At 36.9% G+C, this 72089-nt stretch overlaps 1 pseudogene; it reads left to right on the top strand.

The window, feature by feature from the left end:
* The first annotated feature begins 12529 nt into the window (after positions 1–12529).
* LOC149532842 (uncharacterized) lies at positions 12530–55574 on the top strand (annotated as a pseudogene).
* The last annotated feature ends 16515 nt before the right edge of the window (positions 55575–72089 follow it).

The raw sequence follows: 72089 nt of genomic DNA, 5'->3' as shown, positions 1-72089 counted from the left end.
TAGGTGATCACACCTCATCAAACTAGGAAATCAATAGGTATGTGGGACTAATATTTAAAAGGATATATCATACATCAATTTCAAAATGACTTAGCATGGAAAAGATTACATTTGCATGAATAAAGATGCAAAATGTTGTTAGAAATCTAGGATAAATCTTTAAGTTTTCATGTTGTTTTCGAGCATGAAATATTTCCTATGTGCGCTGAGTGAAAGGCGAGAAAATGTCAAACTTACAAATTGGCTAGTTGATGTTGAGCTTGTAGTGGTTGTTGAGTGATTGAAATGCCAATAGATGTCGAGTGAGTCTAAAATTGGTTGATGCCAAGCTTACAACTATGTAAGCACTCAACATTTATTACAAGGTTTTCAAAGGGTATTTGATTGATTTTAGAATATTTGTCATCATTTCAAATTTGAGAAAGAGCAAGAAGAGAAGAAGGTGATCTAGAAATCCATTCCAAATAGTTGAAAAATATTTGAGTGGAGATTCTTCACCATTTCATTAGATCACATAAGGTATTTATCAAGAGCCAAGCTATGCAATTTAAATTTTGTAAACTCTAATTTTACTTTATTGTGTCTAGTTGGAAGAATGTTGAAGGGAAGGAAGTTATGAATGTTCTATTAGTAAGTAATGATGTTAAGAAACCCATTTTAAAAGTTATTCCTGATATTGCATACAAGCAAGACCCTTCTGGTACATTATCAATGATTCCATCGAATGTGATAATGGTATAAGATGTAAGAAAATGCTATAACTATAAGATATGAAGCATTGGTGATATGGATATTAGGGAAGCATACAATAAACTCTATGATAATGGTTTTTTGAAAGAAGAATTCAAAATTATTGAGAGAAAGGGATTAACACGAGCCCTAGATTTTTTGCATGTATTCAAGATAGAGTGGATAAGGATAGTGCTTAGTTGAATTCATGATGGTTCATTATGGTTGGGAAATGGACCTATCAAAATTACTAAGAGAATAATTCATAGGGTTACTATTTACCCAACCCTAGATCAGCCTAAGACACTAAGAAGTGATTCCAAGGGAGTAATTGAAAAGAATATTGAAGCTGTCTGGAACAAAAGAGGCATGACAATTGATACAATTATTGATCTTCGGATTAACTTTGATATAAGGTTGATTTCACACAAGTTTTAATAATCTATTAGATTGAATAGTGTGCATTCTATAGCTGTGGATGTGGGATACAAAATTGTAAAGAAAGACCACACATATGATTTAGTAGAGCTACAATCAAAACAATTAATGGAGGACCTTGGAGCAATTAGAAAAACAAAGAGAGCACAATGAAAATTTGGTTCCATATTGATTTGTATATTCTTTTATGTACAAAACACATTTCCCTCATTTAGTATAGTAGGATGGAAAACCAACAGATCAGTAGTAGTGCAGATTGATGAGTACATCAAGCAATTACGAGAAATTTTTGAATATTTGATGACAAGTTATTTTGAAGACTTCAAGAATTCAATGAAGGAAAGATTGAGAATACCAGTATCCTCAGTTGAGATACACTATGGTGATGTATGTTTTCTTGTGGATTCTAATTATACATTTGTATAAGCTGCTACACCAAGGGTGAGATGGTTGAGACCATTAGGTTATGAAATAAATGTGGATGAAGCCTCTATAGCTATAACAACTTTACTTGCATAAGAGGTAGATAAAACTGCAAAGGTATTTGGAAACTATGAGAGGGTAAAATCCAAAATTACCATGGAATTGAAGAGTGCCTTTTCTATTAAGAAAAAGAAAAAAATAGTGAAGAAACTGAAAGCCAAGTTTGTAGAGGGTGCTGAAGAAGAAGAAGAAGAAGAAGAAGACGAAGAAGAAGAAGAAGAAGAACAACAACAAGAAGAAGCCCAAACACCACTTGCATTAACATAGGGTATGGGAGAAGACCAAGAAGAGGAGGAAACTAAAGGTGTTGAGGAAGAAGAAGTTAAGGAAGTACCTTCTCCTACCAAGTCAAAAAAAAAAGGAAGGTTAAGATTTAACCGATGACTAAAGCTAAGAAGATAGCTAGGTCAAGTCAACCCAAGCCTACTACACCTATCACACGTGCAACTACATAAAAGGCCAAGGAAAAGAAAAATAAATAGAAAAAGGAAGTGAAGAGTAGAAGAGACCAAGAAGGAAGTATGTGGCACAAGCAAATTCTGATGAAAAGAAAATAGAGTTAGATGACAATAGCCAATTTAAGGTGGTGATTCATAATCCTCTTTCAGATCTTAACAATTTATGTTAAAAATTATTAGAAATAGTGCAGACCTATTAGGATTTGGTAATGTTGATTTTGATAATTTTGGTAAAGTAGAGAAAAACCAAGTGGAGAAGGCCATATATGCCATGATGGAAAAATTCAAGATATCCCCACTAGAACTTAACAACTCAATGCCAAAAAGTCTACATGATAGAATTGAGCAAAAATGGCACTATTGCCTAAACTTGGAGAAACAAATTAGAGAAACATCTCTAGCCCAAATAATGTCTAAACTGACTAAGGCACAAATTTCTAAGGCTATGAAGAAGTATGTAGTTAGTTTTGTACCTAAATACAAAGCCTTCAACATTTTGCAAAACAACATTGAGGATGTTGTCAGGAAGACCACTCAGATGTGGAAACTTACTTATGGGTTGACAGCAATAAAGGAAGGAGAAGGAGAACACATTGAAGTAAAGGATGATGAAGAAGATAATAAAAAATATGACACTGTAGCAGAAAAGCAAGAAGATTACAAGGTAGCAGTTGAGCCAGAGCAGCCAGAAGAGTAAAGTGTGCAAGACAAACAATTGTTGAGTGTTAGTCCTCCACATGTTTCAAGTGAGACTAGTTAGACAATAATTGTAAAGGATGTTTTTGATCTATTATCTCATAACATCAATCCCCTTACTAAAGATGATTTGAAGATCTTAGATCAAACTACACTATAGGCCAAACTTTGTAATAATCCTACTTTGGTTAGTGTGGATGAGTTACAAAAGTTAATGATTGATGTTGCAAGGGAAAAGGTAAATCCATAAGAACCACCTTCTATCATCCCTCTAGTCACTAATGTACGAACTTTGGTCTAAATGCCAAAAGATACATCCAACAAGGTTGATACAATTGCTAAGATTGATTCAATAGAGAAGAGCATAGTGGAAGCACAAGTTGCTACTATAGAAATAGATCAGATAGACTTATCTACACCTACAACACAAGGACAAGGTGCAAGTCTAGTCATTATGGAAAAATAGGGTAATCCTAAAGAGAGTGAAATGAAACCACAACTGAAGGAGAAAATTGCCATCCAAGCTTACTACTATCTGACACTCCATCAAGTCATACTCTTAAGAAGCCACACACAAATGCTACACCACTATAGATCTTAGTGCTAAGCTTGAGTACATCAAAGGAAGAAGAAGTAATTCAATATGGAGATGTGAGGGTAGACAAAGAGGTAATTTTGCCCACGTTTGATTATGATAACATGACTATAGAACAAATGGGCATATTACAGTAGACCCTAGCAAGGAAAAAGCATCAAGAAATGCTTAGAAGGGACCATAGGCAAAAGAAGGCCCTATAAGATATCAAAGACATCTTCTTAGATGCATTTAGTTTGCCAATTTTGGTTAAGACCAAGCCACTAATGGAACAACTAATAGCTATAGTGAAAAAGGTCAGTAATGAAGACCTAGATACAAATGAAAAATCGCTTGAATGGTTAGAAAAGAAGTTACAAAATGAAGTTAATTAGAAAATATTAGGTGATATAGCATTAACACAAGTTGCATTGGCAACTAAGGTTGAGGATGTGAAGAAGGTACTTGAGAACATATTCTCATTGTACACTAAATTATGAAATCCAACACTCTTCACCTAAGAGACTAGAAGTCACATTCTGACTCTGGTAAGCCAATTTTCTACATCAGGTGCAAAACTACCAATGAATCCAGCCTAGATAAGCATTTCAGGACATTGCTTCAAACACAAAGTCAGTTAGCTATATTGACATCATATTAGGCTAACATAAGGGCTAAACTACCTAGCATCTAAGCAACCCTCACCCCCCATATGGAAATTTTGCACAAGGAGCTAGGCTATGCAAAAACCTTAATGAAGAAATACCCAAATATTTCTACCTTAGATGGTATAGTTCACCTTGCTCCCAAGCTAGCAATCTAACTGGAATAATTGGATGTAGAATGTGAGAACTAGGATGCAACTCTTAAGATGATATTGGATGTCCATAAATATTTTTTGGACAAACATATAATTAGTGTATAGCCCATTTGACATAAGTGTCAAAAAGTGGGAGAATAAGAATAAGGGGAGAATAAGAGCAAGGGGGAGAATAAGAAAAAGTGAGATACAAGGAGAATAAGAAAAAGAGAGATACAAGAAAGAGAAAGGAAGTATCAGATGAAAGAGTATCAAAAAAATAGTGCATAAGCACAAAATTTTGGATATACAATAGACATATCAACTCAGGGGAGTTATCAAATTTTGAGGTATCTATGTGATGGGAGTTATCAAATTTTGAGGTATCTAAGTGATTACAAAATTTTGAAAATTTGAAGTTTTGTATATAAATCGAGTCAAGATATGTTATGCTGATGAGAATAAGAATGATAATGTATATTCAAGTTTTCTTGAAACTTATTTCAAAGGAGAAGGCTGTTGATCTTAGTTTGGTTTTGACAAGCGAGTGTCAACACACTTAAGTTAGTTCATGTTGAACTAGTAGTACACATCAAACACAACATGTACATATAGACCATGTCAAGTCATTGTGAGTGCTGAACCACTCATATGCCGAGCCACTCAAGTGTTGAGAAGATAAACTATACCAAGTGACATAGGAGCTGAGTAAAAAGTGGATGTTAAGCAATACAGGTGTCAAGGCACAATAAAAAGATTAGTGCATGCCAAGCATCAAAGACTTTAGATGTTGAGTAAGATAGTTTTGACATATTTGTTTGTAAAGGGACAAACAACTAAGTAAACCATTTTTGAACCAAATTAAGATTTAATTTTGATATTTTGGAGATAAGAATGAATCTCAAGTTGGATTCCCTATGCAATTACATGCAACCAATAAAAAAATGAGAAGGATTAAGTGGAAAAATGGATGAATCTCAGTTGTAGATTCATACCTAACCCTAAGTCACTAAGTCTTCTTAAGGAGGAAAAACCCTAATCTCTTCATGAGAAAGTGTGTAAGAAATTGAAGGAGTGAAGATAGAAGTTTGCATGCACCAATAGAGCATTCATGGTGGCTTAGAAATTATTAAGTGAAAGTACATTACATAATCTATTAGAGAAAAAAAAAGGAAAGAGAAAAGGATACAACAAAGAGACATTTGATCAAGAAGGATTAAGAAGACATTGTTTAGAGGTGATCTGTTATCAAGCAATCAAGTTCTAACCACATGATCAAAGCTAAGACATTCTAACAAGTGATATTAGTCAAAATCTCTTAATAGAGTAATCCTAATAAGTTGTAAGAAATAATTTAATGAGGTTCTTACTTAATTGTGAGTTAAAGTCCTCTAACCAGGCACACTTCTATTAGGGTGTTGAAATCATCTAATAAGGTGAGATCTAATAGTCTTTGTAAGCCTTTAATAGGGCAGCCCTTTCATAGGGTAGATCATGTTTCATGGTCAAAACAATTTAACCTTCATTAGATACACTTTATTACTACAATAGTGAAGATTTGTGGGTGTCATCCCTACCTTAGTTTTACCTTCTCACTTGGAGGGTTTCTGGATAATCATATCTGGTGTCACATGTGTATGACTGCTTATGTGTTTACATGATTTAGATGTATATGCTTTATATGTTATTTTAGTTTATTCATTGAATGTATGAGATGGATGTGTGGTGAAATTTTTATGGGTCCAAATTTAAACTAGTGATTCACCCCCCACTCTCAGAAGTTTACCTTTCCTATAGTAATTCCAACACCTTTAATAGGGTAGAATTAATAGTTTTTTGCTAAATCTCCTAACCAAGTTCATACTTCATTTTATGATTCTAAATCCTTTAACAAGGTGGACCTCATAGTCCTTACTTCATCTAATAGGGTAGATCACTAGATGTGGTCAATTGTAAAACTTAATAGGTTAACATTATACTGCAGTGCTAAACCTTGTGGATATCATCCCCACCCTAGTTTTACTTTCTAATTGGAAGGTTTCTAGGTCAGAATATCTTGTGTCAAACTATTATGAATGTTTTATTTCTTTCATTCTTTCATGCATGAAATTAGATCATAATATTATATAAAGGATTAATTGCAAAAGTAAGATAAAAAAATTATTGGTTCTTAATTTATCTGTCCCCTCTTAATAACCTTTTCTACCTTATATTTCAAACAATTGGCATCAAAGCTATTGGGTTCTCACTTCAAAATTTTAATAGCTTGAGTTATGATCAGAGGCAATGGGGTATACATACTAGATAAGGCTATTGAAAATGAAAATTTGAATCTGGAATTAGCCATTGGAAAACTAAAAAAAGAAAAGGAGCAACTCTCTCAATCATTTAAAAGAAGGAAAGATCTTGCAATAGAAATGGATGACAATCTATACATTGACAATAAAATTAAAGACTTATGTCCTGAAAGAAATTCAGATGAAGCTGATGCAATAATCAAAGACCTATTGGATAAGAATTGCAATCTTCAGGAAGAAGTCAAAAATATGGAAGGAGAGAAAGAAATCCAATTAGTTAGAATGTTTGAGGTCATGGAATAGAAAGAAAAAGCTAAAGGAGAGATAGAAGAAAAGGACAATAAAATTCAACAACTATCTCTTTAGCAAGAAGACTTTATTGATCAGCTCAATGATGCAAATCAAGAGCTTATCAATCTAAGGATAAAGAATGAAAGACTCCAAGATGATCTCAACATTGAAAAGAAAACCAATGAAAGAAAGATAAAATCTCAGGAAAACATGAATCAATTGAATGAGTAAAGCCAATATAGAAAAAACAGAAAAGCTGGATTAGGATATACAGAAGAAGGTGAATCATCTCAAAAAGTAGCTAAAAAGAAAAAAAGACCTACTTGCAATCATTTTGGTAAGATAGGTCATACATCAAACATATGTTGGAGCAATTATAAATCAAAATTCAATGGAAAGGGTTATAGTTGCAACAAGCATGGTCATAGATCAAGTGAATGCACAAAGGAACCTAATTTTGAAGGAAAGTGTCACAATTACAAGAAATAAGGACAGGAATCTCCAAACTACCAAACCTAGAAGTAGAACCTAACCAAAAAAATTGTGAAAACAATATTTTGATGGGATTACAACACATGGTGTAGATGTAACTACTATTATGAACTTGGGCACATTAGATAAAATTGTGTGAAACATCATATGAGGAAAAGAGATACTACAAAAAGATGTTTTATTTGTATAGAACTTGGACATCTTGCCAAGAACTATATGAACACAAGAATAATTGAAGATGAAAAGAAATCCAAAGCTTACAATATCAAAAATCAAATGAAGTAGAAATGGGTACCAAAATCTCTAGAGAATGCAAGCAAAAATCATGAAGTGAATGACACCCAAGTCAATGAGTTGGGTAGCATAATCATTTCAACTTAGTTCTCTATGAATATTACTTAAACTATGTGATGGGGGGGGTGCACCATCCGTACCAACTCAGAACCAAAAATGCAACAATACGGAGATAGAGAGATGACAAAATTGCTTCATAAAGCATCCATTAATACTTGAAATTCATTAGAAGATATTACATTTGAAGAGCTTACAATTCAAAAACTTCTATTTCTCCAACTTCCATTAGAAGAGCTTCCATTTCTTGAACTTTTATTACAAATGATAATAGGCCTTTCTTAAATAGGCACTTACCACCCAAGGTATGATTTATCCACAACATTCTAGAATCTCCACAACCTTCTACAATATCTACAACCTTCTAGAATTTCCACCTAAATACAACTAAGCACCACTATGTGGCCCAATTAGAAAATTACATTTCTTTTTTGGATCACAACGAATATTAAATGCATGATGCCACCTACACACCTCAATTAATGGAATAACAATTATTTTTATTATTTTTCTATGCATGATGCCACCTACACACCTCAATTAATGGAATAACAACTATTTTTATTATTTTTCTATTTACGCCACCTATGCATCTTGAAAATAGAAATTCCTCTTTTCTCCTTTTTCCCTTTTTTTATTTTTAAATTTATTTTCCTTCTATTTTTGTCACTTTCTCTCTCCTCCACAATTTTTTTTTTCTAATAATTTAATTTTCCCATGCAAGATGCTCCTGCATCAGACTCCCTTGGTAGATAGAAAAGTGTGTCCCACACTTTGATGTCAAAAGAGAGATATAGAACCATCTTCATCTTCACCACAAGCTTCCACCTCAATAGGGACAAGAAAACCAACATGCAAATCTTCCACATTTTTTTCTTTTTTGCTAATGCATGATGCTCCTGCATCCGACTCCCATGGTAGGAAAAATTTTGTGAGTATGGAGTCACAAAATGAAGTAGACATTGTTGACATAATTTTTTTCCCTCTTCCTCCAACACATAGCTGGAACAAGTATCCAATGCTGAAATTTCTTCTTTGTAATGAACTCTATCCAAGCATAAATCTCATCCTCATTCAATCTTGTTAAATTAATCACACCTGTAATAAATCCAGCAACACCATACCAATCTTCCTTTGCATACCATTCATCACAAACAAGATCCTCATGCAAACCATCATTAATATCTTTTAAACTCATATCAAAGACAACATCCCATGATTCATAAGAATTTAAACTCATATCAGGCTTCCCTTAAGGATCACCATCCTCTCCCTTCTATGGAGCAAATTCTATCCAAGGTCAGTGGGTCAAGGAGGTTCTCTTTTCTTGATGGATTTTCTGGTTATAACCAAGTGTTAGTTAAAGAATCTGACTGATATAAGACAACATTTACTACTAAATGGGGCACCTATGCTTATTGCAAGATGCCATTTGGACTAACAAATGCCAGTGCCACATTCCAAAAGGAAATGGAGGTGGCTTTCAAAAGATTAATCGACAAGTTTGTCTTAGTATACCTTGATGATATAACTGTATATTCCAAGAATGTAGAAGATCATCTTGATCATTTTTGAGACAGGTATTTCTAAGATGTAGAGAGTTAGGGGTTTCCCTCAACCCATCCAAGTGTGTCTTTGCTACAAGCCAAGGAAAATTACTAGGACACATTGTATCTAAGGAAAGGTTGACCATTGATCTAGAAAGAACAAAAGAAATACTTGCCCTTCCTCTCCCTAAACACAAGAAGGGGCTGCAAGGTTTCCTTGGTAGGATAAATTTTGTAAGAAGGTTTATTCCTAATCTTGCCATCATGGTGAAACCCCTCACAGCCATGCTTAAGAAAGATATGGTCTTCTCATGGACCAAGGAGGGGAAGGAGAGTTTTGAAGAAATTAAGGCAGCCATAGCCTCAGCCCCCACTCTCATGAACCCAAATTTTGAGAAAGATTTCATCCTCTACACTTTAGGTGGTGAGTCAAGTGTTTCTGCTGTCTTGACTCAGACAAATGACAAGAATGAGGAGCAGCCCATAGCCTTATTTAGTGAAGGACTCAAGGAATATGAAGATAAGTATAGCTTTGTTGAGAAGCAAGCCCTTGCAGTCATTAGAGCCTTGAAGAAATTTAGACACCTCTTATCCCACAATAGGATCCATTTGTTGGTGCCCCATGCAAGTGTAAAAGACTTCCTGTTAAGCAAGGACATCAGTGAAAAGAGAGCTGGATGGATCACTAGGGTAATGGAATATGATGTTGATATTCAGATTACCAAATTGGTAAGAGGGAGAGGATTATGCAAAGAAATGTTATCAGGTCAGGATTCAGATGAAGGGACTGCTATGGTAATTGCAGAGCAGCAGGAGGAAAGAAATGTTAATGCCCCAAGGAGCTGGATGGATGACATGAGGAACTTTTTATCAGGAAATGTATACCCTCAGGGATTGGACAGAGCTAAAGGAAGACAATATAGACTGCAGTCCATTCCCTATGTTGTGATTGATGATATCCTATTCAGGAGGGATTTTAATGGGACCCTGTTGAGATGTATTGAAGAGGATCAGGTTGAGAGGATGATTAAAGAACTTCATGATGGCCCTGATGGTGGCCACTTCTTTGCAAGAACAACCACCATGAAGATCATGAGGGCTGGATATTACTGGCCATCTCTATTCCATGATTGTTATAGGTATGTGAGAAAATTTGAGAAATGTGCCTTTTTCTCAGGCAAACAGAGAATTGCAGCTCTTCCTCTTCATCCTATTCAGGTGGATCAGCCCTTCACCCAGTGGGGGTTGGATTTTATAGGCCCCATTAATCCTCCATCTAGTGCAGGTCATAAATGGATCTTGGCTGCTACCGATTATTTCACTAGGTGGACAGAGTCAGTTGCCTTGAAGGATGCTACAGAGCCATCAGTTGTTGAATTCCTTGAGGGAATTGTATCTAGATTTGGAGCTCCTTCTACTATCATTTCAGATAATGCCAAATATTTTGTTGGAACCCAGATTTGTGCATGGGCAATGAATCACAATATCTATCTGAGCACATCATCAAATTACTACCCCCAGGGTAATGGTTTAGCTGAATCTTCCAACAAAAATCTGATTAGAATCATAAGGAGAGCGATAGAAGACAATCAGAGGGTCTGGCATAAAAAATTAAGGACTGCTCTGTGGGCTGATAGAATAACACCCAAGAGATCTATTGGGAATTCACCTTTTGTGCTGGTATATGGTAGGGAGGCCAGACTTCCAATCTCATTGGAATTCCCATCCTTGGAGTTGGCTCATCAGCTGGAATTGGTTGAAAATAGTTCCATGACAGTGAGAATGGTATAATTGATTGAACTAGAAGAAAAGAGAAACAAAGCTATGCAAACCTTGGAGATACACCAGCAGCAGATGAAGAAGAGTTTTGATAAAAAGGCAAGGGCCAAAATCTTCAGAGAGGGAGATTTAGTTCTCAAGTGGGACTCAGACAGAGCAAAACCAGGAAGGCACTCCAAATTTGATCCACTATGGAGTGACCCTTATTTGATCTCCAGTTGCAAAAAGGCCAATGCATTCCAGCTAAGCAAGCCAAATGGTGAAATTCTACCCATTCCAATCAATGGGATCTATCTGAAGCCCTGTTTCTAAAAAAGTTGTGAGTCCATGTACATAGTTAGTTTAGTTGCTTCCTGTTTGTTCCTGTTTTGCAATAAGTGCGCATGCATATGGCCCACTTCTTGAGTCGCCAGTTCCTGAAGTTTTGACAAGTCTCAGGTTGCCGAGGAGGTCCTATTTTTGTTTCAAGTCGCAGAGACAGAGCCAAAGTTCAAGGGTTTTTAATGTTTTGATTTCCTCATTAAGGGTAAGGGTTTCTTGCAACTCTCAGTTCTGTACCTTCCAGGCCCTCTTTTCTGACTCCATGGCCCAATGGATCATTCTCAGGCACTGGTCATGCATTGAGCAGGTTCATGCCCCCTGCGAGTCACCAGAAGTGTTACCTCTGGTTTTACCGCCAGGAATTTAAATTTTGAAAGTGTGGCTCGTGCAATGGTTAGTCTCGAATTAGTATTTTAATGTTATGACTTGCAAGTTTCTGGCCATCAGATCTAAGCGGTATCGACGGTTAGCACCATCGCGCTATAAAGGAAATGCACGATATTTATTATAGCGCAATGACGCCCTGACGACACATTGTAGGGGTGGGTCCGACATTCTACGGGTCGAAAAAGGTTCTTAACACCCATGGCGCTATGTCGCTATCGCATATCGACCGAAAAATCTCCATAGCGACATAGTGCCCGGCAGAAATATTCACGGCGGTGAGTTTCAACGACCGAAAGGATCAGGTGTTGCAGCGAAAAATCAAAAGGAACCATGTGTGCCAGGTTAGAGTTCCTATTAGCATGACAAACACAGTCGAGGCTTACGATCATGACCGTCGGATCAGCTCGGATCAACGGTAAGCGCCATTGCGCTATGGAGGAGTTGCGCAAGGGTTACGACAGTGACATCGCACCTTGGTGACACGTGTCAGGTGGGGCCGTGTCTCAAGGTGATGCCAGGTGTATCGACAAGGAGGGCAGAAGCACGAGGTATGACGAGTCCGCACGATCGTCGAATTGGGTCGCATCAACGAATGGTGCCATGTCGCTATGGCAGAGATGCACAAATTTTATCATGGCGACATAGCAACCATCCGCCACGTGGATCGATAGGACCAAGTCTCACCAAGGATTGCCAGGTGTCATCCAGAGTGCGGTGTAGTTGCAGACAAGGCACCGAGTGGGATGGGTCCGGTCACAGATCGCAGAGTATAGTAGGTCAAAAGTTTCACGGCCTGGAAGTTTCAAAAAATGGTGAGGCGCCATGGCGCCAACAGAAAAATCGTGCATTTTTTGATGGCGACATAGCACCCAAACAAAAAGTTTACAATGGCAAGGAATGATCAGACGGATGGGTCCCAGCGGGTGCTGTGCAAGCGCAGTCGACGTGGCAAATCAGATGGGGACACATGTAAATCTTAGGGTACACTGTTAGTAGGTGCTATGGTGCTATGGGAATTTGGTCTCGATTTCCACATAGCGACATGGCGCCTAGCTGACATGTGGTCACTCTGCGGATTAGGTCTTGGGTTGCCAGCTAGTGTTTCAACGAACCAAATGAGGTGGTGCCATGTGTATGAGTTAGTGCACGGCGTACAGCGGGCCCAATAGTCTCAGCATGAATGGCGAGTCTTCACAATTGTCAGATCCGTAGGGATCTACGACTGGCACTGTCTCGCTATCGAGACTTGCCCAGGAGTTAACGTCGGCAACATAGCGCTCGTGGGCCACGTGTCCTGGCGGGGCCACATTTCATGCTGCTGGTGCAGTTAGATTCAAGTAGCCAATAGACCAACAAGGAGATGCCATGTACCAGCAGGCCCGGCAATTCAATCGAGAAGGTGGGTCGCGGGAGGTCAAGTTTTGTGACCGTCGGATTGGAAATGGATCAACGGTAGGTGCCATCTCGCCATGGCGAAGCTGCAACATTTTTTGCATAGCGAATTGGCGCCCTTTCGCCACGTGTTGGTGGGGTCAAGTCTCGCCAGGATGCGTCACTAAGGTGGTGCCAAATAGGAGGGGCCTAGTCGCACGGAAAGGGTGGTAAGCCCTCAGTCAAACATAAAAGACTACCAGGGTGGCAAGATCAAAGTTGTGATTGGCCTGCATGGCCCAGTTGGCTCGTCGAGCTTGTTTGACTGATCGATTATGATGGGTGCACAAATCATGAATGATGAGAAATCCGAGTTTTGCCACAATCTGATAGTGGGATTAATTGCTACCAACTCGAAATGAATGCCAAGTGCAGGAAGACACTCCATCCATCCGGTTGATCCATCTACCATGTCAGGGAATGTTGTAGCGTCATTCCTATCTTCTCCAGGCTCTTTCTCAGAGGGATATCAGATTTCTTGGTATGCAGGCCATGTTCAGATCAGATCTTTGATTGGATTCTCAGGATGGAAAGTTAATGCCAATAGGTGAGAAGTGAATGTAATGCAAAAATCTTCAGTTATGCCTAATCTATAAAGGCAATTTGGTGATCTGTTCTTAAGGTCGACTCTTCCTGATTTTCTCTACTGCTGCTTGTAGACTTGCGGTGTAAAATCCCTTTGTCTCTGAGCTAGATAAACATCCTGTATCATCTCTTTCAGCCATCAACGTGTATGTGCATCGTTTTGCCTCTCATTGATGCATTGTTGAGATTAGTGGTCTGCATATTGTATCTATCTTTGGCCTATTGAATAATATACAAGTGAATTCTTCTATTCCTGGTATTATTCAGTTGGTCTCCTGATCTGTATGTGGCTGTTGGTTGATATAAGGCTGAATGAATGTATGACCTTGAATGTTACCCTACTTCCGTAGTGCATAAATGGGTAGAAGATGAGTCTGAACACTCTATTTTGGTGCATCACCGCCTTAGATTAGATTAGGTAGATTTGCTTTAATGCTCTCTTTCTCCCTTTCCCTTCTGAGAATAGATAGGTGCGCCTTGATAGTAAGAGGAAGCCGGCCTTCTCCGGAGACTCAACCTCGCAGTTCAAGTCCCACAGCTTGGAGGTTGTTTCCATGTTTCACTAGGTTGTCCTCGTGCATAGGCCTTGGACAAGGGTGCAAACCTAAGTGACAATAGTTCCCTTTTGATTTTCTTTGTTCAAAAGTTTTTCCCTTCCAAAGTTTCTATAGTATGGAGGAAGGATGTTTCAATTTTATATCAAATCAATGAATATATAGTAGAAATGAATGAGAATTTTGAGAACACCATGGATAATTATTTTGAAACATTTGAAGGAAAGATGAAAAATAGGTTTAGGATACCCAAGAAGCTTGTAGAATACTATGAGCAAGATATATGTTTCATGGTTGAATGTGATAAATTTTATATTCAAGCAGTCAAACTTAGAGTGGCATGGGTTAAACTTCTAGAGTATGAGGTTAACATTGATAATTCCAAGGATATCATTGAAGCTCTATTGAATGATCCTATGCATTCAAAAGCCACCTATTTTAGAATATATGATGAATCAAAGGAAAGAATTGAGATTGAAATCAAGCTACTTCCAGTAGTGGACAAAGGAAGGAAGAGGATAGAAAAGTTAATGAAAAACATAAAGTGAAAAAATTCTCCTCTTAAGCTAATAGAAGGAAAAGTTGATGATGAAGAAGAGGATGAAGTAGAGGAATCTGAATCTAAAAGGGAAGAGCCTCCCAAGAAGAAGGGGAAGGTCATTATAACAAGACTTGTCAAATCCTCAATTGTTGTATTTACAAGAAGGGCAACCAAATCTAAAAGGAAGTTGAGGCTAGGTGAAGATGAAGTCAAAAAGATTATCTTCAAAAGATATGCACCTACACTCCAAGAAAGATTGAAGGGGATGGAAGAAGGAATTGGCATGGCATGTTTTAAGTATCTCAAGTATGAAACAAGGAACGAAGAAGAGAGAAGGAAGATTGAGGAAACTCTTGTGACTAAATTGGGAAAATGGAAAATTCCTAATGAACTTATGAATGTAGTAAAACCTAGTTTGGAAAATGCAAAGAAAACTATCAAGGAAATCTTTGAAAAAAATTTGAAGCAACTCATGCCAAGTCTCAATGAGGAGGAAGTGAAGGAATCCTTGAAGAAAAATGATAAAACTTTCACTCTCAAATTAAACACATGTATGATATTGCTTTAGGATATTGAATTTATGGTGAAGACAACTAGTACCTCATGGAAAAGCATCTATCTATTGCACAAACCTAGTAACTTTGTTGTGCACATTGATGAAAAAGATAGTGAAGATGAAGAAGTGGTAGAAACAAAAGATGATTAGATAGATGATGTTAATCTTGATGATGAGGAGGAAGAATAGGAAGCTACTAGAGGAAGCTTTCTAGAGATACAAAGCATTTAGGAAATAGATGTAGATAAAATTGCAGCGACGGTCATGTCTTCATTTTCGCACTCTCCAAGCACAACCTTAGTATAATCAGGTTTAGATAAAGCTTCTACTAAGTTGGTTGTGGATACCACTACTACATCAAGAACCCAACCAAGCTCTAGATGTGTCGTACTGAGTGTTACATTAATTGGAGTACCCAACACTTCATTTTCCAAGAAGCAAGTTCCTCCATCATCAAGCTTGACCGAGAAAAAAAAAGGTATTCCTATTGTCAGTACCATTTCTAAATCTATTGATATTCCATCTATTTATAAAATTATTTATATTCCAAGTGTATCGATAGCTAGTGCATTGACAATTGAGAAATAGTTTCAACCGAGCACTGAAGTTTTAAATAAGGGTAAAGAAATTGTTTATACCATTCTAAAAGAAAAAATAGTAAAGAAGAGGTAGAAATTTATCTAGATGTGGCAATTATTATTTTAAATTAGGATATATCTCTCCTTACTCCTGATTAAATGGATACTCTAGGAGAGCTATTAAAAAAGAGATCTAAGAAATAAAAACTTAGAGAAGAAAAGCAGAAGAAAAATCAAGTCCTCAAGGACATGAAGAGCATATTTGTTGATGCTTTGTGTATTGAGGCTAATAGTACACAACCTATTCTTGATCAACTAATTGAAATTGTCCACAAATTCAATGAAGATCTAAATGGACATGACAAACTACTAGAAAGAGCTAAAAGAAATTTGAGAAGAGAGTGTTCGAGAAAGTTGCAATAGATAAGGTAGATTTATCTACTATTCTTGTTTCACTAGAAGCATCTATAAGTAATGTTATTTTACTATTTGTCAAATTGAGTGACACATCTATCTTCACAAATGAGATCAAGGATAAATTTTCTAAGATAAATGAAGATATGAAGGCAAGCACACACCAACTATCACTTGAACCAAGCTATAGTCTTGTACACTTCACAAAGATTAGATATCTAACAAATCTATAGGCATAATTATTGAAGGAAGAAGCCAAAATTAGGGCCACACTTGAATAATTTTAGGTCATGATTCTTTCAAACATGGATGCATTGTAGAAAAAAATTACACATGCAAAGTCTCTCATCCATGATAACAACTTCTCTATAGCTGACCACATGATGGAATTATCAATAGAAATTTAGATAACCTTGCATACAAGTAAGGTATTACAAGAGAATTGGGACAAGACTATGGTACTAACTTTGAAGGTACATTTTGATTTCTTGTCACATTTTGGTGTTAACATATAGATATTATACAAGTTTGGCATTTATGTAGAAAAAGGTGGAGAAGATATTGTATATTGTATTATTTCACAAAAGGAGAGCAGATATTAACAGAGGGAGAAAAGATTAGTATGCTCTAGATGTATGTAAATAGGAGAGATATATGTATGGGGGAGTAGTATAGTATTATGCAGATACTTGTACCAATAAGTAGAAAATATCTTTACAAAAGAAATTTTGAAAAATAAAAAAAATAGAGTATGCTACTGAGTTACAAAAACAAGAAGTCAAAACCAAGTTGAAGACTAAGACTGATGATACAAATTTTTTTTTTTGACTTATAGTTTTGAATGTTCATATTTTTGGTTTGATAATTGTTTTTGTCACTAATGCCAAAGGGGGATATTGTTGACATTTATGTCAATTTATCTATTAGTGAATCAACACTTAGTCAAATGGTTGCATTGCTATTGAGCTCTGTAGTTGCTAGTGATCTCATCATTCATCTTGTATGGTTAACCATGTGTTTCATTTTCTCTCAAGCCAAGTAGTTAGAATGTAGTGTCTACCGAGTGCCTAAGTTAGTCTACAGTGTTTGCCAAGCCACTCAACACTTACCAAGATTCAAAGACTATATACAGTGCAAACGAAGCATAGAAAAGGCTACTGAGCTATTTAGAAAAAGTAATGAAGATCATAGTGTTAACCAAGTTCTACTGTATCTATTAAGCTCATAGCATTAATAATGTGAATTTAGTGTTTACCGAGTCATGTAGTGTCAACCAAGTGGTTCAATAGCTACTAAATTTCTCGATGTTTACCGAGTTACACAGTGTTGACCAAGTTTGAGCTACATGGAAGTGATTAGTATGGACCAAGCTTCAAGTTCAAATGAGTGCCAAATTTTTCTAAGTGTTGATAGTGTTTTACACGTATCAAAACATCATCAAGTTTGTCTTTAGAACTCGAGTTACATCAGTTGGCCTAACTTTGTGAATTATGATGAAGTTACTATTATAGCTGACTCCAGTAAGTTGTTATTTGGATTGGCATATATAATATGTATTGCATCATATCCAAATATGTCATTGAAGAAGGCTACAAGTAGTATAAGGGACAATAGAGATTTATACATCACAATCAAGAGATCATTGTAATGCAAGAAATCTCATTCGGAAAATTAGAGTTGTAGATCAGTGATCAGCCACTGGTTCATCCTAACATATGCATCAATCAAATTTTTTAAGAGGGTAGACTTAACAGTCTTTTTCTAAATCTCCTAGCTGAGTGCATACTTCATTGTATGTTTGTAAATCCTTTAACAAGGTCAAACTCACATTTCTTATTGCTCATGAAAGGGCAGATCACTAAAAGTGGTCAATTATAAGCCTTAAAAGGTTAACTTTATACCATATTACTAAATTTTGTGGGTATCATCCACACTTCAGTTTTACTTTCTAATTGGAAGGTTTTTGGGTCACCATATCTTGTGCCAAAGTGTTATAAATGTTTTATTATTTTCATTCTTTCATGCATGCAATTAGATCAAAATATTATATAAAGGATTAATTGGATAAGTAAGATAAAGTTTTATTGGTTTCTAATTCACCCCTCCCCTTTTGGTAACCTTGTCTACCTTATATTTCCAACACTATCTTTCTTTGACAAATATAAAATACTAGTATTCTTTTCTTTCCAATAGTATTTTTTCTCTTCCACAAATCTTAAACTTTTCCTCACTTTTTTTTTTTGAAGCCCATATAATCCTACAAAAGCTCTTCACATCCAAAGATCTTCATCATCTCTGATACCAATTGAAATATCTAACACATGAGAAGAAGACATTAGAATAATGAAAACAAGATTTCACACAAACATAATATCTTTCACTTTCATTGATCTTCAAAAATCCATTACATATTGCCTCCAATATGAGGTCTTTACAATTATTTCTTTTTTGACACACTTTCTATTGTGCAACTTAATAAAATCAATATGAGATTACGAAATAGATATGATATGTCCTAAAAATAGGCAACTCTATTTTTTAAAATCTCATGTGTTTAACATGCATCTCATAATCATGTAAACTATAATTAAAACTTATAAATTATGCATTACACAAGGGATTTATGCATAGGAGTTAATAACTCCTAACTATCCCAAGAACTTTTTATAACTATGCATGGCACTAATTGCATAGTTGACTTTGCATGGAGACCCATATACTCCAAATAGAGGTGAATGTAAATTACTAATAGTTAACTCCAACAAGGTTAGTAGAACTATGTCTTGAACAACAATTCTCTAGATGTGTAACATATAAAATTTGGAAAGATATTTCACATTGTTGAACTCAACTCAACAGAGAGGCCCAAAGTAGATATGAAACAACAAGTAGTGCAACTTTTTTTTCTATGTTAGATTGTTACATTACCCACCAGTTTGGTACACAATAAGTAGTGGCAACATAGAACATAGATCATAGATCAAACCATCTCTCAATGGAGGAAATTTATGGTTATACCTCTTAGTAGATCTTAAAATCATTTCCAAAAAATAAATATTGATAGAATATTTACTCTAAGAAACCACTATTCTAAAACATTGTTGGGAAATGAAACATTACACCATGATTGTTTCTTCAAATTTTCATAATAGATTGAAATAATTTGCTTTGATACCATATAATGGGGAGCAATAAAAAAATTATTGATTAGTATTGATAAAATAGAGGTATATAACATTGTATGTCATGTTGTTGGAGAAACTATAATGGTAAATTTAAGAACCATTGTATATGTAGTTGGTTAAAAAAAATAGTTAGATAATGTAATATAACAAACCAATTCAGCTGAAAATTTTGTATCAATTGTTCCTTACTATTTTATAGACAGTTTCTTACATTCCTTCTCCATTACTTTTTAGTGTTAAATTTTTCATTTTTTTTGATCGGTTAGAGGCCAAAGCCAAGATTAACTATTATGTATTATAATTAATTATTGTTATTATTATTTATTAAGCATGATCATGAGTAGATTTGAACTCAAAACCTCTTCGATAAGAGGCTCAGAATTTACTATTGCATTGTAGACTCTTGCCTTTTAGTGTTCAATTTTGATTATAAGTTTCTCGATTCAATTAATGTGTGTATGTCTTTAGATGCTTTTATTTGATTATTTTTCCTTTTAATTTAGCTACCAAATATTATGTCTCATGGTGTAGATTTATGCTAGTTTCTTTGATTTTGATTTAATTATCTTAAAAAAAATCAATTTTCCTCTATATTGATTTATATAATAGGTCCTTTAATAGAGCTATAATTATAATGATATTTTAATTGATTTGTGGTATACTTTGTGAAGTTTTTGCTACTAGAAGTTATATCTACTTGTTGTATCACCTTATGTATAGATGCATTTTTCGCAAAGCATTTTATCTCTTCCCTTTCCACAAGATAGCTTAGTTGATTCAATGGTGAATTCAAACCATAATCCAAAGATTGACTTTCAAGATAGGCATACCCATAGGTTTGAATGTCTTTCCATGTTTTAGAGGATTGCTAGTTCTCACATTTAGCATTTTATGTGCAATCCCTCATGACAACACATAGACTATAAGCTTCCTCAATAGCTAAGATCCTATCACTATAACTATACACTTAGGATATCGAGCTCATCTACATGATATATTTATAAATGACATTTTCTCATTGATTATTGAATTCATTTACTTCCAATACCTTCACCTTCTTCTATTTTAAAAATTTAATAATGAAGATTAGGTATTACCTCCTTATCTATAATATAACTCTATCACTCTATTGATAAATATCTTTCAATTTTTTTCCAAACTAAATAGGCATTTCTTAATAAAATAACCTAATCAACTCTATTTTGATAATGGAATTAAAAATTTAAAAAAATATTTCTCATTATTCTCATATTCAATAATTTCATCTAGAGTATTGAGGCCATTTTGAGGTGTAATATATTTCACCTCCACATTATTTTAGGTAGTATAATTCATTGAAACAATGTATCCTATCATTTTCTTTTTCCATGACCTATATAGTAGAGTCTATCAAACATAGAAATGTTTAATTATTAAACCATGATATCTACCTCAATTATTCAAACTCTCTCCTATGGACAAAATATTATATCAATTATTAAATAGGTCCAATAACTAAGAGGTGGACAATCAACTATATTTGAACAATTTTCTTAAATATTTTAAACATGTAAACATAAGGATTGTAAAATCTATAAAAAATATGAAAATCAAATTAAAAAACATCACCATGGGCACTGTAATTTACATCTAAAAATCCAATAAGGGAAAAACCATCAAGAATGTATTTCTCATTAAATGAACACTAATTAAGGTGACACTAGTTAAGGTGGTTTATAGAAGGACTCTCTTTTTGTTTCCTCACTATAGATTGGAAAATTGCCTTTTGGGATGAGTTATACCTAAAATAAGAAATGAATAATTGGCAACACAAGTAGGCTCATTTCCAAAATATAAGAAGCCAATTTTAATCCACTGCTAAAATCACTATCATTGATACTCTATAAAACTAAATGATATAATAGTCTACTATTGATTGTACCAACTCACATCTATATTAGCACATGTATATTTTTTTATTAGATTTGCATTCACTTCACATATTACTTAGAGACATACATGCTACAACATATAGAAAAATCTATCTCTTATACTACCTCATACCAACAATAATCTTGACCTAATCAAATTTGAAATTGGTCAGACCCAAGTATTTAGATGTTAACAAGGAATGAAACATTCCTCATGCATATTAGAATGCTGCATAATTAGTGAAATATTTGGTACCAACAATAGGATCTATACATTATACTACAAATGTTGGGACCAAAGTCAAAATAAATGCTTTTCTAATAAGACTGAACCCAAAGAACCAATATGGGATATGTTGCATGATAAATGGGACTATCATTGACATAGACAAAGATAAATATTTAAACCATGTCATTTGATTCCCACTTCCATCAAAATATAAAATAACCAAATCACATCTATATCACATGCATGCATTAGATATATTTTTGATATTAAAAGCAATCAAAATGGGGACTGAGCCAATAACAAGCTGAAAAGACAGCAAAAAGTCACTTACAATGCATTATCGTGTCCTACCCCCTTTCCTAATATGAAAGATCCCCACATTAAAGTATCCCAAATTCTACAACTACTACAACATATAGGCTAACTAACAGTTAGAAATTAAAACTATACCTAATTATAGTCAAGATTATAAGCATAATCAACAACAGTCTAGTTGCAAACTAAAATAGACACCCAAAAGGGTAGAGAACTTAATGAAAATGACCATTAATATGTTGAGATTAATCCCAACCATTTATAACAAAATGCATAACATCAACCTCACATTCTAACAACTGCTTCAAGCTTGGTTCAAGGCTTGGATAAAATAATGGCTAGCATCATACCTTGGAAAAACATCATCAATAATTCAAAGAGGAACATGTTATTTGTGTCAAGAAGGTGGGAGATTATATTGGAGATATACACATAAAAAACTATGGGTTATCACTTCTATGAGTAAAACTAACATGGAGAATACTATAGGATGGCTTGAGAATTTTTGCAGTATATATCAAAGAGACTTTCAACTTCACCTCCAAGTAGGAAAAAATCAATTTTAAGAGAAAATGGCAAACAAAAAATGTGTGGAAAAATTGACAAGGATGTGATTTCATTACTCAAGCAAGCAACTAGCCTATAGAGTAAGAACAAGGGGGCTTCCCCTATTAATAATATCATGAAAAAGGTCATAGACATAAACGAAGAAATAATGTACTTACAAAAATAGTTTACAATAGAACATGTAAGAACAATGTTCCCCTTATTTTGTGATTTTGATGAGTTATTATTGAGTTTGTGGTTAGCATTTGAACTTTCTAGATAGTTGTGTTTATTTTATTAAATGTTTCTCATCCCTTTAAAATCAATTCTACCTTAGTAGAAAATACTCTAATAATTATTTATTATTTATATATAATGAAGCAAAAAATTAGTCTATAAGTTTTAATATCAAGCTACATTACTATATATTTACTTAACTTACCACTTTTATAATAATAATTAAAGCTATATTTTTTCAAAAAAAATTTAATAATAAATAACAATTGTTCAGAAATATATTTATACTGTTTTATGATGGTTCTTCTTTATAATCACACTTCCCACCTTACTAGTAAACTGCTTTACATGAACATGAATAAACGTTATCTTGATATTTATCAAACCAAACAATAATGACAACATATTCAAACAACTATTGTGTAATAATAACAAACAATATTAATGATATCCTTATGTACTCCGGAAGTTTGTCTTAGATAGCGTAGGAATGCTTTTGCCGCTCATGAACGGCCAAGCGGGACAATCACAAACGCACAAGTTCATATTTGCCTTTCCATCTAACATTTCCGATTTCATGATTGTCTGCAATCATTGTTGATGAGGATTCGACAATCGATGTTACCAATAATAATAGATTCCATGTTAATGATGAGGAATCAATTGTCAATCATATCAGTGATAAGATCCGAAAGTAAACTGCCACTCCGTAGAGATCAAAACCGGCCGTGTCACTATCAGCAGTCGGCTAGTTCAATCTCTTCTTGCGATAGCGAGCTTGGTTTTTTGTTTTAAATTGCTGCGAAATGAAACTAAGTTGGCACAGAAATCGGGGAGCTCAGCTAAGATCAATACGAAATGGAATTCAATCCATTGAATTTTGCACTGCTCTGTACGATTATTCTATCCATGACTGATTTCTTTGTAGAGGGATCATTTGGAGGGCACTTAAGGATGCCATCAACTATCAGGAACAATCGGCTGCATGGTGATTTTCTGGAAAAGTTAAAGAGATCTCGAATAACTACATATGTTTCAACTCTCAGTGAAACTTCGTACGAGGAATATAACTATACCCAAGTTCTGGACCATTTTGGATACACGCCAGAGAGTTATCAAACCTTTCCCCAGAGATATTTCATAGACCATACCAACTGGGGTGGCGCTCAAAACAATTCTCCCATATTTGTATGGTTGGGTGAGGAACAAGACATTACGAATGACGTCCGTTCTAAATTCATGATAGACCAAGTTGCCGACTTCAAAGCTCTTGTGGTATACATTGAGGTAATATCACGTTTTTTCATTATTTATTTGTTATATTTCAAGGACACCGTTGAATAAGTTTAGCTCATTATTTTTGGCACCGTTGAACTAATGATTGTAATCTCATATGTGTGGAGCACCGTTATTATGGGACGTCAATACCATTTGGGACAGAGGAGGCATCGTACGCAAACCCGAGCAAAATGGGTTATTTCACATCCGCTCAGGCCTTGGCCGATTATGCAACCGTCATTGTCCATTTGAAGAAAACATTAAATGCTCAGAATTGTCCAGTTGTCGTGGTTGGTGGATCCTACGGTGGAAGTAAGTAGGAATTTGGAATTGCAAGCTTTGCATTTAATCATGGAGGAAATTTCGTAGTTAAGCGCGCTGGAATAGTACTAGGATAGGTGACCTCCCGGGAAGTCCGGGTGCTTCAACCCTGTGAGCTCATCACCTAGATCCAGTGAGTGCTAAGCGTTCTATTTATTCTCATGAGAAATAGATTCATGTTGAATCACTACTCATGAAACATGGGTCAATGAGTTTGACTTAAAATCACCCATATCATAATTTGACTTACTGTAAAAATTATCTCCTACTTATCAATTCTTTCACATGTTTTATTACTATTTAAAAGTTTCTGTCTACGTTAACATGTAATATTTAAAAAATAAAATCAATATTTGAAATGGTATTGTTGCAGTGCTAGCAGCATGGTTTCGACTCAAGTAGCCGCACATTGCAATCGGAGCTGTCGCATCATCAGTGCCTATCCTTTACCTCGATGGCATCGCTCCACCATATGGCTTTGAGATTGTTGTCACCAAAGATTTCAGAGTACGTCCACTCATGATTTTTTCACCTTAATCTCACCCTTACTATTATTAAATTTGACATTTTGAGATCATTACGCAGGATGCAAGCGAGATCTGCTCTAGAAGAATTAACGAATCGTGGGGTCTGATGGACAAAATAGCATCTAGCCCCCAAGGCTTGCTAAACCTAAGCAAACTATTTAACACTTGTCGGTAAGTAAAAATTCCATATGCTATTATCCATAACAGATATTCAGCAACAGTTTTTCAATCCGATTGTACTTCGTTTGGTCCCTTTGGTTTGTGGAATTTAAAAAACTGCGATTTTTATAAACTTTGGTTTAGTCAAATCAAAGTTTTGCAAATCTTCATTCCCATTTTAAACCATTTGGTTTAGTCAAATCAAAGTTTTGCAAATCTTCATTCCCATTTTAAACCATTTGTTCCACTCAGAAAGTTGTGTGCAAAAATTTTCAAACCCAGATGAGCATCAGACAGCAAAAGGAAAATAAATGAAGTTGCGAGTCAGAAAGTTGCAGGCCAAATCATGTTAGAGATAGAAGAATTGCGTTCTTTTGCATTTGCTCAGCTTTACAAATTTACTCATATTTTCCTTGTGGTTTTCTAATGCTCATTTTCATGACGAATCGTAAACTAGATTTGAAAACGCTAATAAACAGATTCTTTTATCTAAGACAATCAAATTAACAAATTTTGGCAGATAACTAACATGAATTGAAGATTTCTCTTCTCTTTCATACAAGATATCAAAGTGTCGTAACTGGGTATTCCTATTTCCGGAATATTTCGGATACGGACGCCCTACATGAGCAACTTCTATCAATGTACGAGAACGCAGCACAGTACAATTTCAACAGAGTTAAAGGGGTAAATAGCCCAACTAAACCTTCTAGCCACACTAATATTCTTCATGACCACGATTAAATTAGTTTTACTTATTATGCTTTTGTGGGATATATTCAGATCTGCAACGCCATCAATAGCCTTCAAGGAGATGCGGACACTGTTAGCAGAATAGCTGCGGGAGTAAATTACTCAGACGGATCAGATCAATGCTTGGATTTGGGGCCGTTCAATTTTACCAAAGGAGGCTGGGGATGGCAGGTCATTGAGACTTGTTTTATCTCATTAGACCGAAACCAGATTAGGGTTTCCTTCTAACATATTATTTTTTAATGGGGTGCAGCTATGCAGTGATTTAGTGCTTCCATGGGCCAATCCTCCCGGAATAAGTGCTTCCACAATATTTCCATCATACGTCTTTGATATCAAGTCATATGCGAGGGATTGCTACCTCAAATATGGAGTCGTGCCACGCCGACACTGGCTTGCAATTGAATTCGGAGGACACGTAAATGGATTTCAATATTCATTTGAGCCAAACCTACACAACACTTTGGTTTAGGATTCATTTTTATTATGGCATCCTTTGTGAAATGCAGGACATTAAAAGAGTTTTGAAGGACTTCGGAAGCAATATAATTTTCTCCAATGGGTTAAGAGATCCATGGAGCGCTGGAGGGTAAGTAGTTCTTTTTCTTCTCGAAACTCATGACCATTAATCATTTCTCGCCTTTACTTAACCGAGCATCTTGTCGTACGAATTTCAGTGTGCTGAAGAATATTTCAGAAAGCATTGTGGCTCTCCCTACCGAGGAGGGTAAGTTGGGTCATAATAATTTTTTTTTCTCACAATCAAAGAAAGACAATGTTTATCTTACATGAATGGAATGTCACCGGTCACGCAGGAACACATTGTCTAGACATTGTTCGAAGTGCCAGTGATGATCCAGACTGGCTGAAAGAGCAACGGAGAACAGAGATAACTATCGTCCAAAAATGGATTGAGGATTATAATAACCAATTTTAATTGGTCATCTCATTCAGCAATTGTCTTCTCGATGTAATAAAATCATTCGGACTGATTATGAGATCTTTACTATTGGAAGAAACGGTTCAATGTAATCATCCATTCCAAATTAGTATCCTATTGCTTAAGTCAAATGTAGCTATTATTGGATCCTTTCAAATGTTATTGCTATTCGGATGTGCATGTGTAGATGTTGAAAATAATGGAATTTAATTATTATTATTATTTTTTATTAAATAATTATTTACATTATCATATATAGAAAATTAATATTAAAATTATTAACAATAAAATAATTATAAACATAAATCATATTTCTAAACATGTATCTTAGATATATTGGCATCATCAAACAAAGAAAGTAAATTGTTAATGATTATGATTAAACTGTTATTAACGTTTAAAATAATTTTATAATTTATTAGTAAAATATGCTATAAAATAAAATTTGCACTTCATAAAGTTTTTGTATTATTCATATTCTTTCTATTACGATATTCAACTACAAATCTATTTACTATTACTAAAAAATTATGTATAATAAATAGTTCCATTGAACTTCAACTCTATACATTTCACCCACTCTATTCATTTTCTCCTCAAATTTTGTATATTTTCTTCTTTCTAACCTATCCCATTTTTATCAATGTCAATGCTATCATTAAGTTTTCTTTGTTCAAACTTCACCTGCATATAGCTAGGTGTTGTAGGCAGCTTAATTGAAGATGCCATGTTTAATTGTATGCTTGTGACAAAGGTGAATATCATGTTCTAACAACACTATTTGACTTCATTGGACGTTTAGAATTCACATGAGCCCTTCATGATTAATATAGAGATGAAAAAAAATACGTTACACAGATAATACATAGAAAATATGGTAAACATATTTGATGAAAAAAGCCAAGGGAAAATAACTTTCAATATTATTTCTCAAGATATTTTGCAATTAAATCAATCTCTCAAATGTACTTTAAAACATGTCTTTGAGTAGTACATGAAACTAATTTACAAATTCCTAATTGGAGAACACTTACTATATTTCACAACAATAGTTGAATATCCTTAAGCCAAGGAACAAACCATTTAGAACACTTCTTTCATGTAAAAATTCTTGAAACTCCATACTTCAAAATGGATAAGGATTCTCCTAAGGTATATTTCTAATAAAGCCTCCACCCTAACTTGTCACTAAGTCAATGTTTCCTTCACAAGGTCAAACATACCTCATAGACTACAACCATCAATTAAGCATATTGTTTTTACAAGGTTCAAGAAATGTTATAGACACTTAATGTAATGTTCATAGTTTGTATATTATCTAATTTGCATAATGGAACTCCAAAATATATTCTACAAAAAAAAAAATATTATTCGTGATTTTTTTTACCACCTTGTCATGTCACCTTTTACATAATATTCCCCAACTAGATACAACTTTCAAATTATTCATCACATGTCCTTCTTAGTAATCACACCTTCCATCATGGTCTTAATACAATTATATCTTTATTTATTTGACTAGATATTATGACCATTTATTAAAATATTAATATTCACATAGATTTCTTAGCATATATAAACTAATGTTAACTTTCCTAAATTGCTAATGAAGTAATTCAAGACTACATAAGATATATCGCACCTTTCACAATTTTTGTCCTTGGGTTCTTATTTGGTCAATCTCTTTCACAAGATGGTGAAAGTATAGACTTATGTCAGAGAGGAGGACATACAAACTTGTTTTGTCCAAATCTCATTTATCAATCAAAACTTAACTTTCTTCAAAAACTAAAAATTAACTTTTGTAGATTTTGGAATCAAGATCATTATCAGTGTAGATTTGATAGAAAAATTTTGATGGGAGAAGAAAACTATTCATTTTTTATATGTTTAACTTTAGGTATTTTTAATAAAGAAAATATACAATGAAAACAACTTTTCTCTTTTCTTTGCACTATCTATGCATGTCATCTATAAAATATTTTGAAATTAAAGCAATTTTTTATTATTTTCATACACTTGTTTAACAAGAACTAGACCCTACATTTTTTGAAATTGAAAAATAGACTTTGAGAATTAACCAAATGCATAAATTCTCGCTCAAAAAGAATTAAGCAATTGTCGGTATAATCTTCATCCAAATATAAGAATAACTAATGGACTAGGAGTGATTATTTGACTAATATTTCCTTTTCTTTTTATTACCTCCAAAGCTTGATATGTTGGCAATGTTCCATCTCTCTATGATCTAATGGACCCAAAAACATGGTAATTACCTCATTGGATTCCATTAGCAAAAGTCTACGTAACCTTGAAATCCAAATATAATTTTAATTATTATATTTTGTATGCATCTTTTTTATAGGTACATTTGTTGTATTAATATTGTGATACTAGAGTGAGCTATGTCATTTTGTTAATAGCTTATTGGCATGAATACCTAAGGGAAATTGATGAATGTTGATAATATTCCTAAGAAAATCAGTAAATAGAATCACAATGAAACTAAGGATATTTGTCAATCATGATAGTGAAATCTTTTGGATTGTATGGTAAAAAAGTTAGATACATTGACATAATGAGTTGTTGCTAATACTGAGATGTTGCCATCAATTCCAAAGAGGGAGATTATTGGAAACTTACAATTGGAACAATTGTCATTTTGTCATTAATGTCAAATCTATTGATGAGACATATTGCTACCTAATCTAAACTATTGGAAATCTGATTGAAAAACTCATTGTTGAAGATCAAATAGGGAGATTGTTGTTAAAAGAATGTTTTCAATCATTGTTTTGTCATTGATATCAAACCTACTATTTGTATGAATGACATTTTCTTATAAGATCCAAGTACTATCACTTAGTTGATTGATAAAGAGGATTTGATCAACAAGATGTAACAAGAGCACCTAAGGGAAAGGTTGAGTTATGATATTGTAATGAAGTGTAAGGATCAATTAAGAAAATGGTTAAATGATGTGTTGATAACATACTCAAAGATATAAAGGTTGGTTAAACTTAGAAACATTAGAAGTATAAGTTGTAACAAGGTTGACTGCAAAGCTTAAACTAAGTTCATCAATGGGTGCTGAGCAAGTTAGTTAAAGTCAAGAAAATTTTTAGTTGGAGCCAAGCAAAAGGAAAATCTAGTGTGTGCCAAGTGATCTTTAGGTGCTCAGTGAAGTTCAAGTACCAAACACAGTATCAGGTGCCAAGCATTAGAAAATCTTAGTTGGTGCCAAGTGAACTTCAAGTGCCAAGCATCAGTAAAAATGTAATTGATGCTGAGTAACACAGTATGTGGTGAGCATTAGGATTTCAATAGTGCTGAGCTACTACATTACTAAAAAATCAAAGATTCGCCAAATCTAAGCTGGCATAGTTGTGACCTAGATTTTTGTGAACCATTTTGGGGATAAGGATGATGAGCTGGTGGCATAGAATTCTATGTAAACCATTTTGGAGCAAATTCAAGAGGATTCTTCATGATGTTTGTAGAGGAAACATAATATGGGTTAGATATAATGAATCCTACCTAATCCATACCAATTGGAATCAAAGGAGGGAAGAATCAAATGGGAAAAGGAACTCTAAGACTTCTATTTAAGAAGCCACAAACCAAGAAGAAAGAGCTACTGGAGTGCCAAATTGGGAAGTGCTTAGAAGGTGTTGGCCTTAGAATGGTTTTAACATTTGAGTGTCAACACACTTAACCAGTTCTTACATTGAAGTCGAGTACACTATGTATGCCGAGCCATAGTGTGTGCTGAGCTAGAACTCCAACAGGTGTCAACTGACTTTAGGTGCCAAGCATTATATAAGTGTTGAGTGATATATAGGTGCCGAGTCATAGTTAATGTCAAGCAAGTCAAAATGCTTCATATGTTGAGTGAGCCAAAACTATTACATGTGCCAAGAAAGACAAAATGTAATAGGTGTTGAGCAACCTAGGATCAAACATGTATCGAGCACCAATAGTCTAGTATATGTTGAGTAACACAGAATCAACATATGAGTTTGTGCCCTCAAAAACTTAGATGTAAACCATTTTTGGAGCTAAGATAGAAGGATTTTGAAGGATGATAAGGATAAGATCAAATCTTTTCCATTTCCTATGCAATCAGCATGCAACCAATCAGAAAAATGGAGAAGGCATGCAACCAATGAGAAAAATGCAAGGAATGAGAAGGAACTTAAGATTCAATATGGATCATAGATCCATACCTAACCCTAAGTCTTCACAATCTTTAAAAGAAGGATGAAAACCCCATTATGTGTGTGGAAGAGAACAGTGTATGGGGAACCTATAGCAAAATTTAGTATGAAGTGTGAAAGACTTAGAGGAATAAAGCAACAATTACACATCTAGTTGATCAGAATAGTACAAGGGATACGAATAGATATCAAATCAAGCAAGGATCACATCAGAGAGAGCAGATCAAGTGCCTAAATCCAAAAATTAGAGATTTCATATTGTCAGGTTTATTGTTTGAATACTTTCTTGCCATTGTATTAGATGTTGAAAATCCTATATTGATAGGTTAGCTTAACATCTAGGTGGGAGAACCTTTGGAGAAGGTGATTGAAAATCCTTTAATAGGGTGACCCTTCATATAAAGTGTTTGTAAATCCTCTAACAAGGTCACTATTGACACAGTGTAAAGCCTTTAACAGGGCAGACCATCATAAGTGGTCAGACAATTATTGTTGCAGTGATATTTATGGGTATCATCCCCACCCCAGTTTTATCTTCTTATTCTTGGAGGGTTTCTAGGTTACCAAATCTGGTGTTATGTATGTTGATGCATGTGTTTATTTCATGTTCATTTAATTTGTTTACATGCATATAATTTACTTTCAGTTATTTTCTTTAAAGGATTTGAAAAGGTTAAAACTGTGGTACTTCTGATTCACCCCCCCAGAAGTACTCTTCCTTTATTTTAACATTGCAATAATTGGTATTAGAGCATTGGTTCTCACAAGGAGAAGCCTAAAAACTTAGAGAAAAGGCCTAAAGATGGAAGTCTTCAAACTTGGGAAAATCACAGACAATCAAGTGATTGATGTGCACCTCGCTCTATATAAATTGGAAGAAGCTAGAGAAGAATTGAGAAAGTCCTTAAGAAGAAGGAAGGATATAGCCATAGCTGAAAATGACATACACTACAAGGAGATTGATACCACACAAGTGTTTTCCAATGGAGATTCCAAGTAATTTGATGCAACAATAGCAGAATTGATGGAGAAAAATAGAGTACAAGCTGAAGAAATCGGGCTACTCAAGCTTGAACAAGAGTCATGAGCCATAATGCTTTGTGAAGTGACTATGACAAGATAAATCTTACCAATAGAATAGAGGAGAAGACAATTGAGTTTGAAAGAATCTCAAACATGTACCTAGACACCTTAAGCCATATGATGAATGCTCATCATGAGCTAAATATGAAAGACATTGAGATCAGTTTATTGAAGATACAAAATGATCAACTGCAAAATGAATTGAAAAGAGAGAAGGAGATAGCAAAATGATTCAATAAACCCAATGAGGCTATCAAGTACTTTGAGCAACTACTAAGATCACCAAAGGATACTAATGATACTTCAGGACTTGATTACACAAGTACTAAGCAAGGAGAATCATCCAAGACTACAAAATAAAGGAGTAACAAAGGTAAGAATACTAAACCTACCTGTCATTTTTGTGGTAAATAGGAGCATACCTCTAATGTATGCAGGAGCAAGAATGGTCATCAACATGATAAGCCTAAAAGTGCAAGCTTTTGTCACAAGTGCATAAAGCAAGGACATCAAGCACATGAATGTAGAACCAAGACCATAAGGACACCAAGATTTGAAGGTCACTGATATAGCTGCAAAAAATATGGACATAAAGCATTTGAATGCAGATCAAAGCCCATGTGGACACCCAATCAACCTGCAAAAGGAAACAACCATAGTCATCACTACAAATGGGATTACAACACTAGCTATGGGCACATTCCTAAAAATTGCATAAGGACGCATTTTAGAGGGAATTACAGTAGATGGTTAAGTCAAACCGCATGTTTCAGTTGCTTGAAAATTTGTCATATTAGCATGAATTGCCCAAAAAAGTCAAAAGCACCCAAGACAGAAGTCAAAAAAGGAAAAGATAAGGTTTATGTTGAAAAAATAAGAGGGAAAATGAATAAGACTTGGAAGAATAAAGATGAGTGCACCACATCAAATGGAGAGATCACTTCACCCAAAATGTCAATGATCACACTTCATCCAACTAAGCAAAAGAAAGATGTATGGGACTTGTATGCAAAGTTGTATCCTACATTAGTCCCAAAGAACAAAGGAGTACTACAAAGAAAAAATCAACATGAGAAAAGATGCCAAGTTAAAATTTTGAAGAAGCTTCCAAGTTACCCTTGGATGTTGAGAAAAGCTCCATTACATTTTGAGTTGCCAGTAGTGACTGAGTTGATGGTTGATTCCGAGTTGAGATATGTCAATGGAAGCTAAGTGAAGTTAAAATCTAGTGGAGGTCGAGTAAAAAAAATACAATGGGAGTCAAGTCCTGTTGAATCCTTCAAGTGCCAAGTTTATAGGTGTATGCACGAAGCATTTTATGCTAGGTTTTGACAGGTATAAGGTCAATTTTTGATCATTTTCACATCATTCGTACGTAGAGAAAAGATGAGAAAAGAGTAGGAGTGATCATACAACAACCTGGAAGCCATTTGCGTCAATTGGAATAACAATTCAGCATACACTTTAATGATCTGAGGTATTTATCAAGTGCCAAGCTACGCAGAGTTAAAGTTTTTAATACATTTAAACCCCTAGTTCGGTATAATGGCTTCTAGTTCAAGAGACCCCAAATGGAAGGAAGGTCATGAGGTCCAATTAGTGAGCAATGAGGTCAAATAACCTGAGTTTAGTCTAATTCCAGAAGTTGGCTATAGAAATGACCCAACTGGCACATTGTATACCATTCCACCTAAAGTTGTCATGGGGCAAGACGTGAGAAAATGTTATAACTGCAAGATAGGTGTAGTAGGTGATCTAGAGGTATTCCAAGCCTATGATAAATTGTGTGAGAACAAAACTCTGAAGGACGAATTCTAGACTATTGAGAGAAAAGGTTTGACCAATGCCCTAGTTTACCCTAGTGGTTTCAAAACTGAATGGATATGGATTATTCTTAGCAAGATTCACAATAGATGTTTATGGTTGGAAATAGAACCAATAAAGATTACCAAAAGAATAGTGCATAGGGTTATAGGTTTCCCAACCCTAGATCAACCTAAGACCCTACGTAGTGATTCCAAAGAGATTATTAAAAGGAATACTAGAGCTAAATGGAACAAGAAGGGAATGACTATTGATACTGTAACTGATCCTCTTTTAAATTTTGCTATAAGAGTAATATCCTACAAATTATATCAATCCAATAGATTGAATAGTGTTCCATGCATAGCTGTTGATGTAGTATACAAACTGGTAAAGAAATATCATACCTATGATCTGTCAGAACTTATGTTGCAGCAAATAAATGAAAACCTAGGAGCAATAATGAGATCAAAAGGTGCTCAATGCAAATTTGGTTTAGTCCTTACATGTATATTCTTTTATGTCATGGAAGAGTTTATTTCTATTGGAAAGGTGAATTGGAACCCTAACAAAATTGCAATTACACAAATCAATGAGTTCATTGATTAGATGGGTGACAATTTTGAGGCCAAAATGACAAGCAACTTTGAGGATTTTAAGAAATCCATGAAGCAAAGGGTGAGAATACCAATTTCTCTAGTTGAAAAACACATAAATGACATATGTTCCTACATCCAGGTAGCAATACCAAGAGTGAGATGGCTAAGGCCATTAGGATATGAACTTGATGTAGATGAAGCCTCAACAACAATCATAGCATTGCTTGCAAAAGAAATAGACAAGATTGCTCCTCACTTTGGCACATATGATTTTGTCAGATCAAAGGTTGAAACTAACTTGAAGACAAGTTCTATTATAAAAAATAAAGATAAATTAGTAAAGAAGATAAAGAATAAAATTGGGGCAAATATTGAAGGAGAAGTAGGTGGTGAAGAAGAGAAGAAGAAGTAGAAGGAGAAAGTGAAGAAGAAGAAGAGCAAGGGAAAGACGTAGTGGAACTTACAAAAGGCTTAAAGAAGACAAGGAGGAAGGTGTCAAGGAAGAAGAAGTCAAGGAATAACCTACTCAAGCCAATAAAAAGTAGACAAAGGCTAAAACTTAGCCTGCAGCTCAGCCAAAGGCCAAAAAGGTCACTAAACTTGCACAAGCCAAGCCAACACCATCAACCAGAGCTACTATAAGGGAATCCACACAAAAGGCCAAAGAGGAAACAAAAGAGAAGAAGAAGGCCAGTGAATAGACTACTGAAGAGCCAAAGAAAAGAAGAAAGTATGTGGCACAACTAGATATTGATGATGGAGAGAGAATAGAGTCAGAGGACCACATCTAGTTTAGAGTTGTAAGTTATCCTCCTAAGTCTACAATTGATAAACTTTGTGAAAAGATTAGGAATGCAGATTTAAATGACTTAATGACTCTTGATTTTAATAAGCTCAGTAGAGAAGAACAAAATAAAGTAAAGGAATCTATTTATGCCATGATGGTAGAATTAAAAAATACACCTCTAGAACTTGACAATACCATGCCCAAGGAATTGTATGAGATGATTTAGAATAAATGTCATTATTGTCTAAAAATGGAAAAGGAGATAAGAGAATCTACCTTGGCTCAAGTAAAGCCTAACATGAAAAAAGGTCAAAGGATAATAGGAAACATGGTGGAAAATTTGCATCTAAGCATAGAGCCTTCAACATCCTACAAAATAAGATAAATCTACACAATTGTGGAAAACAATTTATAAGATAACTAATAACAAAGAAGAGGAAAAAAATAAGGTAGAAACTAGTGCCAAGGAAAAGATAGAGGAAAAGAAAATAGAAGAGAACAGAAGAGAAGAAGAGAAGCAAGAGGAAGAGAAGGATAAGGAAGCCACAACAAGAGCAGATGAAGATAAGAAATATGAGGAGGATAAATAAAAAGGTGAGGAGGAAGAAACACATGAAGGAGAAGATATGGCAATAGCTAAATAGTAGCAAGAAGAGGAACAGAGCGTGCAAGACACACAAATGCCACCTCCTAGCCCTCCTCATGTAACCATCACACGTACAGATACTATAATCATTAAGGATGTTCTTAACAATTCAGGTTAGAACATTAATCCCCTAATTATAGAGGATCTCTCCAAGATCCTTCACCAATCCACTTTATAGGCATAGTTATGCACAAGCCCTATATTGGTGAGTGTAGATGAACTACAGAAGGTAGTAGCAGAACCACAAAGAGAAAAGGTGAAACCAAAGGAACCACCTTTCACCTACACAACTACTAGCACTAAAATTTTGATGCTTCTACTAGCTCCAGCAACAAATGATTCATTACAGAAGACAAGTGCAGAGGAAGGAAAAGCTAATGAGAAGGAGGATACCTTAAAAGAAAAGGAATAAGCTACCATAAAAACATTGGTAGAACTACCAAAGATAGGAACTCCAAGACCCTCCAAAAGTTGAGCACTAAAGATATACCTTTGCAAATCTCAACTCAACTCCAAGTTCAAGCTCAACTAGAGTGGCCAGGGTACTTCATTATGGAGACCCTGAATTATATGAAGATGTAGTAATACCTTCCTATGACTCCAAGATCATCACCATGGCTCAGATCACAGAAATGCAGAATGCTCTAGTTAGAAGGAAGAGGTTGGAGATACTCAAAAAAGAGTATAAACACAAGCAAACATTGAATGAGATTAAGGATATCTTGTAGTTACCAGATGAAACAAAACCCATAATGGAGCAACTATTAGATATAGTTGACCAGGTGACTAATGAAAACCAGGACACCAATGTTACACTTATGGAATGGTCTAAGAGAAAATTTTAGGAGAAAGTGAATGAAAAGATATTAAGTGGTATAACACTTGAACAGGTAGAGTTGGCCAAGAAAATTGACAAGGTCAAAGCTGTACTTGAGAATAGTTTCTCATTGTACAAGAAGTTGTGTGATTTTTCCAACTTCACACAAGAAACAAATCAAAGGATATTGAGCTTGGAAAGAAATTTGAAGATTTCTAGCATGCAACTGCTAAAAGATCTACTCAAAGTGAGAAACAACTTCTTGTACAATGAGAAACTGTTCTCAAGTACAGCTTTGACCTTGTCAATTTTCTTGGCCAACTCTACCTGTTCAAGTGTTATACCACTTAATATCTTTTCATTCACTTTCTCCTAAAATTTTCTCTTAGACCATTCCATAAGTGTAACATTGGTGTCCTGGTTTTCATTAGTCACCTGGTCAACTATATCTAATAGTTGCTCCATTATGGGTTTTGTTTGATCTGGTAACTACAAGATATCCTTAATCTCATTCAATGTTTGCTTGTGTTTGTGCTTCACACAAAAAGGGAGCTACCTATACTCATAGTAGAGGAAGCTAATATAAAGGAAAAATTAATGTAAATTCAATCCTCTATCACCCCACATTTAGAAATTCTTCACAAGGAACAAGTCTATGCTAAAACTGTGTTAAAGAAAGACCCAAATCTTTCTACATTGGATGGACTTGTACATCTTGCTATAAAGACTGCCATCTAGCACAAGTTACTAGACATTGCTTTGGAGAATTGGGATGTAGCTCTAAAAATAATAATGGAGGTAAATAGTAACTTTTTGGCTAAGTATGGTATTACTCCTTAGAACTCTTTGAGATTAGTGACAAAAAGGGGGAGATATATGTTTTAAGGGAGATATAAGGGAGAGATAATAATTCATTTTGAGAATAAAAAGGAAAGTTTGTAAGATAGTCAAAAGGGGGAGATAAGTAATAAGTCAAAGTAAAGGGGAGATAAAAAATTTGGATAATCATATGGAAGATACTTCTATTCCATATAAGATTTCATACAAAATGTAGGGATTCCATAGCTTTGATAGATTGGATATAGAACACAAGTATAGAATACTGGAATAGGGGAAAAAGACAAAGAGTATCAGGCTCATCAATATAGAATTTTGGTTTAGAAGAATGTCAAGGAACAATTAGCTTAGGGGGAGTTATAAGGTATATTGTTCCATACAAAATTTTGAACAATTTTTAAAATTTTTCAACATATGTAGAATAGATTGGATAGGGTACTCATAAGGATGGGTTAGTAATGATTAGTTAAGTGTTTCTGACACTCCTATCAAAGGGGGAGATTGTTAGCCTTAGAATGATTTTGACATTTGAGTGTCAACACACTTAAGCACTTCTTACATTGAAGCCGAGTACACTATGTATGTTGAGCCACAGTGTGTGCTGAGCTAGAACTCCAACAGGTGCCAAGCATTATATAAGTGCCAAGTAATATATAGTTGCCAAGTTATAGTTGATGTCGAGCAAGTTAGAATGCTTCATATGCTGAGTGAGCCAGAACTATACATGTGCTGAGCAAGACAAAATGTAATAGGTGCTGAGCAACCTAGGATCAAACATGTGTTGAGCACTAGTAGTCTAGTATGTGCCAAGTAAAATAGAATCAACATATGAGTTTGTACCCTCACAAACTCAGATGTAAACCATTTTTGGAGTTGACATAGAAGGATTTTGAAGGATAATAAGGACAAGATCGAATCTTTTGAATTTCCTATGCAATTACCATGAAACCAATTAGAAAATTGGAGAAGGCATGCAACCAATGAGAAAAATACAAGGAATGAGTGAAAACATAAAATTCAATATGGATCATAGATCCATACCTAACCCTAAGTCTTCATAATCTTTAAAAGAAGGATGAAAACCCCATTATGTGTGTGGAAGAGAATAGTGTATGGGGAAACTATAGCGAAATTTAGTGTGAAGTGTGAAAGACTTAGAGGAATAGAGTAACAATTACACATCTAAATGATTAGAAGAGTACAAGGGATATGAATAGATATCAGATCAAGCAAGGATCACATCAGAGAGAGCAAATCAAGTGCCTGAATCCAACAATTGAAGATTTTGCATACTGTTAGGTTTATTGTTCTAATACTTTCTTACCATTGTATTAGATGTTGAAAATCCTATACTGATAGGTTAGCTTAACAGCTAGGTGGGAAAACCTTTGGAGAAGGTGATTGAAAATCCTATTGAATTAGTGGGTTTAACAACCTATTGTAAATCCTTTAACATGGTGACACTTCATGTAAAGTGTTTGTAAATCTTCTACCAATGTCACTATTGACATAGTGTAAAGCCTTTAACAGGGCAAGCCTTTCACAGGGCAGACCATCAGAAGTGGTCAAACAATTAATTTTGTAATGATTTTTGTGGGTATCATGCCCACCCTAGTTTTACCTTCTTATTCCTGGAAGGTTTCTGGGTTACCAAATCTAGTGTTATGTGTGTTGATGCATGTGTTTATTTCATGTTCATTTAATTTGTTTACATGCATATAATTTACTTTCAGTTATTTTCTTTAAAGGATTTGAAAAGGTTAAAAGTGTGGTACCTTTGATTCACCCCCCACTTCTCAGATGTACTCTTCCCATTTTTGAACATTCCAACAAAAGGGTGTTAAGGAGAAGACATCTAGGAGAAGGAAAAATAGAGCATAGAGATTCTGCTTCTACAAGTGGTCAAGAAGAGATGATTGCAATGGTACATTGAGCTTGGAGACTCAAGGAGACTAAGCTTGAAAGGAGGGAAAGCTGTCAAGAGTTGTAGAGATTGAAAGCCAAGCAATGTGAAGAGCTAAGAAGTGATTTGAGATCTACAAGTTGAGTTGTATTCTATAATCAGGTCAAAATCCCTAATTGGTACTCTCTAGCAATTGTATCATTTTGGATAGAAGGAAAATCCTATGGACATAGGTTGACCTAATAGCCATTTGTAAATCTTTTAACAAGGTAGCATTCCAAGTGAATGTTCTAAAGTCCTCTAACCAAGCCCACTTCTCACAGGTGGATAAATCCTCTAATAAGGTCACATTTAATAGTGCATTGTAGCCTTTAACAAGGCAATCCTTTTACAGGGAATCACTTTAGAAGAATGAGAATTGAGTAGCATGTTACTGGTGGCTTTTCCCAAATTGGGTTTCCATGTAAATCACTATTTTATGTGTTGATCTTTTTATGTGTTATGCTTGCATGTTGATTTATAGTAACTTGCTAAATAGAAATGTTAAAGCTTGGATGAATGAATGGTTGAATGGACTCACTATACTTAGTTTAAAAATTTGAATTGAACATTTGGACCTTGAATAACTAATTCACACCCCCTCTTAGATATTCTAAATTATTTCTAACAATTGGTATTAGATCCATCTATTGATTTAGTTTCAAGGTACTATAAGCAAGAAGATCAAGATGTCCAAGAGAGAAGTTCCCAAGCTCAACAAAGATAACTTTTTTGCATGGTAGAGTCTAATGAAACTGCACCTTGGATCAATAGGTGATTATGCAAAGTCCTCAATTGGAATAGAACATATAGATCCAACTAGACCTCTTACTATAGATGATTTGAGCAAAAGGAAGGAGCATAATCGAGAAATGTTGGAGATTTCCTCTACACTCAGCTACACAGAATATGATGACATCAAATATTGTAACACTACATTCAAGTTGTGGAAAACCCTAACAGATATCTATGGAAGAGATCAGAATGTCCAAAGAGCAAAGAGAGAAAGCCTCAAAGGAAAGTTTGATGACATGAAAATGGAGGAAGGTGAAAATGCTGCTCAATATGGATCCAAAATACAAGAAGTCATAAGTGCAATAAGAAATGTAGGTGGTCAATTAGAAGAAGAGACTATCAATAGAAAATACTTGAGAACCTTGCTCCCTATCTATGTTATTAGAGTTTCAACCATCTAAGAGTTAAGTTGTATACCAAGAAATGCATTGACCTTTGAAGGAATAGTGGGAAGACTTACTGCATTTGAGTTGTCCAATTTTAACAACCATAGACTTGAGAACCTTGAATCTACTTTCAAGGACAAGATGACAATAAAAGACACTAAGAAGGAGACATCAAGCAAGAAGAGAAGAAAAAGAAAACATGCATCCAGTGATAGTAGCATAGATGAGGAAGATGTGGAATAGTTAGAAGCATTACTAGCTAGGAGATTCTATAGAGGCAAAGATAAATTCAAGGGTAAGCTCCCTATCATATGTTTCAATTGTAATGGAGTGGGTCATATTGCTACAAGGTGTACACAGAAGAACTACAAAGAAGGAAATGAGTATAGGAACAAGAGAGAAGATGATAGCAATGACTAAAAGGAAAAAAGAAAAAGAAGCTACATTGTTGAAGATTCTAATGAGAATGATGATGAAGTAGTCTATGTGGCCATGAAGGATGAATCAGATGAAGATAAGATGAAGCAATAGCATTACTTACCTGTGTAAACAAGAATGACAATTGGATCATAGACAATGGATGCTCACATCATATGACAAGAGATAAAAGTAAGTTTAATACCTTTACTTGGTATTATGGAACTAGTGTTAGATTTGGAAATGATGCTCCATGTCAAATCAAAGAAAAAGGTTCCATTAAACTTACTGAGAAGATTTCATGTGATAATGCATACTATGTTGAAAGATTGAACTACAATTTATTGAGTGTATCCTGGTTAGGAAATGTAAGTTGCAAAGTAGAATTTGGAAACAAAATTACCAAGATCTATGACATTAATGGAAATATAATAGGAAAAGGTGAACAAACTAGGAGTAACTTATTTTACCTAGATATGGAAGATGCAACATGTCTTGTTGTTAGACTTGATGAAGTGTGGTTATGGCATAAAAGATTTTTTCATGTTAATTTTGACAATATGATTAGCATCAACAAAAAGAAGAAAGTTAGAGGGTTGCCCAAATTGAAGAAACCTGAAACATAATGTGCAAACAATTTCAACTAGGAAAGATGACTAAGTCTAGTTTCAAAAGTAAAACATACACTTCCAAAGAAGTACTAGAGTTAGTCCATACATACTTATGTGGTCCAATAGAAATGCAAAGTTACCTAGCAGACAAATACATAATATTATGAATATTGCAGTTTGATGACTACTATGTTCTTGAAGAAAAAATTTGATGCATTTCAAATGTTTAAGTGGTATTTGGCTAGAGTTGAGAAGGAAACAGGAAAGAGTCTAAAGTCCCTAAGATCAAACAAAGGAGGTGAGTTTACATCAAAAGAATTTGAAGTATTATGCAATGATAAAGGTATCAAGAGGCAAACATCAGCACTAAGAACTCCCCCACAGAATGTAATTACTAAAAGAAGGAATAGATCAGTGATAGACTATGCTATAACCTTAATGATGGAGAAATTTTTTTCTCTAAATTACTGGAGAGTGTAGACACCTAAATATAATTACATCACTTAAGTAATCCTATTTAGTCATCTCCTAAGGCATCATTAATTAAGTATTTAATATTTAATTAATCTATTGTCATCCCCTAGTTAATTAGTTAATTTAATTAACTATAGTCCAATTGATAAAATAAAATGATCATCCAAAATCAATTTATCAATTAAATCCCTATTCCTCTATTAAATTGAATAAATCCTCAAATCTATTCAATTTAATTCCATATCCTCATTTTATTAAATAAATCATTTAATAAAATATCTAAAATCCTATAAGCCTCCCTAAACCCTATCTTAACCCCTAATCCAACTCATTCAGACATACTAACCTCACTTAGCCACCTAACTAACCCATCCCATCAAATCTAAGCCACTTGCCCCCTAATCCCTCTCTAATCCAAGTCTAATCCTCACTATAAACATGTGCACAACCTTAATCCTAGATTAAGAATTCCTAACCCAAGCCAAAGTCAAGACTTCCACCCACCTCCCATTTTAATATTCAAAACAAAGACTTCATAGTCCATTTTAAAGTCAAAACTTCCACCCACCAACCATTTTAATATTCAAATAAAGTCTTTATCCTCCATTTTAATATTCAAACAAAGACTTAACATCCTCTTTTAATATATTCAAATAAAGACTTAACCTACCACATTAAATCCCAAACCACTTGCCTCTTAATCTCATCCTAAGCTAAGCCTAATCTCTTCCTTAAGCATGTGCACAACTTTAACAAAGGGTTAAGAAAGTCTTAAACCAAACCAAAGTCAAAGTTCCATCCTTAAAAAGTCTTGAATTCCTATTCAAGAGCCTTAAAGGCTCTTATATGACTTAAAGACTCTTTAAAGACTTTTTACACCTATTTTCCACACTCATCCCCCCTTTTCTTCCCTCATAACTTCCTCTAACCACCTATCTTGACCATCTTCCGTATCCAATCCCTTTGTGACACTTGTCACAAGGCTAGAGCTTTGAAGAAGCACAATCCATGTACTTTATTCTCCTTGCATCCTAGCCCTCTTTAACCAATTCCCCTTCCTTGCAGCCTAACCCTCCATCTCACTACCCCTTGACCTATAAATGAAACCCTCTCCCTTCACAAATATGATCCACTTCTATGCTAATGTTATAATGCTATTTTGAGAGACTAAGGACTATCAAAATATCATCATAATGGAAAAATTCATCCACAAATCCATTTTGAATCATATCCTCTATTGAAGATTGAGCAACATCGTTGAGCACACATCTCATCTTATGGACACATCTATGCATCAAAGGGAAGATTTCTTGGTTTAAGAGGTTTGCATGTTCTTAGGCTACTTTGGTATTTTAATTCTCTTTTGTCTAATCATATATGTGAGTTAAATCTATTGTTTTGAATGTTTTGATTCTTCATTATATTCCTTTAAGCACTAGTTTTACAGCTCTACATTTTGGCATGCCCAATGCGACAACCCACAACCACAAGGTGAAATTTATTTATTTATAATTTAAAAAAAAAAAAAATCTCACCTTCTCTCTTCCTCAAATTTTCTTTAATATTTTTATATTAAAAAAATTTTTTTTTTTTTTTTTGGGGTGACACTTTTTTTAGTAAAAATTTGGTAAAAATATGCATATTCATATATATGTATTTTAAAAAAAATAAAAATTCAAAAAAGTGTAAAATACAAACCAAGTTGGTAACTACCAGTTTATCCTTGGCATGTTATTTGCGATGCAAGGGAAATGACATCCCTCAAGATTACTCACCATTGTGCTCCCCTGGTAGAGGCATAAGACCACTTGGGTTTCATCTCCAAGGGTCATTGTTCTTGTACAAGGGGAACTTCTATTTGCCATACCTTGAAGATTCTTTCATGTGTATCATTTGTTGATCGACTCTTGTATCAACTCACCTCTTCGATGAGAGTGACATATTGCACTAGAATTAGGAGACATCAAGTTGTGGGCCATTGAATAGCATGTTGCAGCCAAAATTTGACCTTAGGGATAAAGAGTGTGTTTGAATTGTCTTATTTGTGCTCAAGACCCGTGAAAAATATTTGTAAAACATACACAATTCTGTGGTTATTATCAAAAATCCTTTTGCTAAAGAGATCATCTATTTTCCTTTCTCAAATTTGCTTTGTCCTTGGAGAAATTGTTTGCTCATAAAACCCTTATATTAGAGAAAAAAATTTTAAAAAATTTCCACCTTTTTTATCTCAAAAGGCAGTTGTTAGCAAGTCCATTTGCAACAATTGTTTGTCTTGTTGGTCTAGATTTTCTCTTTACCAAAAAAGTTATATTTATTCCCTCAAAAACAACAAAATCACTAAGCAAGTCCTAGTTACTAATCCTTTTTCCTTGGTCCAAAGTTTTGTCCTTTTTCAAAATATCCTTGTTGCTTACCCTACTTGATTGAAAACAACACTTTAACTCTTGACTTAAAGATTGTTAGCAAGTTCATTCACAACAAAATCCTAAAGTCTTGTTTGTTCCACTTCACTCAAATTTTACCCTTTTTAGAAACTTAGCTATCCCTTAATCAATTTATGATCTAAATCCAAGGTTGAAAGGTATATTTAGCATAGTCACTGCCCATCAAAACTCCACAATTGTGATCAAATGTCTTAGGGTTATCTCATGTCAGGCCAACCTAAGGCTAAGTTCAAAAAGGCTAAACTTCCACAAATACCAATTTATAAGGAGATAGAAGTAGAACATCAAAAACATACCCCAAACCCAAGGATTGCCAAGCTAGACCAAATTGAGAAATATGGAGTAGACACTGTATTACAAAATGAGTGGGATTACAAGATTTAGAACCTAACTCTCTGACGAGGTGTCAACCATAGCCTTATCGATAACTCTCATGTTAACTAATTCAATTAGGTCCATCTTTTTCCACACACACTTATGCACTTGTCTCCTTGTAGGTTTAGTCTCTCTATTAATTTTTCATCCCATCGAAACATTTGGTAGAATCATCTCCTCCACTTTTTGTCATAAACCTTAGGTTTTTAGAAATCTTCCAAATCAAGCATCATTAAACCCTAAAATCCTCCATTAGTTGCTCCACACTTACAAACATTTCCACATCACCTCATTAAGCTTTGTCTTCCTAAAGAAATCTTCATCCATCTCACCATCATAGTTGTCATTAAACTAAGCATTGTTTAGGATAAACTGTCACTTGTGTCCCACATCACCTTAAGCGAAAGGTTGGGCTACACACTTGATCCCATTTGTCTTCCAAAATGGTCACAAGGCTACCTTAGGGTTTCATATCATTAAGAAAATCATCCTTTCATGCCACCCACCAAAAATTTTGGTAAGAACACACAGAAAAAGGACATGAATCCTAGTCATAGTAGTAACACATCTTGAGCTCAGCCATACCCTAGAGTTTCCATGATTCCACCAAATCCACCACAAATATCCCCAAAGAAACAAGTTCCTCCATAGACATTGATGCTTTCATGAACCAACTTGGTCATGCTACCATTTCAAATGGCATCATAGATCGAAACAAGGAAACCATCATGGAAAATTTCTTAAGGGACAATGTTGGTGCCTTTGAGTTTGGGCGTCCACCCCCCATTGACATAATAGATCCTACTCACCCTTTGTTTGGATGGCAACCACCTCAGGTAGAACTAGAAAACCCAAATATACCCTCAATCTAGGTGCATGTTCCCATTTTGCAAAATACCCATCCCACTCTCACTCAACCCTTAGTGCATACTACTTCCCAACCAAGCTTGAGTATACCATCTACATCTACTTCCACTACTCATTTTCCTACCCCACCAAATCCTCCATTTGCATCTAGCAACACTACCTTTTCACTTCCACCCACATCACATCTAGTCCATTTACTACTCAAATACTACCACTAGGGTCTAATACCTCATCTTCCATCCCACCTAACATCACTATCAATCCCTTTGTAGCTAACCAAAGCTCTTCGACCACATTTCCTTTAGGACCTTTTAATGTTGCTATGATGTAGGGCCCTATAACTAGTATTCCCCCTAGCACCATAGCCATGTCTACCCCTCAGGCACTTTCATCCACTACTTCACATTGTTATTCACCACCACCCCTTACCAACTATTTCTCCATGCCACCTTTGGGCAATAGCCAAACCACCCCACCAATGTAGTTCCCTATGATGAATACTCTACTACAGATTAATTACTTTGTGCCTATTCATAATTAGTCATACTCTCAAGCAGGAGTGCAACCCACATATATTAGACATGGTATGTATTCCCAAAGCATGGCATAGGCATTACCCACATTACCACCCTTTCACCCATAGTCTTCACACCAGTAGTATGCTCAAGCACCCACACAGAAATATCTCATAGGGTAGCAGCCTCAAACTTATCTTCCCCACAAACAAAATTCTCAATAGATCCAACAACAAACCCAAAACACATTCTAGCAACCCATAACATCCATCCCACCAGTTGTGCAACCTGGTTTTCCACAGACGCCATATGGCAACTAGGGTTTTCCATATCAACCCTCGGATCTTAGCATGTATCCTACACTAGGGGCACCTGGATTGGGGGCACTCACTCCTCCACCTGTAAACTCTAAATGGGAAGAGATGAAAAATTCTCTCAAAGCCCTCAAAGATGGGACAAACTCCAAAACTTTCAAGTTTGAGAATGACTACTCATACCCGTTTGATAAAACCATCATGACGAAACTATTTCCTAAACATTTTGAGATCCCCAAGTTTGAAAAATTTAGAGGGAAAAATAATCTAGTCACACATGTTAAGCAATTCTATATGCATTGTTAGGAGGTAGCTTCTAATGGTGTGTTCCTCATGTGGCTCTTTCCCAAAATTTTAGGAGGCCCAGCCTTAGAATGGTTCTGTCGTATCCCTCAAGGCATTATTAAAAATTTTGCTAATCTTTTTAAGGCCTTTGTGGCTCAATACACCCATCTTGTTAAAACTGAATTATCTATCATGGATCTAGTTCATACTAAGCAAAAAGGGGGAGAAATCTTTTAAAAATACTTACAACATTGGCAAATACTCACAACCAGGATTTCTTGTACCATCCTTGAGCGTCATCTTGTCAAAATGTTTATAAACAATGCACACCCTAGTCTCACCCATCATATGGTTATGAACTATTTATAAATGTACAAAGACATTAAGGAAAAGGGGATGGGACTTGAACAAGGCCTCATTAAGGATGGTGTTAGTAGCCTTTACAAGGAAAACACCTAGGACCAAGGACCAAGCAACAACAAAACTCGATATCGAAACAAAAACAAAAACATGGTGATAGATGGTGCCGCCCACACCCGACAAGTTCATATAATTGGGGTAGCTAGCAATGTTCCTGCCACATTTTGTTAGCAACAACCCTATTAGTAGCAACCCCCTATGTATCACCCACCACCCATATAGAACAATTAGAAAATACCTGCTCATCATAATCAAACCAATGCTATCAGACTTTTGGCAGGTACTAAACTCCGTGTTTAGAGACAACCTCATGTATACACCTCATTAAGGGAACCTCTTGATGCAATATTTGAAAAAATAGCTAAGGATAATCTTATTCAACATCCACCAACACAACCCTTGGAACCAAACCAATCTAGGGCATCCTGGTATAAAGATAATGAGTTTTACAAATTCTATTGTGTCAAAGGACATACCACCCTCAAATGCATGCAACTCAAGGACTATGTCCAAGACCTAATTGATTAGAAGGAAATCATAGTTGAGGCACAAAATTCACCTAATGCAGGATTAATGATGTATCAAAATGCTTTCCCTCATCATAACACAAACCTAGGAAAAGCACCTGCAAACCCTCCTATCAACAAACCGTACAATACTCAAGGAAAATAAGGAGATAATTGAGACAAGTCTCAAAACTATACCTTGACATATTTAGACTATGGAAGCCTTATCAATTTCATATCATAGGTTGAGCCATCCATCAACATCATTAACATTAAGGGCCTAGATACCCCATGTGCAATCACTCGTCGCTGAGCTCGACTCAATATAGCTGGCTCACCGATTTGTGCACCATCAAGACCACCTCCATCTAGAGCATCTCCATCAGAATCATCCTCATTAGGGCCACAATATAACATCTTGGAACACCTTGGAAACATGCTAGCCCAGATCTCCATTCTAGATCTCTTATGAACAAGCCCACTTTATCAAGTGATCCTCAACAACACTCTACACAAGTCATGCATCCCCTCTAAATAAATACCACTAAGTTTTGCAACTTGGTTGGCCATCTTTCGAAATCATGTTCCTTATCCTTCAAAACCACTAATATCCCAGCAATCAAACCAGATCATATCCTTCCACTTTGCATAGTCATCATGGTTTCTAACTTTTCTATTACATGGGTCATGATAGATAATGGATTGGCTTTAAATATATATACTCTAAAGTTCATCAAATAGGTAGGATACACTGAGGTAGATATCATTAATGAAGTAATCACCATCAAGGTAGATCACAATTTGGAGCGCACCATTGAAGGAACCATCTTGCTCCCTATTAGAGTTAGCCCAATGGCTCAAGAAACACATTGCCATGTAGTTGATCTTAACCTTCCATACAACATCCTCATCAGTCACCCATGGATTCATGCCATGAAGGTCATTCCATCCACATATCATTAGTGCATCAATTTTTTTGCATAATGGCACTGAGATAACCATTCATGAAGATCCTAAACCCTTTGCTTATTGCAATACGATTGAAGCTTCATACATCAATCATTGTCGTGGGATAAAAGTTTTCCACACCACGACCAGTTCTTCTGGCACCTGCCATGATCTAGAAACCATTTTAGCCTCCACTCTTTCCATAGTTAAGATCAAATACCAAGGTTGTTGTGAGTACAGTCTTATAGATGCTTTTTTTGTCAGCACTCTACCACTTGATCCCCATACTCAAGGACACTCGACACATCAAGGGCCTAGACCAAAAACCACCTCTCGACTCCAAAAAATGGTCCCTACCAAATTTATTACCAAGGGTATCCTTGATGAAGAGGAGAACACACCAGAAATTAACACATGGCTATACAAAGAGCCACCTCCTAAAAGTGAAGCATTTCTTGATCACTTTAAATAGAAATATCCTTGGTCACATCGCCTGGCCACAGAGCAATGGGATTATCAAGGAGGTGTTTTGGGCCATTTGGAATTAGGTATGAGAAATCCTATAGAGGGACACTAGGGATAGAAAACCAAAGGCTTAGGCTATGGACTCACCACAACTGGGGGCACTATGAAGGAAGGCCATGCCTTTACAAACATCTAAAACAACCTTGTTGAGATTGAAGATATTCCTAAGGAAGTAGAAAATAAAGCCATGACAATATATTCCTTGACAAAATAATCCTAGGAGCCTCTATGCTCTGCCAACTATCCCTAAATCTCATAGACCTACCCCTCACTCAACATCAACTCATAGATTAGAACTAATCTAGTGTCATTCATGTTGATGAATTTTCTATCGAGCACATGCTCCTTAAATTCATGGGGGTAGAAATGCCACATAAATGGTTGCCACCACCATCAACACATATCTACAAGCTAGATCTTGTAGGTTACTTTGAGGAGGAGGAAATCTCTAGTCACAAAACTAAAATAGAAAAGGAAACAAAAAAGAAAAAAATCAAAGGAAAAATGTCCTCTAGTGAAAACTCCTCTGGAGCACCATTGGATGACTCAAAAAATGAAATAAAAATAAAGGACATATATGATGGTGAAAACCACTCTAAATCACCTGAAGATGGAGATTTCATGCTTCCCTCGCAAGAGCATAGACCTCCTATATCTTTAGTTTTAACAAAGGAAACTCAACCAATAAATATTAGTTTGATAGAGACACCACATATCACATACATTGCGGCTTCTCTACCACCTGAGTAGTTAGTTCTTCTCATTGAGTTTCTCCACAAGAATGTGGGTCATTTTGCATGGTCATATCAAGACATGGTGGGGTTGGACCCCAAGCTAGTGGTACACCATTTGGCCATGGATCCAAAGGCCAAACTTGTTATGCAAAAGCTCCATAAGATGCACCCCAAAGTTGCTTTATTTTTTAAAGAAGAGTTAGAAAAGTTGCTAGAGACCAAAATCATTCATCCAATAGATTATTCTAAATTAATTTCTAACATGGTACCTATTACCAAGCCATTTGGTGATATAAGATTTTGCACCGATTTCAGGGATCTTAATAAAGCTTGTTGGAAGGATGACTTTTCATTACCAAATATTGACATGATTGTGGATCTCACCATAGGTCATGAACTCTTGTCACTAATGGATGGTTTCTTTGGATATAATTAGATTCATATAGTAGAGGAATATCAGCATAAGACAACATTCACTACACCTTGGGGAACATTTTACTACAACATGATGCCATTTGGGCTAAAGAGAATGCTAGGGCTATCAGTGTGCCATGACGGTCATCTTCCATGATCTAATCCATAAGATTCTTGAGGATTACATGGATGATATTTTAGTCAAGTCTCTCAATGCTCTTGATCACTTATTTCACCTTGAGGAAGTGTTTAATCAATTGGCAAAATATTATCTCATGTTGAATCCAAAGAAATGTGTCTTCGACATCACCTTAGGAAAGCTCCTAGGATTCATTGTGTCATGGAATGATATCAAGATTGACCCTAAAAAGGTCAAAGCCATCATGGATATGGCTCCTCCTAGGACACTTAGACACCTTTTTTCTTTGTAGGGAAAACTCCAATCAGTCAGACGGTTCATTTCCTAGCTTGTTGATGAATGTCAACGATTCACACACATGCTCAAGAAGGATTAGAATTTCAAATGGGATCTTGCTTGCCAGCATAACTTTGACCTCATCAAGGAATACTTGGCTAATATTCATATTTTAGTTCCTCCAGTTATAGGGCATCCACTCATATTGTACATCACAGCTACTCCCACAGCATTAGGTGCTCTTCTAGCACAACTTGATGATTCAAGCAAGGAAATGGCTATTTACTACATCAATCATAACCTAGTGGGATATGAGCTTAATTACACACCAATGGAGAAGGCTTTCTTAGCTATGGTATTTTCTACTTAGAAGTTACATCATTACATGTTGAGCCACACTGTGCAACTAATATCCAAAATTGATCCATTAAAATATATGTTATCTCGTATAGTACTCATAGGACACCTGGCTAAGTGGGTCATGCTTCTCATCGAATTCGACATCCAATATGTTGATAGAAAGGCCATCAAAGGCCAAGCTATTGAAGATCACTTGGTAGATGCACCCTTGGTTGTAGACCACCCTCTCATCATGGAATTCATAGATGAACACCTCTATTTGATAGAAGAACAACCATCCTAGAAGTTATACTTTGATGGATCATACACATCCCATGGCTCTGGAGCTGACATACTCTCTCTCACACCTCAAGGAAATTATATTCCTAAATCTTTTAAACTATAGTTCTAGTGTTCCAAAAACATCTCAGAGTATGAGGCCCTTATTGCAAGACTCAAAATCACCATTGAATGGAATATCCCATAGCTACAAGCCTATGATTATTCTCAGCTTATCATCGAACAAGCCTTAAATGAATATCAAACTAAGGATGACAAGCTACTACCTTACAAGGAATTGGTGGATCAATTAAAGGAGAATTTTACTCAACTATAGTTCATATAGGTACCTAGACTCCAAAATAAAGCAGAAAATGCCATGGCTACTATTGGTTCTCTCTTGGAAATATCGTATGAAGCTATGCAATATGAATTCTTGGGTGACTAGCTGCACGAACCCGCATATGAGAATGATGAATCAACATGGGTCTACATTTTGGTTGGTACCCAATCCCCATGGTACCATGAAATTCATGCTTACCTACTAAATGGTATCATATCTCCTCACCTCATATAGACCCAATGCTAAAACCTTATTCATAGAGCTTCCTGCTACACTATCATTACCGAAACCCTATATCATCATGGTTATCATGATACTCTCTCTCAATGTTTAGATCAAAACAAGGCTGCAATGGCTTTAAAGGAGATATGTGCTAGACTTTGTGGTGGTCACATGAGCGGGATAGTGCTAGCAAAGAAAATCCTTCAAGCTAGGTATTATTGGCCTACTCTAGAGCATGATGCATGTGAGTTTTCTAAATGATGTTTACCTTGACAACAACATGCTAATCTAATCTGAGCTCTAGCTCAAGACTTGCAATCTATTGCACCACCATGGCCTTTTGCCTACTAGGGGTTTGATCTTGTCAGTCTTATTGCACCACTTTCTTCAAAAGGGCACAAATGGATAATCACCACTACTGATTACTTTACTAAGTGGGTTGAAGTAGTTCCCCTTGTCACTGTTATGGGAGTTTAGGTGTCTAAGTTTATCCTACATCATATCATATGTCATTTTGGCATCTAGGCTACCATTTTCATTGACCATGGAGGTAATTTTGAAAACCTAAATATGGAAGAATTATGCCCTTCCCTTCATATCCATCACCATTTTTCTAGTCCATACTTCCCACAAGGTAACAGTTAGGTAGAGGCAACTAATAAAACCCTACTCAAAATCCTAAAGAAAGTTGTCAATGATTTCAGCCACAATTGTCATTTACAAATCAACCCCACCTTGTTTCGTACATCCATAGGCACAACCCCATAATCCCTAGTTTATGGTGCTAAAGTAGTAATACCTATTGAGGTCAAACTCCCATCCTTGTTCATTTATTTGTGAGGCTAGATATTAGATGAGGATTATAGAGTGGCTAGACTCACCCAGTTAGATTTACTTGATGAAAAAAGGCAACAAGCCTACGACCACCTCATGATCTACTAGAATCGCCTCAAGTGCAACTTCAACAAGAAAGTCCATCCATGCCAATTTCAAGAAGGAGACATGGTCCTCAAAGAAAACATGAAGGTCCAAGCTAACCGAGAAAGGAAAGGCAAGTTTGAGCCCACATGGCTTAGTCCTTATGTGGTCACAACATCTTTTGGCTTAGGGGCCTATCAGTTATCCACACTTGAGGGTGAAGTCCTAAATGATCCCACCAATATCATTCACCTCAAGAAATTCTATGCCTAAAAGAAGTCAAAAAAAAAAGAAAAAAAAAAGTGTCCAATGGTGAATACTTGGCAATTCAAGCACCTTGGATTGATACCCTGGTGAAAACCTAACAATTAGGCACCAGGTGTAGTTAGCCTATTCATTTTCTATCAATGACCTACATATCCAGTATCACCCCTTTACATCTCATTAGTCATCTCCCCATTTTCCAAGATATTCCAAGATTTCCCTCCTCACACTCCAACAACTCACGACACTAGCTTGGAAAGCCTACCTAGATCACATATTCTACCATGGTTAGCATATCTATTCCATCCTTGTACCTTACCACATGTATCATATTAGGTTTATTTTATCCTTAAAACCATGCCTTTATATCATATACCTGTACCAAGCCACAATATTCTATGTACCACATCCTTGTAGCACAACCAATAATTTTGTGTATCATAGCCATGTAACAATAACCATATTGCATCAATGTTATTTCCTCATCCTAAGCTTTTCCCTATCATACGCACATCTACTACTATATTCTATTATTCATCCCTGAGTCATCCACCCATTGTTTATTCATGCTTGTACATTTTTGAGCCTTACAACAAAACCCCGCATCACTATTCCAACAAATCTCACTCACATCCTAGTTCTAATCCAAAAATTGCCAAAAAAATTATCAAAAGAATTCATAAATCCTCCATAATTATCAAAAAAATAAAAAAATAGAGCTTTTTTCTCTTGCAACCCTTTCACACCCATGTTACTTTTGACAATAAAGGCCTTGACATGAGACAAGAACGTTTCACAGACCCTCCACAATGAGAAACTAATAGACTTACAACCCTTTCACACAAACCTCTTGAAGAGAATCTTTCAAAGATATAGCTAGGTTGCAGTGTCCATGCCAGTTGCCTCACACTACAAAAGAAATCCAATGCAAACAAAAAAAAACTAGCAACAGAAGAAGCTAAATTTTTTTTAAAATTTTTTTTTAAATAGAGCTTCCTTCTCTCGCAACCCTTTCACACCCACCTTACTTTCCACAATAAAGGCCTTGACATGAGACAAGAACCTTTCATAGACCCTCCACAATGAGAAACCAATAGACTTACAACCCTTTCACACAGATCTCTCAAAGAGAATCTTTTAGAGATATAGCCAGGTTGTAGGGTCAATGCTAGTTGCCTAACATAGCAAAAGAAACCCAATACAAAAAAAAAAACAAAAAAAGAGAGGGAGAACAAACCCCATCACTCCTCTACAGACCATCAACACATCCAAAAAATGAACCCAAACTTTCCCTTCAATGCTGAAAAGGGGCTACAGTTGAATGCTTTATTTTCTATCTCTGAGACAAATCTTGTTTCTTTGTGGCTTTCCATTGCAATTAATAGAAGATAATAATAAGAGAAAGGGGTAGCATTTATACTTGAATTATTTGGAGGTATTTGGTAGAATTTTTTTTTTATCTGGGGTTGAGAAGCTTATAGCCTGGCCAAGAGTGATCTATCAAGCTGGTATTTGATCTAGAATTAATTTCACAGATACCCAATTGACAAACATTTTGGATTTTTAAGTTCTACTCTACCAATCAATGATTTCTCAGCATTAGAAATGGATGGAAGTAGAGGTAGCTAGAGAGAAGGAAGGTTATGGCTTGGAGAAAACATGGAGTCTAATTATGTATTGAGATACCATAAACATGAATTGCAGGAAAATCAATGCACATCTCTGCTATCCACCTTGGCCAATGATCTCCAATATTTATTTTAGCCCTTAGTCAACCCACTTGGCATCATAAACTCCCTTCATTACCTCTTAGGTACCTCACATGGTCTTGGTTATTGTTACCTCTAGTTTTACCGCCAGAATTTAAATTTTCAAAGTGTGGCTCGTACAACAGTTAGTCTCAAATAAGTATTTTAATGTTACAACCTGCAAGTTTCTGGCCGTCAGATCTAAGTAGTGCCGACGGTTGGTGCCATCGCGCTATAAGGGAAATGCATGATATTTATTATAGCACGATGATGCCCTGATGACACGTTGCAGGGGTGGGTCCGGCATTCCACGGGTCAGAAAAGGTGCTCGAAGCCCTTGGCGCTATGTCGCTATCGCATATCAGCCAGAAAATCTCCATAGCGACATAATGCCCGGCGTGATCAGGTGTTGCAGTGAAAAATCAGGAGGAACCACGTGTGCCAGGTCAGAGTTCCTGTTGGCATGGCTAACACAGTCAGGGCTTACGATCATGATTGTCGGATCAACTCGGATCAACGGTAAGCGCCATCGCTCTATGGAGGAGTTGTGCGAGGGTTATGACAGTGACATCGCGCCCTAGTGACACGTGTCAGGTGGGGCCATGTCTTAGGGTGATGCCAAGTGTATCGACATGGAGGGTAGAAGCATGAGGTACGACGAGTCCTCACGATCATCGAATTGGGTCGCATCAACGGATGCCGCCATCTCGCTATGGCAGAGATGTGCAGATTTTATCATAGTGAGATGTCGACCATCTGCCACGTGGATCGACAGGACCAAGTCTCACCAAGGATTTCCAAGTGTCATTCGGGGTGTGGTACAGTTACAGATATTGCACCGAGTGGGATGGGTCCGATCGCATATCACAGAGTACGGCAGGTCAAAAGTTTCGCGGTGGCGGGCAGACAAGTTTCATGGCCCGAAGGTTTCAAAAAAATGGCGAGGTGCCATGGCGCATACGAAAAACCCATGCATTTTCTGATGGCGACATAGCGCCCTAACAAAAAGTTCAACTTGGCAAGGAATGATCGGACGGATGGGTCCCAGCGCATATTGTGTAAGCGTAGTCAACATGGCGAATCGGATAGGGACACACGTAAACCTCAGGGCATGCTATCAATAGGCACTATGGCACTATGGGAATTTGGCCTCAATTTTTGCATAGTGACATGGCACCTAGCTGACACGTGGTCACTCTACGGATCAAGTCTTGGGTTGCCAGCTAGTGTTGCGTCAAACCAAATAAGGAGGTGCCATGTGTATGAGTCGGTGCACGGCATACAGCGGGCCCAATAGTCTTAGCATGAATGGCAAGTCTTCACGTTCATCAAATCCACAAGGATCTATGACTGGCATTGTCTCACTATCAAGAATTACCTGGAAGTTAACGTCGGCGACATAGCACCCGCGCGCCACGTGTCCTGGTGGAACCGTGTTTCATGCAGTTGGCACAGTAAGGATTAAGAAATCGATGGACCAATAGGGAAATGCCACATGTACAGTGGGCCCAGTGATTCACAAGGGAAAGGGGTTGTAGAATGATGAGTCTCCATGATTGTTGGATCGAGGCTGATTGATGGTAGATGCCATCGCGCTATGGCAGAGATGTGCGATGGTTATGTTGGCGACACAACACCTTGTCGACACGTGTCCTGTCAGCATAGTCTAGGATGTCAGTTAGCGGTTAGTCTAATCGTCACAGTCATGATAGTATTCAAGGTGGCGCAGTAGGTCCAATGAGTGGTGGTTAACCATGGGAGGACCTCTAGGTGGCAAAGTAAAGAAATGCAATTGGCCCGCGTGGCCTAGTCGATGCATAAGGAGCCCAGTCGACCTTTTGACTTCGACGGATTCATGAACCAGGAAGCGAAGATAATTGATTTTTTTGTGCGATCTGATCTCGATAATCAATCCCGACCTACCAGAGTAAATGTAAAATACAGAATGACACTCCATCCATCCTTTGATCCATCTACCAGGTCGTAGCACAGTTATGGCACCATTTTCAGTCTTCTCAGGACATTATTGGCGAAAGAGATCAAATTTTTTGGAGATTTTTTCCATGATTGTCTTCCACGGGACTCAATGGTAGGTAGTTGCAGGGTCATTTCAGCAATAAAAAGATCTCAGTTACACCTGAACTATAAAGGCAGATTTTGTACATTTTGTAAGGGTCGACTCTTCCTGATTTTCTCAACTGCTGCTCGTAGACTTGCAGTGTAAAATCCCTTTGTCTCTGAGCTAGATAAAACATCCTGTATCATCTCTTTCAGCCATCAACGTGTATGTGTAGCATTTTGCCTCTCATTGATGTATTGTTGAGATCAGTGGTCTACATATTGTATCTGTCTTTGGCCTATTGAATAATATACAAGTGAAATCTTCTGTTCCTGGTGTTATTCAATTGGTCTCCTGATCCGTATGTGGCTGTTGGTCGATATAAGTCTGAATGAATGCATGACCTTGAATGTTACCCTAGTTCCATAGTGCATATATGGGAAAAAATGAGTCTGAACACTCTATTTTGGTGCATCACCACCTTAGATTAGACTAGGCAGATTTGCTTTAATGCTCTCTTCCTCCCTTTCCCTTTTGAGAATAGATAGGTGCGCCCTGATAGTAAGAGGAAGTCGGCCTTCTCCAGAGACTCAACCTTACAATTCAAGTCCCACAGCTTGGAGGTTGTTTCCATGTTTCACTAGGTTGTCCTCACGCATAGGCCTTGGACAAGGGTGCAGACCTAAGTGACAACAATTTTTGGCATGCCCAGTGGGACTCATATCAGATGATTTCAGGTCTACTGGTGTCAAGAATAAAGAATTCTAGAGATAAATGCTGAAGAAGTAGTGCTGGTTTCAGTTTTCGAGCCTTTAAGAGGCTGATTCTTCAAGTACTTGGCGACTCTGAACATCAAAAGTCTGGTTCCAGACCAAGTTTGCAGTAATTCATGCCCAAGACAGAAACAAGGGTGTCTTCTAGAGGTAAATTTCAATATCAAGAGCTCTCTCTTTCAAATCCTAGGAGAAGAAGGACTAGAACTTCATTATCACCAGTTAGGGGTAGAATAACAGTTGATATACCTATAAGATTTGTCTCTACTCCCCCTACTATTCGAACTCAGCCTAGATTGCCATCAACACTTGTCAATAGAACACTTGTTTATATGGCACAGCCAAGAGTTCATGCTTTTGCCACCTTTAATGGTGGAAGTCCTCTGTTGTTAGCCCAAAGACATGATATACCAGTATCTACACTAAAAAGTATACCTAATTTTACTGGTGAAACTTCTATTTCCCCTTTAGAGCATATCCAAGAGGTAGCGAATGTCTGTAATATTCATCGTATTACAGAAGATGATGTTGCTGTCATACTTCTAGCCTCATCTTTAAAAGGAAAGGCATTACAGTGGTATAGAGGCTTAGCTCATGGTTCCATAACTGATTGGGATGGACTAGGAGCAGGATTATGCAAACATTTTGAGGATAAGAGTGATTGTTTGTCACTACTAGAGCAGCTGACTACAATAAAAGGAGCCCCCCATGAATGTATGACTGATTTTAATTACAGATTCCAAAAGACATGGGATAGAATACCTACTATAGTGAAACCTACCCCTAGTAATGCCTTCTTGCATTACCTTAGAGCTTTCAACAGTGACATTGCCACTACGATCCAAACTATGGGAGGAGATACATTGCCAAATGCTTATGAGACAGCTATAAAAGCTGAGAACATCCTAATACAAGGAGGAAAGTTGGCTCCAAGGCCTCCTATGCCTTTCTTTACTAATGTTCCCAACCACCAACTAGAAATAGCCCCCCTTCCTACAATTTCTACATCACAAGCCCTTACTCTAGTTCCCCAAGCTTCCACATCCTCAAACAGAATAGAGGAACTCAAGGAAATGCTCCAAGGTCTACTGCTGAATACAGATAAAAGAGAGAGGACTCTGGATAAAAAATTGCAAGAGCAGGGGATGGAATTGAAGGACCAAGGGAAGAGATTAGAGGATAGTTTTTCTCTAATACAAAAGGTGAGTAACAAGGTGGTGGCCTTAGAAAGGCAGCAAGCCCAAAGTGGTAAGTCCCCCCCAATCACAACATCAGACCCCAAGTGGTGGTAGGCCTCCTAGTCATTGGAATAGCTCTTTTGATCAGAATAGGAAAAATAGTCATGCTGCTGCTTCAAGCTCAAATCAGAATAGAGCTTTAGTTCCTCAAAATAACTTAGCCCAAGATCAAGACTTCTGTCCTTCATGTAACTATTCTTATGCCTACTACCTATGTCAGAAGGCAGAATCTTATTTGGCCCTAACTGTCCAGGAGTCCGCAATAAAGCAATCATACAAGGAAGATCATCCCAAGGAGGCCTCATGTGTTTAGAGGCAGGGTGATTTCTCTTTTATGAATCACCAGATGGAGGAACATTGTAATGTAAACTAGGATTCCGTTGCTAATAACACAAGAATCAAGAAGAGAGCCATGGAACATACTGCCCCCCTTTCTCCTGAGCAGGCCTCAAGTTTGAGTGTTATACCTCATACACAAAAAGCAAATGAGCAGACAGACACTTCACAACAGAAAAGGAAAGGTCCAAGAAAGGAGGGTGCAAGTGATCCCTATGTTGCTCCATCTCAGCCTCTTATGGGTACAGCTCCCAAGGTTTTTGCCAAAATTTCTAATGCACCCTTGAGTGTGGTAGAGAAAATGAAGAAAACTAATGTAAGCATTTCCATGTGGGATGCAGTTGCTACCATACAAATGCAAAAAAGGATGCTGCAGCAAGAATTGGAAAAGATTGAGCCCAAAGATCAGTCATCTACCATGGAGAGTGACACTAGTTTAGTACAACCATCAGGTGATGTGGAGACAAATAAAAAGGTTAGACCTCCTCCATTCTATGTTTCTCTGATTATAGGGGGCAAGTTAGTCCATAATTGCATGATAGATTCAGGGGCTAGCAGCTCAGTAATGCCTAGGTGTGTTGTTGATGCTTTAGGAATGAAATATGAGCCCATTATTAGGGATGTGTTACAACTAGATGGGAGTACCATCAAAACCGTAGGAATCCTTAGGAATGTGGAAATGGCCCTACATGCATGCCCTGGTTGTACTGTGATTCAAGACATATCTGTTGCTGAAGTTAAGCCCTATTTTGCCATCTGTCTTTCAAGAGACTTCACTACCCAAATAGGTGGATTCATATCTGCTGATTGGTCTTATATGTCATTTAAGACTAGATATGGGGCCAATGCTTCAATTAGAGCAAAACCTCAAGCCCTTCATCACAATGAACCCTACACTCCCAACTTTATTAATATGAATTGCCCCATTTTGAAGATGGATTAAAATGACATAGTAAATGAGCCTGCCACCCCCATAGTAGAGATTCTTGATTTCTTCTTAGATGAGTGGGCAAATACATGTCATTTTGAGCCTATGTCGGAAACTCTTGAGACAAGCCTTAGTACATATTGCATAATAGAGAAGGAGGCTCAAGTTCCTGATCTTGTTGGAGCTAATGATGACATAAGTGGAATATGGAGTATGTACTTTGATGGCTCAAGGAATAGAAATGGATTAGGGGTTGGTGTTATGTTAATCTCTCTTGTACAAATAAGATACTACTTCTCTTTTAGGCTCCAATTCAGTTGTACCAATAATGTGGCCAAGTATGAATCTTTGATCCAAGGTCTCCTACTTGCCCAAAAGAGGGGAATTCAAGCCTTGAAAGTATACAGAGACAGTGAGTTGGTAGTGAACCAAGTGAGAAATTAGAATATCACCAAAAATGGCCTACTCAAGTCTTACAAACACAGAGTCTGGGATTTTCTTGAGGGTTTCCAAGAATTTAATATCTAGAGCATTCCTAGGAAAGAAAACAAATATGCTGATAGACTTGCAGCAGTGGGTGCATCTTATGATGTGCCAAGGAATCTTGAGGAAGAGAAGAAGCAAAAAATAAGGGTGGTAGTAAGGCCTGCTGTTCCTAATAATAATACTCATTGGCAGGTGTTTGAGTCTGATGAGCAGATTGTGAGTTTCTTGCAGAATGAAGCATAATTTTCAGAAAGAAATCAGTCAAGACTACAAGATCAGTATTGTGATTAGATCATTCACCTCAGTTCCAACAAGTTGCCCAAGGGTCTCATTACCTTAGAGATTGTCTTTAATCCTAATGATCAGACAAGAGGCAAAGGAATAAATCTAGCTGCAGAAAAGGATGATCATGCTCCAGTTACTATTGCTGATGGAAAATCTCTTAACATGGGGAAGGTATGTTCTGAGGCTGAGCAAGAAAGTTTCATTTATCTATGTCAAGAATTTAATGATGTGTTTGCTTGGACATATGATGACTTAAAGGGGTTTGACCCTAGTTTGTTTCAGCATACCATAGATTTAGTTGATAGGGTCAAACCAGTAAGGCAAAAATAGAGGCCAGTGAATCCCAAGATTGAACCCTTAATGAGGAAGGAACTATCAAAGTTGATTGAAGCTAACATAATTTTTCCTATCAAACACTCATTATGGGTGGCTAACCTTGTCCCTGTAAGGAAGAAGAATGGGGAAATCAGATTGTGTGTGGACTTTAGGGATCTTAATCAGGCTTCCCTTAAGGATCACCATCCTCTCCCTTCTATGGAGCAAATTCTGTCCAAGGTTAGTGGGTCAAGGAGGTTCTCTTTTCTTGATGGATTTTCTAGTTATAACCAAGTGTTGGTTAAAGAATCTAACAGATATAAGACAACATTTACCACTAAATGGGGCACCTGTGCTTATTGCAAGATGCCATTTGGACTAACAAATGCAGGTGCCACATTCCAAAAGGCAATGGAGGTAGCTTTCAAAAGATTAACCGACAAGTTTTTCTTAGTATACCTTGATGATATAACTGTATATTCCAAGAATGTAAAAGATCATCTTGATCATTTGAGACAGGTATTTCTAAGATGTAGAGAGTTTGGGGTTTCTCTCAACCCAGCCAAGTGTGTCTTTTCTACAAGCCAAGGAAAATTACTGGGACACATTGTATCTAAGGATGGGTTGACCATTGATCTAGAAAGAACAAAAGCAATACTTGCCCTTCCTCTCCCTAAACACAAGAAAGGGCTGCAAAGTTTCCTTGGTAGGATAAATTTTGTAAGGAGGTTTATTCCTAATCTTGCCATCATGGTGAAACCCCTCACAGCCATGCTTAAGAAAGATATGGTCTTCTCATGGACCAAGGAGGGGAAGGAGAGTTTTGAAGAAATTAAGGCAGCCATAGCCTCAGCCCCCACTCTCATGAACCCAAATTTTGAGAAAGATTTCATCCTCTACACTTTAGGTGGTGAGTCAAGTGTTTCTGCTGTCTTGACTCAGACAAATGACAAGAATGAGGAGCAGCCCATAGCCTTCTTTAGTGAAGGACTCAAGGAATATGAAGATAAGTATAGCTTTGTTGAGAAGCAAGCCCTTGCAGTCATTAGAGCCTTGAAGAAATTTAGACACCTCTTATCCCACAATAGGATCCATTTTTTGGTGCCCCATGCGATTGTAAAAGACTTCTTGTTAAGCAAGGACATCAGTGAAAAGAGAGTTGGATGGATCACTAGGGTAATGGAATATGATGTTGATATTCAGATTACCAATTTGGTAAGAGGGAGAGGATTATGCAAAGAAATTTTATCAGGTCAGGATTTAGATGAAGGGACTGCTATGGTAATTACAGACCAGCAGGAGGAAAGAAATGTTAATGCCCCAAGGAGCTATATGGATGACATTAGGAACTTTTTATCTGGGAACGAATACCCTCAAGGATTGGACAAAGCTAAAAGAAGACAATATAGACTGCAGTCAATTCCCTATGTTGTGATTGATAATATCCTATTCAGGAGGGATTTTAATGGGACCCTGCTGAGATGTATTGAAGAGGATCAGGTTGAGAGGATGATTAAAGAACTTCATGATGGCCCTAATGGTGGCCACTTCTCTGCAAGAAAAACCACCATGAAGATCATGAGGGCTGGATATTACTGGCCATCTCTGTTCCATGATTGTTATAGGTATGTGAGAAAATGTGAGAGATGTGCTTTTTTCTCAGGCAAACAGAGACTTGCAGCTCTTCCTCTTCACCCCATTCAGGTCGATCAGCCCTTCACCCAGTGGGGGTTGGATTTTATAGGCCCCATTAATCCTCCATCTAGTGTAGGTCATAAATGGATCTTGGCTGCTACCGATTATTTCACTAGGTGGACAGAGGCAGTTGCCTTGAAGGATGCTACAGAGCCATCAGTTGTTGAATTCCTTGATGGAATTGTATCTAGGTTTGGAGCTCCTTCTACTATCATCTCAGATAATGCCAAATCTTTTGTTGGAAGCCAGATTTGTGCATGGGCAATGAGTCACAATATCTATCTGAGCGCATCATCGAATTACTACCCACAGGGAAATGGTTTAGCTGAATCTTCCAACAAAAATCTGATTAGAATCATAAGAAGAACGATAGAAGACAATCAGAGGGTCTAGCATAAAAAATTAAGGACCGCTCTGTGGGCTGATAGGATAACACCCAAGAGATCTATTGGAAATTCATCTTTTGTGCTGGTATATGGTAGGGAGGCCAGACTTCCAATCTCATTGGAATTCCCATCCTTCGAGTTGGCTCATCAGCTAGAATTGGTTGAAAATAGTTCCATGTCAGTGAGAATGGTAGAGTTGATTGAACTGGAAGAAAAGAGAAACAAAGCTATGCAAACCCTGGAGATACACTAGCAACAGACGAAGAAGAGTTTTGATAAGAAGGCAAGGGCCAGAATCTTTAGAGAGGGAGATTTAGTTCTCAAGTGGGACTCAGACAGAGCAAAACCAGGAAGGCACTCCAAATTTGATCCACTATGGAGTGGCCCTTATCTGATCTCTAGATGCAAACAGGCCAATGCGTTCCAGCTAAGCAGGCCAAATGGTGAAATTCTGCCCATTCCAGTCAATGGGATCCATCTAAAGCCTTGTTTCTAAAAAAATTGTGAATCCATGTACATAGTTAGTTTAGTTGCTTCCTGTTGTTCCTATTTTACAATAAGTGCGCGTGCACATGGCTCACTTCTTGGGTCGCCAGTTCCCAAAGTTTTTACAAGTCTCAAGTTGCCGAGGAGGTCCTATTTTTTGTTTTCAAGGTGCAAAGATAGAGCCAGAGTTCAAGGGTTCTTTAATATTTTGATTTCCTCATTAAGGGTTAGGGTTTCTTGCAGCTCTTGGTTCTATAACTTCTGGGCCCTCTTTTCCGACTCCATGGCCCAATGGATCATTCTCAAGCACTAGTCATGCATTGAGAAGGCTCATGCCCCCTGCAAGTCGCTAGAAGTGTTACCTCTGGTTTTACCACCAGAATTTAAATTTTGAAAGTGTGGCTCATACAACAGTTAGTCTCGAATAAGTATTTTAATGTTACAACCTGCAAGTTTCTGGCCGTTAGATCTAAGCGGTTCCGATAGTTAGCACCATCGCGCTATAAGGGAAATGCACGATATTTATTATAGCGCGATGATACCCTGACGACACGTTGCAGGGGTGGGTTCGGCATTTTGTGGGTTGGAAAAGGTGCTCGACGCCCTTAGCGCTATGTCGCTATCGCATATCAGCCAGAAAATCTCCATAGCAACATAATGCCCAGTGTGATTAGGTGTTGTGGTGATGAATCAGGAGGAACCACGTGTTCCAGGTCAGAGTTCTTGTCGGCATGACTAACACAGTCAGGGCTTACGATCATGACCGTCGGATCAGCTCGGATCAACGGTAAGCACCATCGCGCTATGGAGGAGTTGCATGAGAATTATGACAGCGACATCGTGCCCTGGTGACGTGTGTCAGGTGGGGCCATGTCTCAGGGTGATGCAAGGTGTATTGACATGGAGGGAAGAAGCACGAGGTACAATGAGTCCTCATAATCGTCGAATTGGGTCGCATCAACAGATGGCACCATCTCGCTATGGCAGAGATGTGCAAATTTTATCATAGCGACATGGCGACCATCCACCACGTGGATCGACAGGACCAGGTCTCACCAAGGATTGCCAGGTGTCATCCGGGGTGTGGTGCAGTTACAGATATGGCACTGAGTGGGATGGGTCTAGTCGCATATCACAGAGTACGGCAGGTCAGAAGTTTCACGACGACGGGCAGACAAGTTTCACAGCCCGGAGGTTTCAAAAACACGGCGAGGCACCATGGCGCCAACAGAAAACTCATGCATTTTCCGATGGTGACATAGCGCCCAAATAGAAAGTTCACCGTGGCAAGGAATGATCAGACGGATGGGGTCCTAGAAGGTACTATGCAAGCACAGTCGGCCTGGTAAATCGGATGGGGACATACGTAAACCTCAGGGCATGCTATCAGTAGGCACTATGGAACTATGGGAATTTGGCTTCGATTTCCACATAGCGACATGGCGCATGCCTGACATGTGGTCGCTCTGCAGATCAGGTCTTGGGTTGCCAGCTAGTGTTGCATCGAACCAAATAAGGAGGTGCCATGTGTATGAGTCGATGCACGGCATACAACGGGCATAGTAGTCTCAGCACGAATGGTGAGTCTTCATGATCATTGAATCCATAGGGATCTACGATTGGAACTCTCTTGCTATCAAGACTTACCCAGAAGTTAACGTCGGGGACATACCACCCGCGCACCATCTGTCTTGGTGGAACTGTGTTTCATGCAGCTGGCGCAGTAAAGATTAAGAAATCAATGGACCAATAGGGAAATGCCACATGTACTGTGGGCCCAGTGATTCACAAGGGAAAGGGATTGCAAAATTTCGAGTCTCCATGATCGTTGGATCGAGGCCGATTGACGGTATATGCTATCGCGCTATGGTGAAGATGTGCGAGGGTTATGCTGGCGACACAGCGCCTTGTCGACACGTGTCCTGTCGGCGCAGTTTAGGATGTCAGTTGGCGGTTAATGTAACCGTCACAGTCATGATAGTATTTAAGGTGGTACAGTTAGTCCAATGAGGGGTGGTTAGCCATGGGAGGACCTACAGGTGGAAAAATAATGAAATGCAATTGGCCCGCATGGCCTAGTCGATGCATAAGGAGCCCAGTCGACCTTTTGACTTTGAATGATTCATGAACCAGGAAGCGAAGATAATCAATTTTGTCGTGCGATCTGATATCCACGATCAATCTCGACCTACTAGAGTAAATGTAAAACATAGAATGACACTCCATCCATCTGTTGATCCATCTACCAGGTTAGAGCGCAGTTATAGCACTGTTTTTAGTCTTCTCAGGACATTATTGGCAAAAGAGATCAAATTTTCTGGAGATTTTTTCCATGATTGTCTTCCACGGGACTCAATGGTAGGTAGTTTCAGGGTCATTTCAGCAGTAAAAAGATCTCAGTTACGCCTGAACTATAAAGGCAGATTTTGTACATTTTGTAAGGGTCGACTCTTCCTGATTTTCTCAGCTGCTATTCGTAGACTTGCAGTGTAAAGTCCCTTTGTCTCTGAGCTAGATAAAACATCCTGTATCATCTCTTTCAGCTATCAACGTGTATGTGTAGCATTTTGCCTCTCATTGATGTATTGTTAAGATCAGTGGTCTGCATATTGTATCTTTCTTTGGCCTATTGAATAATATACAAGTGAAATCTTTTGTTCCTGGTGTTATTCAATTGGCCTCCTGATCTGTATGTGGCTGTTGGTCGATATAAGTCTGAATGAATGCATGACCTTGAATGTTACCCTAGTTTCGTAGTGTATATATGGACAGAAATGAGTCTGAACACTCTATTTTGGTGCATCACTGCCTTAGATTAGACTAGGTAGATTTGCTTTAATGCTCTCTTTCTCCCTTTCCCTTCTAAGAATAGATAGGTGCACCCTGACAGTAAGAGGAAGCCGACCTTCTCCGGAGACTCAACCTCACAGTTCAAGTCCTATAGCTTGGAGGTTGTTTCCATGTTTCACTAGGTTGTCCTCACACATAGACCTTGGACAAGGGTGCAAACCCAAGTGACAACAGTTACCCCTGTATTGCACCAAATCTCACTCGCATCCTCCATTTCACCCCCACAGACTCAAAAATCATCCAAAATTACCAAAAAAATCCAAAAATTGCTCAAACTTACCAAAAAAATTGAAAAATTACTAAAAAATATCAAAAACATTCAAAAATCATCTTAAAATGTCAAAAACATTAAAAAATTGCTCAAAAATATCAAAAACATTCAAAAATCACCCAAAAATATCAAAAAAATTCAAAAATTGTCTAAAAATATCAAAAAAAAATTCCACAAATAGCCCAAAGCATTCAAAAGGGGGTCATAATTACCAAACATGGTCGTAAAAGCTTGAAACATTAACAAGACCCCAAAAATCTTCTCAATTTCTACCTCACCTTAGCCCAATTAGGCTCTACAATAGGACATCAGATATTTGAACCCCACATACCTCACTGATATTAAGAAGCAACATAGTAATGTCCCGAAGCATTTCGTAGGGCTTTAGAAAATCTAGCACAATGCGAATAGCACAAAAGGTGCCTCTATTTCCTTCCTCTTGTCAAGAGCAACAATTCCCCATGAATCATTAGTCTTATTTAAGTTATAATGGCCACAATTAGTCTAATCCCCTTCAAAAAATATATCAATGCTGTCTCAAAAGCCTAGATATCTGTCAGACTCTTTCATCCTCATACCACTGGAGGCACAGAATAAGTGGGCATAAGTGTGAGAGCTTGGCTCCCCACTCTAGCACCTTTTTAGGCCTTAAATGCTTTTTCAAGGCCCAAGTTTCCTTTTTGGACCATTCTAGCACCTTTTTAGGCCTTAAATACTTTTTCAAGATCCAAGTGTCCATTTTGGACCACTTTAGCGCTTTTTTAGGCCTTAAATGCTTTTTCAAGGTCCAAGTGTCCTTTTTAGATCCCTCTAATGCCTTTTTAGGCCCAAAGCACCTTTTTAGGTCCCTCAAATGCCTTTTTCAAGACCCACGTGTCCTTTTTGGACCCCTCCAGCACCTTTTTAGGCCTAAAACATTTTTTCCAAAGCCCAAGTGTCCTTTTTGGACCACTCTAGCACCATTTTAGGCCTTAAATGCTTTTTCAAGGCCCAAGTGTCCTTTTTGGGCCACTCTAGTGCCTTTTTAGGCCTTAAATGCATTTTTTAAGGATCAAGTGTCCTTTTTGGACCCCTCCAGTGCCTTTTTAGGCCCTAAATTCCTTTTTCAAGGCCCAAGTGTCCTTTTTAGACCCCAAAGCACCTTTTTAGGCCCTTCAAATACTTTTTAAAAGGCCCAAGTGTCCTTTTTGGACTCGTCTAATGCCGTTTTAGGCCCAACATGCCTTTTTTAGGCCCAAACGCCTTTTTCAAGCCCCCATTTTGAATTTTTCAAGCCCTTGAAATGCCAATTTAGGCTAAAACACCTTTTTCAGGCTAAAATACCTTTTTTAGGCCCCTAAAATCCCTTTTTTTGGGCTAAAACACCTTTTTCAGGCCCCCAAAATGCCTTTTTAAGGCTAAAACACCTTTTTTTAGGCCCCCAAAGTGCCTTTTTTTGGCCAAAACGCCTTTTTCAAGCCCTTATTTTAACTTTTTAGGACCTTTTTAGGCTAAAATTCCTTTTTCAAGCCCCCAAAGTGCCTTTTTAGGCCCAAACACCTTTTGTAAGCCCCAATTTTGACCTTTTCAGGCCCCTAAGATGCCTTTCTAGGCTCAAATGCCTTTTCCAGGCCCCCGAGACATCTTTTTAGGCCCAAATGCCTTTTTCAAGGCCTTATTTTGGCCTTTTCAAGGCCCTTCTTGACCTCTTTTGGCCCTCACAAGACTTGCATAGGTCCCAATGCCTTTTCCCATGCCTCATAAACATCTTTCTCATCACACACCTAGAGAAATGTCCCCACATTTTGTCTTATTATTATTTGTCATGGTTATTAATATACACATAGACATTCTCACCTATGAGTCATGATTACCATTACTCTACAGATTGTATTGTTCCCACTATTACAAGAGTCCAACCATCCCATTATTTATCACAAAAAAGAAAAAAAAATTCAAATATATATCAAAAATCCCAAAAAACATTTAAATATTTGAAAAAAACACAAAAACATCCATATATATTCCATAAAATGCCAAAAATAAAACATGACATTACATTATGAGAAACATTCATTATCCTTTTGATTGACACAACAACAATATTCCATTTAACTAATAATATTTGGTAGATTATTTATTCTGGCCTCCCTGTGGGAGGTGGCAAGATAGGGTGTCCAATCAATGGCATTCCTTTAGATCCAGTTCTAGATGATGATGCCCCTACAGTCATCCTCACACCTACCCAAAGTGTATCCATTGGGATTGAGATGTTACCATGCCTCAAGAGGGTGTTTATCTACTGCATAAAATGTTTCTTAGAGTATACAACTCCTCTCCTTTGCTCCAAAGGGACTGCCTGGTGATATAATCCCATGTAATATGCTGCCTCTTGTGCAACCTTCACAGACTTCTCCATGACATCTTTCATTCCTACCCATAGTCTTTCTGCTCCTGGAATAGTTGTTGTCTTATGTGCAATATCATGTTCTCTTTCATATCTATTCGCTAGCTTTTTCATTGACTACCTCTCATATTTCATTGTATTCAACTAATTTTGGTACCACATAATACACACATTACTTGCATTCAGCTGCTCTTGTGACCTCTGCACTAAACTATTGGTCTACACTGCTAACTCCCTAAATGTTTCTACTTGCGACCATAGGAGCACTAATTCATTTTCACATCTCTCCATAGCCGCTCTCTCAGCTGCCAAAGTTGCCTCCACCATATCCATTCTCATTTGCTCCATCATTAACATCATCCCTAGGCACTCAACTTCCATCTGTGCACCATCCTCTCGCACTCTTTCAATTAGGCCTTGAAAGAAATTCACATCTTTCTCTGCCTAGTCAGCCTATTTTTTTTCCACCGCCAACAATTTCTCCATCATCACCATTACATCATGTGCCACTTGTACTGTAGTATTAGATTTCAATGCTCGAAATGGCCAAAATGTAGACAACACTGGGTCACCCTTTTTTTCCCTAGAGCTCGACATCATATCCCCTAGATTACTTTTTCTCTTCATCTATAAGACTGCTTTTGGTCGCATCATGGATCTTTGTTCCCCTTCTAGAAAAGTCTCTTCTATAGATGGCTGATCTTTTGCATCTACTCCCTCTGGCAACACTCCCATACTTGGTGAGTTTGTCTCCTTCTCTTTTTCCCTCGAATCTATTTGTTGCATCACACCTTCTACTAACAACTGCAGCAAGGTCGGATCTTCTTCTTTATCTTTTGGTTGATTTTGAGCTAGATTAATTTTTCTAGCCTCCACCACTCCCCAATCACAATCTTGCATGCTTCAATGTGGAAAGGTTTCTCTTCCTTCTTTTTGGCTCCACTTTACGCCCTGCTTCTGCCCCTACAACCACTTCCTTTCTCTTTGGCTTTCATTTTCTTCTTCACCCCAACCCCCCATTCCTCCTTCTATCACCTCTAGCATTTGCTACCTCTACTCTTGCAAATCACCCATTGGTATTTCACTCACATCTTAATTCTTCACTCACACTTTTCTTATGCTTCAGCTAGCACTTCTTGTTTCTGGGCTTTCATCATATTTGCTCACCTTTTATAGAACCAACAACATTCTCCATAGCTTCCATTAAATGCTATCAATATCTTCAGCAAAAAGTTTCAATATCTACGATCATAACAATTAAGTTGAAAACCACCTCCATCCTTCCCACACCTCACCTCCCCTATAGTAATAGTATGCTATATCCTACCTCTTTCCACTAGCTTCTCATCCCATGCTTTTCATCCCACTATCTCCTCATCCCTAGATTTTCTTCTGCTAACCTTCTCATCTTCATCTTTCCCACCACTATCCTATCATACTGAGCTTTTGTATGGTAATCCCTTGTAAATACTTTGGTCTATCCACTGTATATTCCTTACATGTCATTCCTTCACTTAGTATCATTTTATATCTCTCATCTCTTCGTATCAGTTCATATTTGATCACAAATTGCAGTTCTCTTGGTTATGTGCTTTAGTAAATCCTTGTACGAGATCCCTTGTCATCACAGTATTGTCCTAAAAAGTTCTAATTTCCCATTTGACCATAGTTCTCAATATTACCAATAGATCCTTGTAGGATGCATCCTTCCTCTCATCTGATCTTGGTCCCTTATTATCCAGTCCTACCAATCTCTTTGGCAAAAGGTTACTTTTTCATGGATTTACATTTTCTTGTGCTTTATTTTCTTTTCAAGTTTTCGAGTTTGGTTCTTAAAGTATCTCTTCCAAGTGATTTGGGTTGTTCCCTCCTCATGGTCACCATGATCTTTTATATCATGGTGTGCTACGAATGGGGCAATTCAAGAGCAAGGTTTTGATCAGATCTTTTTCATTTTCTTTTCTACTTGTGAGTTAGTTGGATATGATCCTTGCATAGTCCAAACATGTGATCACTTGTGGTTACATGGTGCACTTGGGAAATATTTTTTTCTTGTGGGTTACCTAGTATCATTTAAAGTCTAATTCTTTCAGGATTCATGTGTGATGTTGGGGCAATCCTTGCTTATTTGTTTCGTGTCAGTCCTATGTAATATTGGGAAAAAGGCCATGATGTTCTTAGTAACCTTGGCATATCCCCAATATTCCTATATCAAAATAAGTGCTCAACTACATGGTGGTTATCCCCTTTGGAACACCCACATGCTCAAGCTTCAATGGATTACTTCATACTCCCATCTTATCAAAACATCCCATCCTATCCAAGCATTCCATCTAATCAGTCTTACAATCATGATCTAACAGTTTTATCCATATCACAATCATATCTCCTATCAATCCCATGGTATCTAATCCTATATCAATCATAATCATAGCTCCATCAATCATAATCATACCTGCATCAATCATAATCATAGCTCCCACATCAATTATAATCATAGTTCCTTCATCAATCATAAGCATAGCTCCTACATCAATCATAATCATAGCTCCTTCACCAATCATAATTAATTGCTCCTACATCAATCATAATCATCGCTCCT

Source organism: Cupressus sempervirens, chromosome 10, assembly GCF_028749045.1.
Source record: "Cupressus sempervirens isolate cs-2001-9-10 chromosome 10, ASM2874904v1, whole genome shotgun sequence".
NCBI lineage: Eukaryota > Viridiplantae > Streptophyta > Pinopsida > Cupressales > Cupressaceae > Cupressus > Cupressus sempervirens.
This window is presented reverse-complemented; position numbering and strand designations above follow the sequence as displayed.